This window comes from Parasteatoda tepidariorum, chromosome 10 (genome assembly GCF_982258835.1).
Source record: "Parasteatoda tepidariorum strain Cologne lab strain chromosome 10, Ptep-v5.0, whole genome shotgun sequence".
In the NCBI taxonomy this organism is placed as follows: Eukaryota; Metazoa; Arthropoda; class Arachnida; order Araneae; family Theridiidae; genus Parasteatoda; species Parasteatoda tepidariorum.
The window spans coordinates 56,898,693-56,970,781 of NC_141764.1; positions in this window are offsets into that span (position 1 = coordinate 56,898,693).

Sequence of the window (72,089 nt, forward strand, 5' to 3'; positions counted from 1 at the left end):
TTATTTCCACCGTTCTAATCGCTCAAGTTCTTCTTGCCTATCTCTTCTAAAATCCAATCAATGATATTTTTGCATCCTCTGTCTCATAATTTTTACTTCCCTGAATTATTTTCTTTATTTCAAACACATGTATTTGAGGAAGAATTGTTTCACCCAGCTCGTCGACAAGATCAATGAGATCCGATTTTTTTCTCTTGCTAAGAAAAGCAATATATCTCATAGCATTAAAACGAATGAACTATTGTGTTTCCGCATATCTTCAAATAGTTTAATAACTTTTTATATAATTTAAGAGGTTCAAATCTTCTGAAAGAGACCAATTAAACTTTTCAAAAGTAAGCAACGCTGCCACCAGTAATAATGTTATAGGGTCACAGCTAACAGTAAATACGACGTGAGTTCTAAAAATTTATTTCAAAACGTAATACACAAATACATTAATTTTTAAGTAAGAAATAAATCTGGCTGTTGTTTGCAACAATTTTAAAAAATTTCATAAACCTAACTTGATTATTTATGGAAACATGGATATTTTATAAAAAAAATGTTTTTGTCTAACATTTTCTTGCTATAACTTAAAATTATTCAATAAAATTATATAAAATTTGTTGTGAAATTTAAAAAATATTTACAAAAATATTGTTTTAAAATTTTTAAAAAAATATATTACAAACTTCTTTTGATATGAGTATTTAAAGTAGTTATTTTATATTACTCATGCATGAAATAAAAACACGAAAAAATTTGAAAAATCATCTTTTTTTATAATTTTGGAGTAAATTGTATTTGACAATAAACGAAAAAAGTCTGATTTGAATATCTTAAAAAGTTAAAGAGTTTCTAGCAATTTTCTAAGTAGTTTTTGCACTTTTTAAAAGCGGGCTAAAAATGACAAGATGTCAGTATTTTTCCTTAATCATTGGTGAACATTTACAGTTGAATAGACTTCAAATAAATGAGGGCTTTCAAATACAGCAATCTAACATTTGTAATCTAGAATCAAATTTTATTTCAAAACAATTATATCATTGAATTAATTAATAATTTTTCATCACATTTATAGTGCAGAGGCATAATAGCATATGTGAGCATACAAAAGGCTTCTAGGAGCACTTCATGAATCGATAATTATACAATCTGTTTACTTTTATCATATAGTAAAGTTATATCTAGACAATGACGTATTCTGTATACGAGCATGCAGAAAGTTTCTAAGAGGACCTGATGAATTGGTACTTATACAATCTATTGACTTTTAGCATACAGTAAAGGTGCATCTAGAAGAGGTAAGCAATACGCAAGTGAGCAACAAGAATGCTACTATGAGGATCTCAGGAATTGGTATTTATTCAATCTGTAGACTAATAGCATATGGTAAGTATTACGTATGTAGCATATAATGTAAGTATTATGTAAGCTAGCATATAAAATGCAACTATCAGGACGACATGAATTGGTGCTTATTCAACCTGTTGACTTATATCATAAAGTAAAGGTGTATCTAGATATTCCATAAAATTAAAACATTTTTCACGACATATTCAATGTAAACGAAAGATGTAAGCAAGACAAAATTTTGTTAAGCTTTTACTAATTTTTCGTAAATTCACGTATATATATATATATATATATATATATATATATATATATATATATATATATATATATATATATATATATATAAGTTAAAAAATAAAATTCTTAAATAATTAATTACATTCTATGATATTTATAAAATTTCTTTTAAAGACTTATAGTTTATTTTAAACCCGTTTTTACACTTTTTTATTTGTAATATTAATGCATGGTAATTTTGGGGATGTTTCGTTTAAAAATTAAAAAGCTCTTAAATATAGCAGTAAGATTCTTGCATATATTTTAGAAGATTTTTGTAGTTTATACTAAGAAGATAGGAATTTTAATGATAATAAGTGTCTTAATTATGTTAAGTCTTAGTTATAAAAAAGCTTTTTCGAAAGCGGAAGTAATTAATCATCGAACAACGTTATTATTTTTGGCTTACTAGTAATTAAAACTCAATAAGAAGCAAGCCAATAAGGCAAAATTAATTATCATTTTTAACATGGAATAAAGACTGTAAAGTAATTACGAAGCATCTTTGTCAATTTTTACATTCCGAAAAAGGTTATAATTAAATAAAAATGCATGGCATCTTAAGAATGTTTGAAAAAGTTCGGAAGGATAGAAAATGAGTTTATATTTGGAGTTAAGTCCTTACCATGTTATTTTCTTAATTTGGGGGTTATTTTTAGTATAGAAACAAAAAATATATATAAAACTTATTTCAAAATATAGACTGCATATTTAAATAACTGTGTATAGCGCAATAAAATATGTTGCGTATTGACGCAAATTAATTACCAAACATTTATTTCCTCAGAAGGGATACGCAATTAGAAATTTAGTTTTTAAGACATGCCTCGAAATTTATTACCGTAAATTTAAATAATTAGTGAGAAAAATAGAAAATAGATGACAATAAATTGAAATATTTTATATTTGAGGAATTCGTATTACTTTTAAAATTATTATATATTATAAAATTATATATATATATATATATAATTTTGAAATAAAGGTATAAATTATGAATATATATTTATGGTATATTTTTTACTGTTTCTCTCCCACTGAAAAAGCGGAAACTCTAATACCAATGAAAAATTTATATATCACAGTAATTAAAAGATTTTTTTATGGAGTATTGGTGTATTTCAATCATTTGAACCTCATTTCAGTATTTCTTATCTATACTAAAAGTATTAATAACAAGTTGTAACAGAATTAATTTTGCATTAATAATTGGATGTTCTTATTTTTTTTTTGAAAAAAGTAAGTAATTGTAAAAACCTAAAATTATTTGATTCCTATTTGTTTTAACTTTCTTTTGGAAAAGCTAGTGTTCCACTGAAATGCGAGCACCGAAAAATTTCTCTTAGTGTATAGGTAGTAAATTAAAGAAACCTTTTTTAAAAAATCTTTAAATTCTACATTGTACACAATTATGAGAAATCTGTTTAGCTGAGAATAAAACAAATTCTGCTAAGAGGTATGGGACACTGATAGAACTTTTTAATTACTGTTGCAAAACCATTCAGAATTGGTTTAAAATCTTAACAAATGCCGAGTTTTACAAATTATTTTACAGCAAATGTTTTAACCATAATATTATAATATTTCATGATTATAATATTCATAATATTATAATTACAATTATAATATTATATTATAATTATGGGATATCATAATTATAATTATAATACTATATTATAATTGTGCAATATTATAATATTATATTATAATATTATAATTTCAATATTATAATATTTCTAATTATAATATTTCACAGTAAATATGGTTTTTGTGGATAAAGTAACCAAAGTACCGGTATTTTGTACCGTTAATTTGTTCCGAGATATTTAATTGTGTAAATCATTTATGATCCCCAATATGCTAACTCTAGTTAGGCAAAGAAACTAATGCTCCTTAAAATAGTTGTACAAAATAAGAGAAATTACTTTGCAAATATTTCTCGTTTTTTTGAAGAAAAAAAAAACTTTTTTTAAACTTGTACATAGTATTAGTAGAAAACATATAAGCTTTTGTTTTGGTAAACAGAAGTATCTCAAATCTTTCGAGGGAGCTTTTTTTAATTGTATTTACAGCTTGAATTTAAAATAGGGCTTGTATTCATTTTTTTTTACAAATATAACATATTTAAAGAAAATTCGTTAGATCTGAATATTTTTTTTTCTTTTCTTGCCAGGCTAGCAGAAAATATCTAGATCTGCTTTTGTTTACAGAAATCAATTTTAATATATAAATTAATCTTTGATATCCCATAAATTTAATGCATCCTCAATGAATTTGAAATTGCTTTTCAGTTATCACAAATCCAGAGATATTTATATTAAATCATTTTCACATTGAATCAATGTGCCACGTAAACAGGGAATTATAGAACAAAAAATAGATAAAATAAAATCAATGGGTTAAACTGGTCAAGCAAGGATTGCTTTAACTCAACATTCTTAAAACACCTTAAAATACTGAGACAAAAGCTCTTGCTTTTTTAAGCACTGTATGAAAACGTGTTTGAAAACTGATCAAAAGTGTGTCAAAATAGCTTCGAGATGAATATTTGAAGAACTCACGTGTTTAAATACTAATATTATAATACTAAATTATTATAAATTATTAATATTATAATATAATATTAAATTATTGTTAGTATATACTCATTTATGAGCAAAATGGACAATCTCAAAAATGATTTGGCTCGAAACAGGGGAAAAAAGTGTTCGTTAGCTGCCGGCACACTGTTAAAATTTTCCTTCTAAAATTACGGTAATATAACTGGCAGCTGTCTGTCCATCCGATTAACCATAAAGTTAACGGGAAAGAAGAAATTTTTCCTTTATGGTATTATAACCATTTACAAAAATATTGTTATAAAACCATGAATACAAAACTATACTGTTTTTTAACCATTTACAACTAGAATTTTTTAAAAACGTAATAATTTTCTAACTAGACCTAGAAGCTCGGCTTTTTGTAAGTTAATAGTCATTGGAGAGTGCCGGACACTGTGAATTCCTCACGTGTTGAACGAAATGGAGAAAATATTGTAGTGTCAACACTAGGACTCGAACTCCAGTTCTGATGGTCATGAGATTGACAGATGAGCCCGCTCGGCTATGATATGCACGCAGTAGCGAAACACTAAGTAGCTTCATTAGGTGGTTCTAGTTGGTGCGGTAAAATTCTGGTTGCTTAACCGTATTAGGTGAAAGCAGTTGATAAACAGTTTTTCTTAAACTTAGCAGTTTGATTACCATTTAGTTTATGGTTATTTGACAGTATTGATTAAATATGGTAAAATAGCCATGCAATCAATTGTTATTTAACCATTTCTTCCGAGAAATTTCTAACACTGCAAGCTTTGAACCAAAGAACTCCGTATTCATAGCCGGATGCTTTAATAACCATAGTTGAATTTCCCGCTCCAGGAGGACTTAAAGTACTATATGCAATTCATTCGTGTAAGTATTTTTAAGATATAGCGAAGTGAGTAAAAATGAAATTAAAATTACCAAACTCCAGACTAAGTTATTGGAGCCATGTTTTCCAAATTAACAACCCTTTATACCATGGGAATTGGAAATTAGTATGTCATGATTCATCTTTGCGGTGACCACTAAGTAAAACTTCATAATTCTTCCAGAGCTGGAGTGTACAACTATGTAGGATAGATCAGCTTACTACGAAAACGGAGGTCCTTGGTTCGATTCCTAACATCGACACATTTCATACTCCGCAATACTTTTGAGACAATTTGTTCATATACGTAAATGAGCATATGTTGTTCTCATATTGAATGAACTCAGTTTTAAAAGCTTAATATATATGTTTCTGAACTATTTTGACAAGTTTTTGCTCAATTTTATGGAATATTATTTACGGAGAATGAGTAAGTGAACTTTAATGAATAACGCAGATATTAAGTACACAAATTTGCGAAAATATTTAAAAAAATGTGTCTCTAATTTTTCCTTTTCTACTTTTCTAACATTTTTATAAAAAAATGATGAAAAAATTTCCAAATTTGCCACGACGTACCTTATTTTTTTTCAAATGAGTTCTCAACTTTAACATCAAACGTAAAGTGCTTACCTAAACTTTAATGCCCACGTATGAAAAACTGCCATCATCTTTTACCTCAATGTTTTTTTCAATGAAATAAAAGATGTGATTTTGCCCTTTTTTTTATTTGATTTACAGGAAATTGTTTCGCCAATGTAACATTGTTAAAAGTGTTCCTTTGAACGTTAAGTAAAGTAATCCTTCTGATAGAGAATCATTTTTCTACTGCTTTCCTTTTTCGGAAAGTTTCTTGGTATTTTCATTTGAAAACCCATCGCCCTTTAGTAATATCCTTAAACATTTTTACTTCTTCCTTTTCTTCTTTTCACTTTCATTTCTTTAGGCTATGGTATGAGGAAAAAAAAGAATATAAAAGATTTTTTTTCATTTTAAATTCACTTTGAAAATATATTTAAGTTTCCAGAAAGTAATCCATATAAATGGTTATACGAAACTCGTTAAAAATATATATATTTTTACTTTTTTTGGAAGTAATTATTTATTAAATGTGAAAGATCTTATCTTTTGACAAAAAATATATGTTATAAAAATGAATAAGTCTTTAAAATTAAAATTCTATGATATAATGTAACTGTAAAATATTGATTTGTGATTTTCGAGACAGCAATGGAAAAAATATATATATTGCGAATTTTTAACTTCGGCTGTTTGTATTTAAAAGTTAATTTTTTAAATAAGCTGTTACAAGTGTATTACGAGATTTAACTACATACAAAGATTTTCAATAAAGAAGAATTCTATAACTTACAGCATTGTATCATTACGATTCGTTTTTTTAATAACTGAAGCATAATTAAAGTGTGACTTTTGGATAAGTAAGACATAACATTGATCTAGACATTAGTGTTGCTTGAATGTCCATCTCTAGCTTCAAGTTTTCCAATTTTGTTCGAAGACTCTGACACAAGACTTTTTCCGGGCCTGGGAGTGACGTGGAAATAGGTATTTCTTCAATGCACGTAGGGTGGAGTGTCAGAATTGATGAGTGACTGAGTATCATTTTCAAATAAATCACATATATATGAGCACTGGGAGAGGACATGCCAAACAAGAGTTTCAATGTTTTCAAAGTAATCTGAAGGTAGAAAGATGCCAAACAAGAGTTTGAATAATCATTTCAATTTAATCCAAAGGTGGAAAAATTTCCGTCTGTAAAACGGAATTTCAAACGCTCTTTTTCTTTGGGTCGGTTTGTCTAGCTTTAAGATCCCTCTTATAAACTCTCTGGCCAAAAGTACCTAGTCACTCGGTTGTTATGATGGTAGAAGCATAATGGTGTTGGGGTGTTTCTCATGCTTTGGCCGTTAGTTTTTGTGGTCAGAAACATGAACTCTGAGATGTAAGTGAACATTCTGGAAAATGCTGCACTCCCAACTCTAAAGAAATATTTCGGGGAAGGCAGGGTAACTGCTTCCTTCTTACATCGAGGCTTGCACAGAAGTTGTTTGACGAAATGGGTGTTCAAAAACTAGACTGGCCTTCTCAGAGCCCCGATCTAAATCTCATACAACACCTTTGGGACGAGTTAGGGCCCAGATTACGTAGACCGGTAAATCGACCATCCTCGTAGCAAGCACTCACTTCAGCTGTGATGGAACCCTGGAATTCAATTCCTATCGCCACCTATCAAAATCAGGTGGAAAGTCTTTCTGGCGCGTGAAGGCTGTCATCGATGTAAACGGGGGACCATCATCATATTAGTATGTAGCTCAGGACTCTCTAAGTCCATAATTCTGGGTGTTTAGATACTTTGGCCAGATATTGCATATAATGACTCAGTTGGAATGTGACAAAAGAACAGGATACCGATTTGTTAAGCTTTCCGGACTATGTCCCTTTTATTTACAGGTTGTAGACAGGTGTTTCAAACTTATGACGTAGGATTCGACTACAGTCTGTTGACATGAAACTAGAGATGAATATATTTCAAGAACATTACAGCTAAGATCAGTTAAAACTCATTTTTGCAACAAAAAAAGTCAGATTTTAAATGTGAAATAGATTATTTATTATCTATTTCACATTTATAATCTGAGATCTTATAAAAAAAAGAATATTCATGAGTCAAACATACAAGAAAATAACACCTATAATTGAGGCTAATTTAAAAAGAAAAGAATATATGATAGTTGACTTAATAAAACAACTTATCTATTCTAACGGCTTGAATGAATCAAGAGCAACACGCTAATATGTAGTAAAATGTAATTCAGAGTTTGTCCTCCAGAAAACAGAACTAATTCAACACAATAAAGTTTCACATCATTTCTTGATCTTACCCCGCTTTTCCCTAATTAAAAAGAATTAGAATAAAACGACTAAATACTATTACTCTAAGCAAATTATTCAAATAATCCATTTCATTTTAACTTTGTTCTCTCTGAAGTATAAATATATCTATAACTTAATTTATCGAAACCAATACTGTGATGCTATTTTTCTTATAATCTTATCATTTTAGGATCCGATGAAGCATAAAAGTGAAATATGGAAAATCATTTCTACTTTACTGAGAGTCGAAATATTTTCACCATCGAGGTATATTTATTTTGAGAGAAAAAAGATAAACATTTCATGAAATTCTCGTTCTGCTCTGATAAATTCCGTAAATGATTTCTCGCAGATTTATTTCGTGGTTTTCGGAATGAAGTTGTATAAGCTCTTTTTACGAAGCTAGGTATAAAATTTCACATATATCCTTATAAACAAATGCATTGCTTTTATAATAGATAGTTTTCTTTTAAATTTGGTCTTTTGAATGGCTTATAACATACAAATAATACAATTTAAATAAATGTTTGCACACGATATAATATACATGCTGATATATTGTATCATGCGAATACATATTTTTAATATACGAATATAATTTTACCATCGAGGCATATTTGTTTTGTAGGAAAAATGATAAACATTTCTTGAAATTCTAGTTCAGCTCTGATAAATTATGTAAATAATTTCTCGCAGATTTATTTCGTGGTTTTCGGAATGAAGTTTTCAATGCTCTTTTTACGAAACAAAGTAAGGAATTTCGGATATATCATTAGAAACAAATGCATTGATTCCATAATAGGAGGTTTCTTTTTAAGATTAGTCTTTCGAATGCCTTAGAACATACAAGCATATAATTTAAAGGGAAGATTTTACAAACGAATTATTGATTTAATGAATTATAGAAGAGCTATTTATTAAACTAGAAGGCTGCATTTTCTGATAGCCCCTCTCTCAAATTCCGTATTTATCTCTCATTTATCATTGATTTTTACTTTAAAAGACTCTATTTTCCGTAATAGCAAGAGAAATTTTATTACGAAATATAAAATTATATTTACGAATGTATATTGTTTTAATTCTTTAATCATTATTATAAGAGGAACGGAAGGATTTGAAAAGTAGTCATCTGTACGTGAAAAAAATATCGTATGGATAAAAATTGTGTTACTCAATAAGAATATATAAATCAGAAGTAATTTAACTCAGTATTGAGACTTATAACAGTTCAAATAGGAGCAGTTTTTATTTTTCTCGCAATAAATTTTCTTCTAAATTTAATATAAACGTTAAGATTTAAGTCTGATTATATCTACTTTCTCTTGTTACTCAAAGCTGTTCTTTGTTACTCAAAGCATAATAACAAGCTACTCAAGTGCATAAATTAAGCAAACTAACTTAGAAAAAAGTCATAAAAATTTATTGAATATTGCAGTAACTGCTGAGCAATTTAAAACAAAATAACGTTAAGTTGATAAATTACAATAACTCTTTCAGCATACAAAATGTCATCTCCGCAGTGGCTTTTTAGTGAGCAAAAATTTCATACGCCCAGTATTTTCTACAACCATTTAAACAGTGAATGTAATAATTATTGAAATAATTATTGAATGTTTTTTTATTTCATTACGTCGTTCTTTTTATTTTTCTGAACCACATAGTAATTGCAAGTTTTTAAGTCTTTCAGTATTCGTCCAGGTAAATAAAATGCAACGAAAAAAAAAGTGAGGAAATTTTGCAAATAAGCACACTGTTAAAATTTTCGGAAAATAATTTTGACTCGAAAATACGTTTTCGAAAATCTCAGAGAACTTCATCTAATATCGTGTTTCTGATCAATTTAGAAACATTTCTTTTGTTTTCAAAAATAGGACTCAATCGCCTTAATACCGATTCAGTTTCAGAGTGCAGCGTAGATACCACCACAACTATTATATTTCATTTAACTAGTATGTTAACTCTTTCTATCAGGAGGTACCTTTTGATAGATGACGGTTGACATTGTCTGTAGACTAGCTCCACATATGTGACTCATGGACGTGTTCTGATGGCGTCTATTTCGACTGAAACGCCCACTTCAAAGTAAATCCGCCTAATCGATGAATAGTTCACTGTACACAGTTGACTTGCTTATTTGTGGCTACAGCATTGACCTTCTCAAGCTGTTGCTACTCAGTCTCGATTACACGTAGTGGCTTGTACAGACTCGACTGCTAATTGCAATACGCCCAAGGCCATGATCATAATACACCTCTCAATGCCAGCACTCAAGGCCGGGTGATCTTAATACAACTCTCTCGACCACTCGCAAAACAGCAATGAATCAACTAGTAGTATCAATTCATTGCATTCTATAAGAGAAAATTCTGTCGGAAGATTAATATAGCGCAACTACCACTACAATTATTCAATTCTAATTCACTAATTTATATAAGACATGATAACTCTATTCGACCTTCTTAACCTTTTGGTAGATGACTTTTGGCATTGTTGGAAGCCTAGCTCCACAAGTGGTTGATGAAATATTAAGAAACGGTTTTGTAAACTGCATGCACCATAGCTGTCTGATATATTCAGAACCTTTTCCGATTTTTTTTTACAGTGCACCGTTTCATCTAGCCAAGTTTAAACACAGTAGTTGCATTTTTGCAGACTATTGTAGCGGCTAGCATATTATTTTTGCTACAAGTTTAACAACTAAAAATGCTTGAACTAATTGTGTTGAATAATAGATTTTTTAAAATATTTTTTCGTACTCTTAGTAAAATTTTCTACACCCTTTCGTAATTTTAATTTAAATCTAATAGTCCTTGCGCAGTAAAATAAAACAACGTACGTTGTAGCAATTAATATTTTAATTAGAACAAGATTACTACGGATTACTAATTACTACAAGAAAATTAAAAGAAAAACTAAAAAGTTAGTAAAAATATTTTTATTCAGAAACATATCCGAAAGTAAACTTAATCAGAGTAGAGCTTTTGATTCCCTGCATTTTGAAAGCAAACTTTTAGTTTTCTATCTCTGAGAATAATATTTCTGATCTTAAATTTCATTTTTATCAAGCCATAAAAAATACGTTGGCAAAGTCAGGAAGGGCATTTCTCAGTTGTGACATTTCATACACTGTTTGTTCATGCTTTATTCAAATGTTTAATATTTCTAGAAAATAATTTAACTTGTCTTAGAATTTAAATTTTCGTTTTGTCTGACGACGAGTCCTATGTAACTCTGGAGATGTCCAACAATTCATCTGCTCGATTTGTTGTCGTATAACTAGATAATGTAATTTAAATTTCACAGTAACAAATAAACAAGTAGAAATATTCATACTCCTACATATATTATCCCCAAAACAGAGATTTATCTTAATAACTTATTGTCCACTAAAATCATAAGAAATTGGGTGTCGATACTAATTTAAAACCACGTATTTGAACTTACACAGAATTCGAAGGTAAAGTTTTGAAAAATTGGTACGATCAACCAAATTCTCTATTAAAATTCCATACTCGTTGCCAATATTGATAGTCTGGCAAAACATTTGAGGTATAATAAATGCTGATCCTGATGAAATCATATCAAGGATTAAATACGTACAAAAATGCCAACTTAAAACAATTAACATTTAACAAAATTTATTATTTAACAAAAATTTAAACATGTAAGGTTACTGTGAAAATTTATGAAAAACACAAAAATCTCTCACGTAAATCTCTCACACAAAAATACCTGCTGAGAAGTCAGAAAAGTTCCTCAGTTTGGAGGCAAATTGGCTGCTGCTTCCTATCCATTCCACGTATCGTTCCATTTTAAACACTACATAAGTGACTTGTAAAATCTAAGCACTCTATTTCAAATATTCCGTTTACCTAAGCAAATGACAGTTCGAGTGTAAAAAAAGAATTGCGCATGAAGTTACTTTTTCAAGGAAAAATCTTTCAATCTGCATCCCATTTAATTTACAATACCATTAAAATTCAAAGTTACTTTCAGTAATGAAGTACCAGTGGGAACTAAACTTTTCTAATTTGAACTTGTTGATGGTAAATGATTGTATCATTTTTTGAACTTCTTTTATTCTCTCTCACTTTCTTACTCTTATTCAGCTTTATTTTAATTCAAAGTGGAAACAATTCAATTATAACGTATTGATATAATTATAAAATGCTTGTATTTTAATGTTATAACATTATTAGTCAAATTTTTTTTTCTTATCCATTAATAACTTTAATGTATTGTTTCGAATTTGTATATAATATATATATATATATATATATATATATCTATATATATATATATATATATATATATATATATATATATATATATATATATATATATATACTAGCTGTACCCTGCGTGCGTTGCAAGGCTTTCAATTTGAATTTGAATTTTGTATTTAAGTGTGTAAATGACATTTGCGATTATGATTTGAAATGCAAATTTTATTTAATGGTGAAAAAAACCAGTGATAGTCTCAGCAGTTAATTCTCTAGGATATCATTAGTGCATTTTCAAACAGACATGTATGGTGATGCACACGGAGCATGAAACATATTTTGGACAATGATCTGAAATAAGACTGGATATATGGTGACATCAAGAATTTCTGCTGATATCTGATCAGTTTGGCAAGTTGGTTTTTTTTTCAATAAGCCAAATTAGAATGTGTGCCTGAGGCAATCCTCGTTTTTGCCATTCAATAGAGTACACCCTACACCGTGTCTCTCTAAAAACATGACGCTTCACAATGAAATCAAGTAAAGATTATCATTTTTGTTTGAACACACGTGCTGTAATATCATGACGATCCGATGATGATTGTCCTGGTAACAAAATATCTCTAATTTCAACCCAAGCAGAATTGCACGTAAATGTAATAAATAAATCTAGGAGCCCATATGCGAGAACACATGTCATTGCATCCTGTGAGTATTCATACATGTACCTTGGAGTCCAAGGCACATGTATGAATACTCAGACATGTATGAATACTACATTTGCAGGGAGTCCAAGTTTTTCTCCCTGCAAATGTAGTCGGCAATATAATCATTTTCCCCACATCATTAGGATTAACGTTACCATCATTAATTATTGCATCCCGTAAATGAATGCATTCTTCTGAACGTAATTTGGTTTGATTTAATTTAATATACAGTAGGCGTTCAGTTTCAATTTTCGCATACATATCGATAATGTATTAATGAACTAATTGTCGACATTTTAAAGTATGATTATCAGCGTTTTGGCAATCATTAATCTATATGCATAAAAACTTATTGCACTTGCTTTCTTATTGGTTTTCTCGCCTGTTTGCGGACTTCTTAATTTTATGTTAAAATAATATCCCTCCTCTCCTCACCAAAATAAAATAGGATATTGCAATGCATCATATGATCGATAAGTTTCTGAGAACTCTTTGAACGTCACGATTTCTGCGATGAAGAACTGTATCGCGGGAGGTAAATTCTTCGCCAACTATAACAATAGCCACTTCATCCAATGTTGGCGCATTGTATTTTTCTTTGTGGTGGCCTACAGGTGTTTTTTCAGCTCTAATAACAACTTTGTAAATATCGGATGACAGTTAGTCAAGGGCAATTGTGAACAGTCTAATTAACTGATTATGTTGATCGAAAAATTTTTGTTATACGGTAACAATTTTTCGTTTAGTGCCATTGTTTACCTGACAACGTTGATTGACTTGATCATTTGTGTTATCCATGAAATAAATTTGTAGAAATTTATGATCTGCGTTAGGCATTGAAAGAAGTGATCCTGCACGATGATAAATTTGGCCTTGCACTTTGAATGTTGGGATGTAATTCTCGTTCACGATACGTGTAGCACCGAATAAAGTAATTTAGAAACACGAATTGTACCGGCGTATATGCGCCAAAAAATGTTTCGATTGGTTTGTTTGACCTGATACGAAGGTTGATAATGTCTCGGCAGGCGACGTAAAATCTTGTAGTTTCAGTATGCCTCTAGAACAGCAAATTTCAGCTGTTTCATTTTTAAATTTGAGAGCATTACAAAACATACATAATTGATATATTTCTCCGATGATGACACTTGGGGGAAGACTATAGTTTGTTGTCGGATCATAGTGAAATGCACTGAAATTCAAATCAGAGTATTGGCAGCGTCTGAATAGCGAAATGCGTTCTCGGTCGGTTTTCATTCCTGCTTCCCGTTGCTCTGATGTTTCCGACGAGCGGGCTTGTGTAGTTCGTAGTTGATTTGTTGACAGTCTTCTTTCCTGTTGCTCAGACGTTTCTTAGGAACGGGCAAAAGCATTCTGTTCTCGATTAGTTTCAAGTCTTTTTCCCGTTGCTCCGATGTTTCTGAAACACGGGTAGTTCTCTTTTTGCGCGCTTGAGATGTCGACCGACTAAGAGCGATTTGCTTGATGAAATATGAAAATTATAAGATTTAAAACAAAAATCAATTTTATAAATGAAAGAAATAAAATGGATGAATTCGAAAACTTTGCATAAATAAACAAAGAAACTAATAGTTTTCAAATGACAACTGTCACAGCACTGAAATCTTCGAAAACTATATTTAATTGTGCTAACCTAAAATTACGTACTAAATATAAATATTTCTGAAAACGTGCAATTTGAATGACATTTGCTTTTGTCTTTATATTTATTAAACAGTTTTCACAGTACTGAATCCGTGATACGACCAACAATTAAGAAATCTATTCTCGTTGATTTTACTTGCTTGTGCTCACCTGACATAAAGAAACGCGCGAATTAAAAATTAAATTATATGCAATTTACTTTAATTTACTTTTCTAAATGAATAGAGTTATAAGATAGAAAATATCACTGTTGTTATCTTCAAGATATTTGAAAACTGAATCGTTTATAGCAAAATTTAAAACAATGGCTAACTTTTAACCAATCAGAAAATTCCATTTCGACTTTCACTGATATCGCTGGAACGGTTTATCGCAGAATGTTCTAATGTCGACAGAAACCTTCCTCGTGCTTTGAACTATCTGTATGCCAAGTTTCATAGCCTTCTGTCGGATGGTTTAGGAGTCTATAGAGGACAGACAGACACACATTCACTTTTATATATATATATATATATATATATATATATATATATATATATATATATATATATATATATATATATATATATATATATATATATATATATATACTAGTAACAATATGAAATTACTTAAAAATGATTTAAAATATAATGTAAAAATAAAATAAAATTGTGTGTTTACATTATTGCAATTTTATTTTATTTTTACTTTATATTTTAAATCATTTTTAAGTAATTTCATATTGTTACTAGTCTATATAATTTGTATTTGGTTTTAGCTGCCTTGTGCGCTGTTCCAATTTGAATTAGTGTAGTAATGGTTATTTATTTTTCCTACCTCCTGCTTAAAAATTTTGACTGAAGAATTTGAATTTATCTTTGGATATGTATATATATACACACACACACACATATATATATATATATATATATATATATTGCTATAAGATAAGGCTAAATATCACAGACGGACTCCAAATTATTAGAAAATGTGCAAGAAAGTCTAATATTTTTTACGCAATGCATTTCTTATTTTGTTGACTTGGCTGTCCTTTTGGCAACAAAATTATAATTTTGGAAAGTTCTAGTTTCAAAGCGTTAAGGCTAATGTTTACGGAATTATAAGAGAATTATCTAGAATCATACCGAAGGTGTCGTCGCCAAGCCTATATATATAGGAGTGTTTCACGCAGAGTAGAGTCTGTCTAGTATTTGTATTAGTCGATTTGTGACTGCAATAGTGTCTTTAGACAGTGAATAGTGATTCTTTAGAGAGTGCATTGAACCGTCTGAGGTTTAAAGCCAGAGGTTTGTTGTGTACTAGACTGTTATTTGAGCTGTAGTTGAGTGGCGGGAATAACTGTAATTTCTGGAAGATTCTGCTAATAAAGTTTTGGAGTCTTAAGAATTGCTTTATTCATCTCCAACCAAAACGAATCCCCGTGCTAGGTTTAATATTTAATTTACTTCCAATATATTTCAACAGTATAAGAAAAATCCAATTTATTCGATAAATGTAACAAATTGATAATTGGAAAATCTTGATTGGGTTGCTCTGCACCTTCAAAATTGGAAGCATAAAACAATGCTTTTTGGGGGTCACTTCTTTTCCTCGTATTTCATCAAATTGCTTTGGCGAATATTAGATTTTAAATTTTAAGGGAAACAATTATTCAAATATAGAAGTATATATACATCTATGAATTGTAGGTATATATAATTCAAGATAAGTATATATATCTTGAATTACATTTTTACGGTAACCGAAAGGCAACCAAACCAGAGAAAACTGCTTAGTTTCGGTAAATTTTGTCTATCATAACTTATTATCAATATTATACGGCATTATGCAAAAATAAATAATACCCTACCAAATGATATTGAATTTAGTTAACTTCTATTTTCGGGAAGTGAACTTCTAAAAAGTATTTCACTGAATCTAATAACGCAAAGACACCGAGAATAATATATAAAATTTTGATTCTTTTTCGCTTCATTAATTAATTTAGCATTAAAATTGATTTCGCAGTCTTGATTGTTACTGATTCATCAATTTTTACTTTTTTTTACTCCCTAAGAAGCATAGGTATTCAGCTAGTAGTAAAGCATGTATACTTAATAAAGTGGTACTAATAAGTATTACGAAGTAATTCACAAAAGGAAAGGCATATTCTAAAGCAATTAATAAAGTTAAATAGATTCGATTTTATTTACTTCTTATTATCAATTCTTATATTAAGTAACCTAAAACTATTGGTTACATATTTCCTCCAAATATCTTTTCCTCATCAAATTAAAGTCTAACTATATTAAAAATCAATTGGCTCCAAAACTTTGCCATTGATCTAACGCAACTTAGGCTAGTCAAAATTTGCCATAATCAAGAAATTTTCTCCTTGACTTTAAATTAATTAAATTACAATAACTTTTCTAAAGCATACTTGAAATAATGCTTGATTTCATATAGTTTTAGAAATACCCTCTGTTGTATTAGTACAGGAGATCTCACATACCTCCTGCATTGATCCTTCAATCAATTTACTAATTCTAATCAATCTAATAACATTAGAGATTAATTTCCTGTAGTATTTAAGGCATTAGGAGGAAATAAATACAGTAAAATGACTAGGATATCATTGATCAGCACTCGGTTAATTTACATATTTCTTTGAAATATTCTCATTTCAGTTTCAGGTGAGAATTTTAAAAGTATAAATTTCAGAAGAAAAAGCATTTTTTTTCTCTTTGGCCTAAAATATTCTGTGGGTTTTAACTAATTTAACTACATTAAGATTTTATATGTTCAACTCAATTTTAAAGCAGAATGTTGGGACAGTTGTTTAAAATTTTGTACTGTTGTTTAAAATTAAACAATCTGAAATCCATTTTTCATGGCTTTTCAAAATTATTTCTACAACAGTCTTAAACAGAAGTCTTAAGCTTATAAAAGCAGCAATTTAACAAAAAAAAGATAAATAAATTAATGCCATTTTATGTAGTTAAAAAATTGTATTTTAATCGTTAGAAACCTGCATTTCAGACTACTTAAAATAAATTGCAGTTTTCAGAATAATAATCTCGTATTTGATAGACTACTCTAAATAAACTAGAAAAAAAACACAACCTCTAATTATTTAAATTAGAATGTGTAAGGAGAGTTTAAAACCGTTAATTAAATGTTCAGTATTCAGAAGTTGTAAATAGATTTTTCTTTAGGATTCTGCTTGGAATATTTTGCATAAACAAAGAAGGGAAATTAAAGTGCGGAATCTTGACAGGTATTTTTTTACGTATCTAATTGTAATTTCTAACGCCAATTTAGTTTTGTTGAGTGTTAGTTTCTGTTTTCATTTATATCCTTAAAACTTTTTTTAAGCCTTTTATTTAAAAAAAAAATTAAGGTAAATATTTATGTCTCTAAATATTTTACGACTTCTGTTTATAGCTTAAATATTTAATTAAAACAAGAATTTAAGTACTGAGTAAAATTGTTTTTCCCTTGTTAAGTTGAGTTGAGTTTAGTTTAATTAATAAATATTCATGATTTCATTACATGAATTGTACTAAGAAAGTAAATCTAGCTGGCTATTGTTTATATTTATGTATGTGTTAATGTTTGTAATTCAAATTACATTTTCTTGGATTCCTTTCACTAAAACAAAGTAACACATCTAACTGGATATGTTCAGTCAGGCGATTAAGTCTTGCAAAGTTATTTTTTTTTATTTGAGAGAACATTCATTGTCGCCCAAATAAAACAATTACTGATTTTTAAAGTTGCTTTAAGCATGACACTGCTTAAAATATCCATTTTTAAACTTTATTATATTTATAGAAATGACTAGCTTCTTTAAGACCAGGACCATTTTTCTTCCTTTTTGGTAGCTTGGCGACAAGATTTAGCAGAGTGTGAAACTTTCATTTCAAACAAAGTTTGCCAAGTTCGAAGTTCCAACACAAATCGTGCATCGATTTATCGATGGACTCCTGTTTTTCATGCGTTTCCTAGCATTTATTCCCAAGAGAGCTAACTGAAAAAAAAATCAATCCATTTAATAAAATAATAATTAAAGCGAAGCCAACAAGATATAATTAAATTACTAAATAAGTAAAAAAAAATATGAATTTGCATTTAGTCTAAATTTATTCGAACAAATTTTTGATGAAATTTATTGTAACAAAATATATGCGAAAAGTTCGATAAATTTCCATCGATAATGAATAAACCACTCTCTCTGAAGAATGCTATGAGTTGACATTTTCATAAATTGGTAAATTACTATTTTTACTCTTTTAAGATATAAATAAGTTTCATAACGCAAATCAATTGGTACAAATGGTAACCAATGGTACTCGTACAATTGGTTACGAATTGCTACATACAATGAAAAGAATGCTAAATAATAGTTTTTTTTCATCACCAGGAATAATTAATATTATTTGGAAGTAAATATAGGAAAAGTGCTTAATCAAGTGAAAGAAATAACATCCGTATCATTCTGTCACACAGTATAACTGGTTTCATAATTTAAATTATTTTTTTTGAAAACTCCCAGAATTCCCTGTGAAGACCTGGAGAGAAATCAGTATTATTAAACATTTAAGAAGATTTGTTTTGTTATAAGCGAGTTATATTGCTTTAATATGGTTGCCAAAAAATGAAATAGCGGTCTCTGAGATGGAAGTCAAGCATCTTGTACAGTGATTCAGAAAAAAAAAACCTTAATTACTCTGAATATATTTCGATCTAATGACCGGATTTTCAAGTTTTAGGGCTATATATATATATATATATATATATATATATATATATATATATACATGTGGGGACGGCATGAGTGGTCGTCTAAAATAAAAGACACGTTCTTAAACAAAAAACATATATAAAGATTAAATTTACATAAGGACGGACGATTAACAATTAACTATTAAATAACAAAAAAATAATGAATGACTTAAGAGTTCGTCTTTGCAATCATAACTCCTCTTTGGAGTCCATCTCATCACGTCTTTTTTGGTTCATTCTCCAACCCGCTCTCCCTCCGGGAAATCCCCACTGCTTCCTCGTCGTGCACAGGGATCAGCTTACGGCTTACATTGACTGGCGGGACTTCTAGCTTATGGATCTGAGAACTGATATCAGGTTACAGCACAGGAACTGGCACCATAGAGAACTGAGATCGGCTTTGCGTACAGGAGCTGGCACCACATACATATATATATATATATATACACATGCGAATTAATTATTGAAGACTACAGAAGATACTAAATAAGGCACAAAAACGTACTTTCTCAGATTAAGCCTTCTGTTATTGTTAATTTTACTTTTTACATATTTCACCATATCTCGAGAATACCATTTCCTTAGACGGATTCGAATTTCTGACCTCCATAATAAGGGTGTTGCGGCAATCTGGAAAATATGGTGCCCATAGTTCGGTCAGGGGAGTGATCCAAAGTTTGGACACTTTAACTTTAATGTTACTTTTTATGTATTTCACTATATCTCGTGAACTTTTGAAGCGAATTGAAAATTTATAATTTTAAATATACGACTTCTATAAAATTCGATTTCTCAGGAGCTATTCATTCGATTTCACTCAAGTTTCGTATTTCTCCATGTAAAATTACATACTTTAAAGTGACGTAAAGACTTGCATAGTCTTTACCTTCACCTAACTCACCTACCTTAAAGTTCAAAATTGTTCCGACTATAATTTGATAAAATAGTAAAAAATAATAAATATTTACTAAAATGTATTTTTCTGCTAGGAACTATCTTTAGATAAATGAATTTCTCAAATTAAAATGTATAAAATTAAAACGTATGTCCTAGTTTTTATTCGTTTTAAGAATCGTTGTTTCGCAATTGTTTGATTTACAAACAAATTTCATTTTTAGAATTGGTGTATACATACATTTTCTAAATTGATGATTCTTATATTTTATATTGTACTGTCAAAATATATTTATGGACTTTTATGTGTACCTTATCTTACTGTAATTATGAATTTTGGTGTTACTCAATCACAAACATTGTGGCAGCTACTTTACAAGTAGTGTAAAAGAACATTGGTGTAGTGAAACATTAAATCCCTACATACGGCGTTTCACTGAACCTTTTCAACATTTGCCAGCATTTTTAGCTGTTAAATACACGAATTTTTTTTACAGTGTACAAAGTACGAAATGTGAATAATTATAATTTAAAAATCTAATATATAGTGCGAAAAATTAACTGGTATGTTTTTATTTATTAATGTAATAAGTTTGAAAAAAAGTATTATTTTTAATTCAGTTTCCAGCTTTGATGCTGGACAATTCTTCAATTTAAGAAACTTTCTAAATCAGTTAGAAAATTATTTACTCTTTCTAATTTAGTGTTGAAACTATTTCAAAGAAAAAAACAATGACACATCTAAAGAAAGTTAAAGGGTTATTTTCGTGCGATACTTAGAAAATATAAAACTAACTAAGAGAATGAAATTAATCCGTACCATATTTTTGTTAAATTATCTTAAATCCATAAATTGAATGTTTTCCTTACGGTGCATTTTTCAACAGTTAAAGAACCAATTATAATTCTGAGCGAATGCTCGTTGTTGTTCATAATGAAATGAGTTCTTACGTTTTAATTGTTCAACAGCGTCTGTTGCTTCAAACAAAGTTATTTGAATAAAGCTTATAAGCGAAATTTTAACCTTATTAATTTTTTATAACAAGATCGGAAAGTATATAAACTGTGTATAAATATTATTGAAAAATAAAAAACTAATAACGTTTGCTTTTATGTCTCCAGAAAGTGTTTTTCTCCTAAAGAATTAATAAGTTATGCCACGTACTTTAGAAAATCAATTTATCATGTATCTGTATTGTACCAAAATTTATGCAACGATCAATTTTTATGTTTGATACGCATAATGTTAAAAGTTTGATCATTTATCAAATTTAATTACTTCACGGGCTTCAGTACTTGGTTTTCTGTTGTTAATCAATGATATTTGAATAATAATAGTTTGCGTAAGATTATTAAACAATGTCTCATGAATATTCAATCAGTAACTTTCTTCTTTATCTAAATGAACGTTGACTGAAAATTCCGTGAAATAAAAATGGAAATCTTTCTTAAAAAAATAGAAATATTTCATGTCTCAGAATAATTTCTTAAGGAATTTATCCCCTCATAACTATAAAACTATCATATAAGTAATTTTAGTACAAAAAGATAAAAATATTGTTGAATATTTGAAGTTTAAATTAGGTGTTTATAAATGTTATTAAAGGATTGAAAATATGAACGAAAATTCTTTAATATGCATAACTCTTAAGAAATCCATTTAATATTCATATTTATCTATTCTGATTTTATTTCAAATAGAGTTAGGCAATTCGAGTCATCAAAGAATCAGTTGATAAAAATGATACATCAGATTAAAATATTTAAAAACAAATTTACTTTTATATATTAAAGTATTTTTTATATTAAAATGTATATTAAAATATTTTTTGCAGTATATAAACCATATTTCAAAAAAATTAAGTTTCTGAAAATAATTCTTTTTTGGTGTTCATGCAATTGGAGACAATAGTTGTTGGTATATTAAGTTTGCCATGAAAATATTTATCCAGAAACATTTAATTAAAATATTTCTTAAATAAAAAACCTCATTTGACGTTCGTGTATCTATAATATTAAACATTTTCTTCATTATTGCAAGACATTTATACTGTACTATTATTTCAATTTAATTAAATTAAACCTTTTCTCAAATAATATTATAACTATTATGAAGAGTTCAGAGTAAATGAGTAAATTTTTTTCAAAGTATTAAGACATATAAAATAAAATCTAGTGTAAAAAGAAGAGGAAATTATAAATGATTTTTTTATTGCTTTAATTATTTTTATGAATATAAATATTTAAAATAATAAATATAAGTATTATATATGAATATAAATATTTAAAATTATAAATAAATTTTTTATGTGAATCTTAATATTTTCAGAAATTTTTTTTTTAAATGTTAATATGTTATCAAGTCTAAAAAGAAATTCAAGAGAGTAAGGTGCAGAGGAAAAATTTAGTTATCGCAAAAGCATTTTTAGAAAAACTGTTGATTTTATTGAATTGAATAATTAATCTAATCACATAAGGCGATAATTTTTATATCAAATATTTCAAAATTTATTTTGAATGCATTTTAAAAAGTGCGTTCACTCTGGTAGGTTAGAAGCACTACATTATTTTTTCCGTTTCGCTCTTTTAATCCGTCATTCATTTTCTTTGATATATCATTTCTGCAATCACATTTATATGAAAATGTTCTAAAAAATATGTCAGTTTGAAATTTTGTACACTAGAAGCTTTTCTATAAGTCATAAAATTTAAAATAATTGAAAGATTGCCACAAAAAAATTTTCAAAAATTTATATTTTAAAATATCATAGTGTTATTTATGTATAGCAACATTACTTCCAGCTGCTTTTATACATTTTTAAAAATATTACGTTCCCTAAATTTAAATTGTTTCTTTTTGTTTATATTGTTCTTTTTCATGATAGAAAACTAATCACAAGAACTGCTTAACATTTCTGACAGCGAAGAACATTTTTGAATAAAAACCAGTTTTTCAAGGAAACTTTCCGTGAATGATAATAAAACTAATATTTTATAAAAATGTAGCATGTTATCTTCAGAATAGCTGTTTTTACTTTCTTCAAATAATGATAATCGCGAATTTAGAAGATAAAACTACGCTTTTTTAGTTGCCGTAAAATGATTAATCGTTGTCCTTTTTTCTTCTTTCTAAAAATAAACTACTCTTTTCGAGCTGTATAATCGAAAATGTTAAGTTTTATACTCTAAACCAGGTTTATTGGAAATGCTTTTTAAACAAGTAAAAACAAAATATGTGCAGTTTATTTTAAAGGAATATGATTAAGAATAAAAGCATTGATCTTCATAAAGTTGTGTATGCTTATGTTTTTTATACAATGAAACTTATTTGGTTTAATATTTCTAGTTAATTAAAACTTGAAAATTTATTTGCTTATTCCAATTGAAAAATTGGTATTCTAATTAAAGTGATTTAGGAACATGTATCAGCTTAAGTAGTTAAAAAAATATTTTTAATTACTGGACAATACAATCAGCTAATCAACTATAAGGCATAAAATTGTCACTTACTCTTAGAGTTCAATCTTGAAATATGAGTAATGATAGAGATTAAATTCATTTTGGAACGTTTCACTATGTGAACCAAGTTTACATTTAAATACATTTAAATACATTTAAATTAAACGAGTTAAACAATTTATTTTTAATGAATAAAAGTGAAAGTAACCATCGTTGTTATTTACCAAAGTGAAAGTATTTTTTTAAATGCCGTCGTCGTCAGCCATTAAGGCAGAGGGAGTGCTCTTGTTTTCTAGTGGTGCCATCTATAATCAAAAATTCGACTTCTGCTACAGCCATATGTCACACCCGTTTACAGGGCGGACCAATTCATACATTTATTCATTCATCCACATATCGTAATTTTGACCTGAACCAGAGTACGAGATCAATTTCCAATTCAGTACCCCCAGAGGAATTGATTTGTTATGGGGACATTGAGGACTTTGTGACCCGACACATTTACTAGGCGAGGTGTCTTCGGTCTACTGGATTCGAACTCCCGTTCTCATAAACGTGAGTCCAGCTCCCTGACAGCCAGGCTCACCCGGGCATTTTTTTAAATAAAATTATTTAGTATAGCAAATATATTTAAATGAAACTTCAAATGCAATTTTTTGAAATTTGGCCTTTGGAATCTGAAAATAAATACTCCGCCTACGATTATAATGAATTTATAGTAGTCACAGAAACTGAAAAAATTAATTCAGATAATTAAACATCTCAATCAACCATTTTCATGGTTAATCACAAGGAAGTGATTAAAATTGACAATCGCATATTGAGTATAAATTTGAAAGGAAAATAAATTGTGATATCGAGAACCATTATTTGATATTTGAATAATAATTAAAAATCTTCCAATTTGTTTCTGTAAAAAAAATCATTTTATGAAATACAAACTTTTTAAAAGCGGTTGAAAACAATCACCAGGTTTTTTACAAATAAACAAAAAAATTTCTGATACGTAAAAGACGTTTTCGGCAGAAATTATTTTATAACAATAGTTTTTAAGCTACCCGAAGTTCAGGAGATTTTTTAAACAAGTGTATTTTTAATATATCGGTAATTTTTAACTTCATGTTATTTTAAAACTAATTTTAAATAAACGCAAGTCGTTTCGAATAATCTTTTGAATCATAGTCAAATTGTAATTAAAATTGTAATTTCATTTGCGAATGAAAATTTAGAAATAATTATAGATAGTTTCAAAGTGTGTATGAGCTAAATATATGCAAATCAGGCTTTTTTATTCTAATAATATAATTAAGTTTACTTAAATACAAAAAATAATGTAAGACCATTTAATTATAATTTATTATAAAATGCTATTTTTTTTTTCATTAGCCTCATTCAAATGTTTTTAAAATACAACTTTAAAACAATTGCTTTAACTATTACTAGATGTATATACGTACCGAGTTTGTTAACTTAGAACATAAACAATCTTTCCACTTTAGTAAAATGGAGCAGGTGCTGAAATTCACATAGAAAATATCTCATGTTAAAAGGCAATATATAGTTTAAGCAAGTATTTTCCATAGTAAACTTTAAACAGCTACACACTTTTCTATGTGCTTTGCTTTATGAATCATGTTCTTATATTTGCATATAACCTTATATTGCAATTAATGCCATAGTGCTAAGAAAATTTAATGTGATGTATTAGTTAGTTAATTATTTGAAAAAGCTCGTTTATGCGCTGATTATTTTGGATAATTTGAATGCAGAAATATTGTAAGAAGAAATATATACAGATTGAACGGATGGTTTAAAACGAACGGATGGTGTAAGAGAAATTAATAACTTTCCTTAAATGAATTTTTAATTTCTTTGAGCAATTTAAGATCAGTAAGAATTTAATTTAAACTATTCCAAAATCTCGATTTGAAATATTCTGATTTATTTAGCATTCCCAAAATTATAACTGATGCGATAATGTTATTTATTACAAGTTCATACTCTCCTTAATTTTTTTTGCATTTCAATATGTTTTACTTTTGCCTTTTAACTCTAATTTCTTGCATTTGGGTTTCTGCCTCAATTTCATTACCTTTCAATTTTTGAAACTGAAACTTGTTCTTAATTTGTGTAATATACTATGTATATGTTCAACTACTGCATATTTCTTTATTAATTATTAACATTCACAGATTATTACTATGTTTAAATTGTAAGCTTGATAATATATATTTTTAATGTGCCATATGAATTTAGCTCATAATTGCTTATTACCAGTATTTTTATGTTGCCCTTCCTTTTTAGTCTAGCCGTGCCTTATTTATCAAAATGTCTTTCGCCAATTTTTTCTAATTATTTTCTGCGAACCGAAACCATCTTCAGGAATCATCTCCCTAATGAGTTATCCTGTTCTGCTTCTTTGGCTATTTTTTGTAACACCTGCATCCGCTCCGGTCAGTTTGGTTTGTGTTTGAGTTGGTGTTTAATATGTTTATCCTAGTTTTTATTATTTAAGCTTGTTGCTTTTTTGTTTCACTTCTGAATTTTTTTATTTTGTTTTATGACTCAATGGACGGGTATGACCCAATGTATTGGGTTATTCGGTTTTATTATCAATGCTTTTGCTACCAATATTCGGCCAATTTAAATGTAACTTAAGAATTATTATGCAACTTTGTTAAGATTATTTGATAGTTAATTTTTTTTCCATACATAATACATTCTTGTGGGTTTATCTTGCCACATACTCAATCTGTCTCTGTTATTTTTTTAAAATTTCACGTGTTTAAAAAGCTCAATTGTCTCACTACATTATTGAGTATTAATTATTCAATATTTCTAAATCACACACATGATAAATTTAACCTTTATTTATCTAATCATACCCTCCAACTTATGAGGATTTTGAAAATAATTTTTTCTAGTGGTAGCGAACAAAAGTAGAAGTTTTTAAAGCAAATGGATCTCTCATAAAACTTTTATCAGAACTTAAGAATCTAGCCTTATGGCCTGCTCTTTTGTAAGTAATGGTGAACAAGTTACGCTAAAATTAATTTTTTTTAAATATTAAGACATTAATTTTGCTACCGTCTGAAAAGAAGATTTCTGAAACTACGGAAATTCCGTAGCAGTTGGAGGGTATGTCTAATTATCAGTACGTATTAAAAAAAATCAAAACTTAAAGAATTGATTAACATTTTCTATTAAAAAAATTATTAAGCAAAAAATAATGTTAATAAATCAATGTTTTATAAATTGCTTTAAAAGTTATTTTGTAAATTGGATGATAATGCTTGCTCAGTAAATTTTGATAGTAAACTCTAAATTTATGTTACGAAAGATTATTTGACTTATAAGAAATAATAATTGAGCACTTAAATCTAATAATTTTTATCACGTTTTTTTATTTATTTTTACTAACATATTTCTTTCAAGTAAAATTTTTAAGCAATTAATTTGTTCATCATCAGCTTCTACTTAATTAGCATCAGCTTAGTTCAAATACAAAACTTACATAAATGCAAATGCTCTAATAACTATTATATACGTGAATAAACTAATAAATTTCTTTATTAACTTCCAAAGTATTTTAGTAGAAAAAATAAGTATAAAATGTAACAAATCAAAGTAAATTTTTTGAAAAGAAAATAAATTTTGATTTAAAATTACAACAAAATTACTATTTTTTTGAATTTTACACTTTATAAAAAGCCACATTTATTAACTGTCTTTAATCTTAAAATGTTAAATTTTCTTTCGTTTGGAAAAACTTATAAAATAACAGAACTTGAGCATAGAAAATATTCAAATAAAATTCAAATATTCATGAAAAATTTTTAAGGCGTAAAAATGTTTACATATTTTAATTAGATGTAAGCCTTAGTTTTTTTGTTACAGTTAAAATCTTGAACTCGATAGTTATTTATTTTCAGTTTCTAAGAGTATTATTAGTTTATTAGTATTTAGTTTCAGTTTTGAAAAAGTCAAAGAATAATTAGAGTTTAAAAAAAATAATAATTCGATTTGATTAACTTTATTTCGAAATCCTTTGTTTTATGACTTTATGGAATGTTTAATTAACGTTACACCAAGTAATATAAGATTTTCCTAACTAAAATTTTAGTATTTTCATTCTTCAATTTTCAGAAGTAGCAATCCAAATTTACGGAAATCTCGAAAATGATTGTTATGCTAAAAGTTTCGCAACACTGAAACTATTATTATGATTCCTTATTTCTCTAAAACTCTTAAACTTTCTAAGCAAACAGAAAAGAAATATAAGTCTTTCACTTTCTAAACATCTAACCAGATTCACTCTTATAAGATACAATTCAAGAGATATCAAAAGAATTCAAGAACGAGTTAGAGTAGAAACGACGTTATGTTAAAGGAGATTTAATTCTCTTTCGAATTTATGTTGAAACTCATTTATATGCGACAAATTATCTCGGTACACGCTTCAATAGACTAAGAGGTTAAAAGGGTTTACTTTACAATATGGTGCAATTAAATTCAAGAGTCAAATCTTGTTGTATTTCCATTGTTTTCGTAGAAGAGCAACGAAGTGGGGAAATATTTCTCAAAGTGGAGAATAAATATTAGATTTGATGTCATGCGACAGTGTATTTCCTTACAAACATCAAATTTAAGGCATTTGACTAGTGCAAAAACTTGATTTTGGACAAAATTTTTGAAATTGAATTTATTATAAATTCAGAATTCTTGTATTCTTACCTTTCTGAAAATGCTTTAGTTTTGTCTCTAATTTATTTATTTACAAAGTTAAAGCAGTTTTTGTGTAATGTGATAACGTTAACTATACTTGTAATTTTAAAGTCTTTAAAAGCGTTCAGCTCAAAATCAGAATTTTTTCAAATTTTGAACCACCTTAAACATTATATCTTGTGTTGTTTTTAAAATAATTGCTTGTAATTTTTAATGCCTGTTTCTGATTATGGCATACAAATTTTGAGATACAAACTAAGAGAAAAAAGTAGAATTTCATTTTGTATGCATGTTTTTTTCTGCAAAGACAAATTCAAAAATTTAAAACAATTTTATTTTAAATGCATTGATCCCTAATTCAGAAGTATATACACTTGCTTTTTAAGATAATAGCTCAAAACACAGTTGATACCTATCTAAATAAAATCTTCGCTTTATTGGCACTGCAGCTGAGGGTAGCTTTATTGGCACTGCAGCTCCATGCAGCTCAATCCCTGATCTTGATCTTTCAGGGGCAGATTTTTAAAGTTTTTAAATCATTCAAGACATCATCCATCCATCTTTACTTTGGACAGCCTCTTGGCCAATTGCACCTGGGCTTCCAATACACGATCTTTGCCACTCAATTGTCGAAGTAAAATCCTTAAAGGATTTCTTGTTTTGGGTGATAGAAATTTTGCGTATTGCAGTGTTTAGCGTATATGCGTACAGTGTTTAGCGTATATGCAAAAGGGCCTTATGTTTTACCTAAAAATAGCCATTTATAAAACAAAATTAAAATAATTATATTTTTCTGCTAGTTTTATAAATTATTACACATTATAAACAAATAAACTAGTCCTTTAAAATTTTATATTAGTCTTTAAAACAAATGTGGTCAAAACTAGTCCGATTGCTTAAATAATTAAATATGTATTAATTTCCCAACGTTGCATTTTATAAATTTTAAATGCTACTACGCAGGAAAATTACATTTCTTGCATATTATAGAGATCCATTTGCTAATATTTTGCCCAATCTTTTAAACTTAAATGTCTTTCATTCCAAACAAAGGCATTTCTTAACATCTCATGTCCTTGGCAGCTCTATAAACCTTTACTTTGTTTTAGCAGTTTAGCTTTCTTTTTCTTTTCAATTAGCTTTGCAATCTCTGCTTATACTGTAAAAAAATTCAGATCAAATTACGGTAAAATTTACCGGCACTCTTTATCGCAAAACCCATTTTTACCAGAACATGTTTCGGAACAAAATATCTGATGTACCGTAGTTTGTTCAGTAGTAATTATAGTAAAATCAATTAATCACTCAAATTAAATTACTATAATTGTAAAAAATTATGGTGTATTATATTTACGACAAAAATGGATTTAAAGACATTAAAAATTATGCACGCAAAGTGCCAGTACTTTATACTGGTGTTCGATCAGGAATTTTTTAAAGAGTGTGTGAACTTTTTATACTTTTTTTTAAACTATACTTTATTTTGAGTATATCAATAAGGCTCTTCTCTTCACTGTTAACCTTTAAACTCCAAAACTGATTTTGCAGTTATTTTTAGATCTCTCTGAGGTAATCACTAGCTAAGCTCGCTTGTTTCTCATTTCCTACGAACATTGGGGCAAATTACTATTAAAATATTCTCTTTCAAGAAAGAATATTGGTTGTTTAAGAGAAATTAAAGTTATTTAAAAGAAAGTATTAAAATGTATGTAGAAGCAGGGAAGAGATAGTAACTTTGCAATTTTATATGTTTTCGCACTAGATTTGCCATCATTGCTAATATTCTGGACTATACTATAAACAATTCAGGATCAAATAACGGTACAAAGTACCAGCACTCAGGGTGCCTGTACGTTTTCCGGTAGAATCCATTTTTGCCAGAACATGTTAAGGAACAAAAGTTTGATATATTGTACTTTTAACAGTGATAATTACCGTTAAATTTCAAAATTACTCTAAATCGATAAATATTACAGTAAAAACTAAGGGTATATTATTTTACGGTAAAAAATAGAATTTAAATTGGATTTTACGGATGATGCACCCAAAGTACTGGTATTTTATACAGCAATTTGATTCAGAATTTTGTACAGTGCATACGCCGTGCTAACAAGCGTGTTAAATCGTTTAATCAACTTTCGTAACAGCTTGAATTTGATTCATGTGTCCGTCTAAAATATTTTATATATATGTATCTAAGCCTAAAATATATTTTAACAAAATTAGCATGCTTTTAAAAAAATTTGTCCATGTGCATAAAAAACCTGTGTATAAATCTACTTCATGATTTCTTTTTCGACATGGAATATCTATAACTGAACAAATACAAAATTTAAAAATAATTCCCACCTAACTTAACTAAACATACGATAAACTTTTCTAAACATGAAATATTCTTTGCTAGATAATTATTAATATATATTAGTCAATATGCTTTAATCGAAATTATATATCACGCAATTGTTTCTTCACTGTAGTTTTGTTTCCCCAAACAAAATTAACCTCAAGGAATAAGAGAAACGGAAAATTCAAATTTTAACTTATCATCTGACAATTATTTTTTTAAATATATTATTTGTTAAAATATCTCCAAATTATCATTTTACCCGAAATATCTTTGAGAAAAATAAATCAAATTTTTATTTCAAAATAATGTAAATTTTCTGCTGGATTATAAAGTAAAAGAAACAACTGCCATAAATTGAATAAATGCTCCTTAAAATATATTTAATATTAATTTTTCTACCCTTTCTCGAGCTTTTCTTCTACTTTTGCATCAGCCTCAGGGTTCTTTGAATTAAATAAAAATCCTTTTCAACTGAACGAAATTGGTAAGAAACAATCCAATTTTATTTGAAAGAAAATGATTCTGGAACAGCGAAAGTTAATTGGTAGTTTTCAAAAAAAGTAATTGTTTTATTGATGATTTCAATTACTTCTGAGGATATCGAAGAACAATTCTTTTCTCTTTAATGGTTAAAACTTGTTGTCGCTTAATGATGGAAACTTGTTCTCTAAAAGGAAATTTTATACTGTGACTTGAAATAGTTGCAGAGATTTCCAAAGTAGGTATTTAATTCTGATATGTTTAAAAAATAATGTATTATAATTGAATTATGATTTAAGTATTTAATATTCAGTTTTGTAAATATTTAAGTTTCAAAAGTTTAATTTGATTGATTAATAATCTTTGAGGGGATATGCCATCAAAGACATTTATATATGTATCTGCGTCTTTGGGTGTCATTTATATATAAGTTGTTTCTTCTACCTTCATTGTGAGTGAGGAATAAAAAAAACAGTTTTATCTATTTTTCATTTCCAAATTACTTTAATAAATTGCGTTTTATAACCACTGAAGGTTAAAATTGTAGAATTTTTATTAAATTAAAGAAACCCAAAATATAGCGTGCTTGATTACAAATTTTAAAGACCAGAAGACTAATGTCAGAAGACTTTAAGTTCTAAGAATGTCAAACTTGTGAATGCATAGATTTTATTAATTAATCTATACGTCTTCTCTGTACCATCTTTAGAAGCAATGAATTCATACAAAATTTTCGCAATTATTTTTTAATTTCACATCACCCTACACCCTAAAGTACTTTACTTTTTAAATTGCTGAATATTGAGATTGCTGGATTTATTTAATATTTAGAAACATAGAACGTATATTAATTGATATTTAAATGCTGGTAGATATATTAAGCTAATGAAATTTTTTCTGCGAATTATACATTTAGTAAAATTTGCAAAATTTGTAGATTTGCTTTGAAAATGTAAATGGATTTACAGAAATCTTATCAGAGCGAAAAAAATATAAGCATAAAAATAAATGGAATTTATTATACATTATTTATTTATTACATTTATTTTACTTTATTTATTATGTAAATTGTATTATTTATTATATTGTTTATAAACAGGAGTTTAATGATACCACATACTAGGTAACCAAATGATTAAATTAGTATCACCTAGCTTTAAGCTGTAGTTTAAAAAGTCAAAGCCAAAGATACAAAATTTTTAAAAAGTAAAAATCTTTATTTGCGTATATTTTCTTTAAAATATAAATTACCACTTTATGTATCCTCAAGTTCTATGTTTCCCCTTAAATGTTCGTAATTATCTTCTAAAAAAATTTTTTTTCGTAAAGCAGATAATGAAAGAAAAAGGTTATTAGTTCATTTAATAAAGTTTTCACTATCTAATTACAAGCTCAAGCTTAATTCATTATCAGCAAACTAACTAGAATATTTTTTTTTCTTTTTGAATGGAGTTCTTATCAGTTCACCGATTTTCAGCATCACTGGAAGTAAATTAAGAGATAAAGCTAAAAATACTATCAATTTCTATGCCATTCCAAATCGTAAAAACACAAAACATTTGTGTTGCGGTTAGGGAATAAAAATGTTGAGCTTGCTGTACATGCATTGTTACACTCACACAACTGTCTTTTAATTAAAATAGAGACATTTATTTAAACTTCGTTTGAATGTTACAGTATCAATCACTTGAATATTAAGTAAACATCTGTATTACATCAAATTAAATATCAAATATTGCGCGGAAGAATATTTGAAAGTATTCGAAGCAAATTATATATGCGTATCAGTTATTACATATGCTGATCTGTAAACTAAAAAATGGTTGCATCAATATGTGTATGTTTAATGTAATAGAACTGCATTTGCATTAGCTTTGATCTTAACATAACTAATCCGCATTAGTTTTTAGTATGCTTATATGATTTTTTATTTAAAATTAGGCAGAGGTAAAGTAGAATTATTCGTCCCGTCTGTATTACATCAAATTAAATATCAAAAATTGCTCGGAAGAATATTTGAAAGTATTCGAAGCAAATTATATATGCGGATCAGTTATTATATATGCGATTATATATGCGGATCTGTAAACTAAAAAGTGGTTGCATCAATATGGGTATGTTTAATGCAATAGAACTGTATTTGCATTAGCTTTAATCTTAACGTAACTAATCCACATTAGTTTTTAGTATGCTTACATGATTTTTTATTTAAAATTAGGCAGTGGTAAAGTAGAATTATTCGTCCCGTCTGTATTACATCAAATTAAATATCAAAAATTGCTCGGAAGAATATTTGAAAGTATTCGAAGCAAATTATATATGCGGATCAGTTATTATATATGCGATTATATATGCGGATCTGTAAACTAAAAAGTGGTTGCATCAATATGGGTATGTTTAATGTAATAGAACTGTATTTGCATTAGCTTTAATCTTAACATAACTAATCCACATTAGTTTTTAGTATGCTTACATGATTTTTTATTTAAAATTAGGCAGTGGTAAATTAGAATTATTCGTCCTGCCTGCTAATGAAATGGTAAAAATATAGTTCGGATACAGCTTTTTTATTTACCTGGATCTTCCACTAAGTTTTTTAATTAATAATGCTGAGGTAATTTAATTTTCATTTAATATAATTTGTTTCCTCTTTCGGTGGCTTTACGTTATTGAAGAAAACAAAATTCGATTTGTATAGTTCATCCAATTAAAATAAAGATAAAAAGTACCTAGCATAATTTGGAGTGATGGTCTTGCTAGCGATCGACTCATGATAGTCAAAATTTGCCACTATCAGTAATTTTTTTCTGTATATAATATTTCGAGAAGACAGAAAACACTTATTTCCAAACCATCGATATTAAAATTGCTTAGTATTGAATCAGTTTTGATAATCACGAAATATATCAGTATAATAGTTTATATCTAGATTAGTATATTTAGTGCTTATTGCATAAATTTTCATCGTTTAAATTTTAAGCGAAATACATTTGTCAGTGGCAGCCAACTGAAATCTTATGAGAACTTGATAAGAATTTATAAGCATGACATTTCTCTAACTGACCCTTACTTACTTTTACTAACCTTTACTGTTAAGAAATTTAAAAATAGTGGTAGGAAAAAGTTCTTTTAATTCTAATTCATGAAAATATTATCTTTACAACCATTGGGGAAAAAAAACATTTGCTGAAACTGTGGAAATCCCGTTGTGGAATTCCTATCAAAACTGCCCCAATTATCATATTACCAGTAGTATATACTATAATCATCAATAGAACATTATAACTAAGAGGCATCTGGGATAGGTAATTTCCAAAGGTTTTTCTAAACGAATTTTCCATTAACTTTTTTTCATTAATTTTTCTTTTTAATACATAAGTTATTATTTTTATTTCAATTAATACATATTAACGATATATATTAATTTATAAATATTTTTTTCTGTTCTATTTCCATTCATTTTAAATAATTATTTTTCTAGAAACACGTCTTAGAGGAATTAATATAAATAAAATAAAAAAGCGCATGGCTATCAGACAACTTTAAAGGTGTAAATTTGGTAACGTTGACCACGTGTGCTGCAACGTAATGTTCGTTGAATTTATCTGACACAGCGGTTATAAGACAATTAAATATTTCAACCATGCACAATAAACTCTTTTTTGATCAAATAGAGTTATAGGCTAGAAATTATCACTGTTGTTATTTTTGAAATATTTGAAAAAATTTAGTCACTTATTGCAAAATTTAAATAAATTAACTAAAGCTGTATACTCTCTCAAAAAGAACGAGTGAAAATAACTCAACTTGAGTGCTATTTAACTCTTTCATCTAGAAAAAACCGGCCTTCTCATCTTGAGTTAAAATCACTCAAGTGATAGAGTTATATGGAAATAGCTCAATTTGAGTGAAAAAAATTTCCCTCAAACATGAGTTATTTTCACTCGAGTTTGAGTGACTTTCAGTATTACCTGAGTGGATCGTTTTCACTCAAACTTTAGTGATTTTGACTCGTATTTGAGCGATTTTCAGTAAATTGCAGTCAACATTTTTATTGTTAATATACAAAATGTTTGTTAGTGGTGCCATCTATCGTAAGCGATGGAAAATACTATAGTTTTTGTTTAAAAAAATTCCTTTTGAATGAAAGCCTCATATAGGAATTTTCCTTTTATCTTAAAATTTTGTTGAACTTGAATATCGAATTAGATAGTATCGTACTTTTGAAAGTTTTCGCTGTGAGCATCGACTCTGTGTAACCTGAGGATTCGAACTCGCTTCCCGTCTGTCGTGAGATTGACCGATTAACCCTCTCGGCTACAGTCCTGTGTCAAGACGGCTACAAAGAACTAATTAATTTCATAAGCTGGGTCTCGTTGGCGAGGATAAAGGTTTCATTTGTTAAATCAAATAAGGTGAAAACACAGTTAAAAAAATTTTTTCAGAGTTGACAGTTTGAATAGCAGCATTTTATGGTTATCCAATTGTTTTGATTGTATACGGTGAAACAACAATTAAATGCATTATTACTTACGAGTTTTTTTTTATGAAACACTCCTTATCACTGAAGATTTGAGTTTTTTTTCTTTCCCTTAAGTTTCGTCATTTTTCTTTTAAGTTTAATTTTTACTAAACGAATTTTTAAAGTAAGCAGTTTTATAAATATTATGCTCATTTAGGTTCAATTGAAAATACTATGAGTTATTTTTTTTCGAACAAATTTATTCGTTTAATTTATAAAGCTTTATTTTCAAGCAATAAAAAAGGTATAATTAGTGCCCCCCCCCCAAGTACTTGGGCGCATTCATCCCCCCCAAATTTTTTTTTGCTAACTTCCCTCTTCCATGTTAACTTGTTCGAAATAGTGCTATGTTGCTTCTTTTATTTATGTACTTAAAAAAAATTCTCTCGTCTAATTCCCCTCCCCAAACTATTCGTTTTATTTAGTGTAAAAATCCCCCCCCCAAGCTTTAAGTGGGCGCATCGTGCTCCCACCTTCCCCCCTGATGGGGGCCCCTGGGAATATTATTTTAAATTGCCTAAATTTCTTTAAGACAAATTTCTGAAACTAAGTGAAATTAATTAATTTTTGAGGAAGACGTTTGAAGCTAAAAAATCTGGATTACACATCCTTTTTCAAACTTAATTTTGCAAACTCTTTTGATATAAATTTGTTTAATATCCAAACTATATATTTGCTTCGATTAGAAAAAAATAAGTATAGTTTTTGTTCTGCAATAATCCTAGCTTAGTATGAATTCGAATAAAAGAAATAACTAATTAACATTAACTACTTGACTTTACTTTAATATTGTTTTTACCATAAACTTTGCTCAAACATAGTTTTCCTAAGTCAAAAAGAAATAAATAATAAAAATTTGCAAAAAGGACATTTTTAATAACATTACTAAAATACAGAAATATTTAAATACCTAATTTTAGGTATATTTTAAACTAATTAAATTGTATTGCTTCTGATTTATAAATAATTACATCAAATAAATCAAGCATGTATTTTATGAATTTTAACTATTGTGAATATAGATAGTGTACGTTATTTCCGTTATCAATATATATGTTTAGAATTTTTACCTAATTGTAAGAAATTAATATATAATCCAAAAGAAAAAACTTTATAAAAATTTTATATACCAGCCAGGAAAACAAGATTGAAGACATCAAACTCTTTCAATTTTACAACAATGCCAAGTAACTGCAGTTTTTCTGCAGATTCATCAGAAAGTATACTTCTGAAACAATGACTGCATAATTATTTCAAATTTACTGCAGAATGACCACGGATTTAAAGTTTCAGTATTTTTTAAATTTATGATTTTAAAGTGACCTCACTTAAACTACAGTAATTTTGTAGACAATAGCTAAAAGTTTTTTCGAAATAAATTACTGAGAAATTACTTCTCATTAGCTGCAAAATAGCTGCAGTGTTTTTACAGTTAAGATTGCACTACAGAAAATTTGCAGTTAACTCTAGAAAAACTACGAAATTACTTCAGTTCTGTAGAAAAACTACAGTTTATTTTCATCTGGGATGTAGGTATATAAATTCAAATTGAACTATATTTCATAATAAATATTATTTCTAATTCTGCTCCTATTTTTTACTATTAATCTTTAACTATTGAAAAATTTTAATTTATTTGCATTTTCAAATACTTTAATTAGCATTGTACTTTTAATTAAATATTAATTCTGCATTTTCAATTTTGCCTCGAAAATTGAACTTGAAGAAAAGGGGTAAGAACTTTTATGCTAGCAACAAATGAAAAATAGTTTGTATAATGTGATAAATACTTTATGAAATACGAAGATAGTATTAATTCTGAATTCCAATTAAATAAACGCTAAAAGCAGGATAAAAGCAGAAAAATTCAAAATACTGCATTATTTTTTTAAATATAATATTTTACACTTTTTCTTTGAATGATATATTTATAATAAAATGCATTGAACATCAGAAGATTCTGTTTTGAATGAATGGATATTGGAAAGGTGAACTTTCATAAATTAAAGACAGTCAACTTTATTAATAGAAAGCAATTTAAATAACAGCAATTATAGACGGTATTAACAATAATTTCGTAAATATCTTTTGTAAAAGAAGTATGGAATGATATGAAATTAATTATCCAGAAATGTTTTGTACCAAAATTATACATCAAAAAACTAAAACAGGGATATAAATTTATTATATTAAAATAAAATGTTAAAACTTTAATATGAAATCTGAAAAAATTCTAAAACTCTTATCAGATATAATATATTCCCACATGCTTTGACAAAGATTCTAGCATGGAATCAGATTTTTTTAATATTCCATAATCATCCACAATTAACTCTTTCAATTTTGATAAATTTTTTTGACAAATAATTTAAATGAATAATATTTTATTGAGAAATGCTGAAAAACAGCTAATTTAAATGGAATGTGTATATAACACATTCGAAATAAAATTATTTTCAAAATAAAAGCAACAAGGTATATCTACTTACTAAAAAGTAAAACAGCGTCTTCTTCAGAAATACGGTTGTGAACTAAAATTGTTTTAATTCTTCTTAATTCAAAATATTAAATGACATATTCTCCAGAAAAAAAAATTATACGTAAAATAAAAACGAAGGCATAATCTATTTAGATCACAGAACATAAAAATTTTATTAGATTTATTATCGTTTGCTTTTTGAAATAAAACAATAGAAATTCCAGCTTATAGCTCGCACACAATTGAATAATGAATAAATCACTCAAGTTTGATCTAAAAGCACTCAAATATAGCTTAATAAATACCACTCAAGTTTGAGTAAACGCAAAGCAAGAATTTCGCTCAAATAAGAATGTATTTCACTCAAGTTGAGTTAAAAAAATTTAACTCTTTTTTGAGTAGGGGAAATAACTCTTTCATTTTAAGAGAGTACCAATGTAAAAATTCCATTTCGTTTTTCACTCATCCCACTCTAGCTGTTCGTCGTAGAATGTTAATGGTGACCTTCCTCATGCTTGTAACCATCTGTTTGCCTAATTTCATCACTTTCGGTCAGATGGTTCTTTTCAGAAATTACTGACAACCCGTTGCAGATTTCGTACTATAACTGCACAAATTACCATTTTAGCAGCAGTACATATTACCAAATTTTTTTAAGCCTCATCTGCCTATAGTGGTTTCTTACAACTCATTTAAGTAAAATTACCATTAAGCTGTTCTCTATTAACTTAGCTTTTTAACACGAAGCTTATTTTTTTTTTAAAATTTCAATTAAAAATATTACCAATGTTAATTAGTAATATAGTAAATAATAATACACTCAAAACGAATAAATATCCTTATTCTATAAAATTTTGCTTTTTTTGCAGATAGTTTTTTTTTAATTTCTATAAATATGCTTTAACAACATTAATTAAACATCATTATTGTTAATAGCAGTATGGTGACTTTTTTACGCTTCGTCTCCGCGAATCAGTACCACTTTTCAAAAATTTTGCCTTGGCATACATAATTCATGTTTTTTCATTGCGAATTTCGTTGATTTTAAATTAATTTTTTTATGGAAGCATATTTTAATCGCATTATTATAAGCAAACTAAACAAGTGATAACAGACAACTTTAAAAATATTAATTTGGTTACGTAGTCCATGAATGATACCGCGTTAATATTACTCATTGAAAGTATCTGACTTTTCTCAAAGTTTTTTTCCTTTTTAAATGTAATACGAAACAATAAAGTTTACGACGATTGTATTGTGGTGCTAGCAGTCATTCGTCTGAAATAACAACGCCCTCTATCGGTCGTTGCGTTCGCGAATTGCTAATTGAATCTATCTGACATAGCGCATAAAATAATTAAATATTAAAGTATATGCAATTAACTTTTCTGAACAAATTAGCTAGGAAATATCACTGATGTTATATTCAAAATCTTTGAAAACTGAATCGCTTATAGTAAAGCAAAGGCCAAGTTTACCCAATCTGAAAACTCCATTAATATATATATATATATATATATATATATATATATATATATATATATATATATATATATATATATATATATATATATATATATATATATATATATATATATATATATATATATATATATATATATATAATTCAGAAATTCAAGAAAAAATTTTTTTTTGTCGTCTTCACTATGTTAAGGTCCAAAGCTAAATAGGGATGGGATACGTATGTTGCATATTTATGACTCATTCAAACAATTTTTGTAATATAAAATCTATTTATAATCAAGCTAAAAAAGTTTTAGTACACGACAAGTTTAGTTGAATTGATCTCGAGAGAGGTGTAAATAATGAATGTGTAAATTGTCTCAGCCACGACTTACAAATTCTGTCATATGAAATGATATTCCTTTCTAAGAAATACCATCATGAAAAATTCGAGTAAATTTCACTTTCTTCGTAAGTATCTCACTTGCTGTTTTTTGTGGATCAGAATAGTATCTGAAAGATCCAAGAATCGCAGAAAAGGTATCATTAGGAGCTTGTTGAGTTCAGTTCAGTTTCTCTAAATATTTCAATAAGTACCATGTGAAGAACAATGGTCGCATGCAATAGTAACTGAAAATAGCCCATTCAAATTAAAAACACCCAATAAATGTTTGTGTAAAAAATTATGCATATATATATATATATATATATATATATATATATATATATATATATATATATATATATATATATAATAAATAAATAAATACAAGAAAACACTAAGAAAGTTAAGAAAAACAATAAGTTTCATTTATTGCGCTTAAGCTGCAAGTAAACAGCACTCATTAGATAAGTTCAAAATGAAGAATAAAAACAAAGAAAAATTATAGACATATGAAAAAAAGGGGGTGGGAAATAATAAGTAAAAAAATAAACAAAATTTTATTAAAAAAAAAAAAATGAAATGTTAATTAAAGAACCGGAAAAAAAAAGATATAATCTTTTCTTCAGCCCACACGATTATATCCGCAAAACAGAGTGCTTGCATTGTTTTTATTCTTCGTTTTGAACTTATATATATATATATATATATATATATATATATATATATATAATAATAATTTTTTATAATGCTACTTGCTAAAATGTTACAACTAAACATACCATCTAAAGCTGAGTGGATCCAGCTTTTCCTCATTCATTTCAATATTGTTTTGGTTGTCATCAGCATAAAATTAACTAAAGCTATTGTTTTCCTTTAAGGGGTCACAGTACCTTTGCAAATTTTTTTAAAATAAAGGTATAAACATTCATTTTGAGGATGCTTTACATGCTCATTTAAGTTCTAATCAATAATTTATCTTCAAAAAATTATTAAACTGCTTAATTTTTTTTAAATTTTAAAAAAAGTTGAAAAAAATTCTAAATTTTTAAATCCCTAAGGCTTTTTTATTTTAACATATTTTCAAAAAAAGTTTTTTTCATAGTGCTTGCAATATTTATCTTAACAATTTTGTGCATTCATTTGTTGACATATCAATAAGAATATTTTTTACCGATTATTTTGTAAAAAAGTAGAAAAAAAGGGTAAAAATTCCTGTTAGGTATATATAACATGCCGTAAAAGTTGTAATAGTGTATTATAAGTATAGTGTATAAGTGTAGTGTATAAGTATAGTGTATAATAGTGTATAGTGTATAAGTGTATTATACTCAAGATAAAAAAGTTTACTTCAAAGCTTTATTTTAAATAGAAAAAATTCCTTAGGGATTTAATTAAGATTAAGACACAAAACTATCATCTATGCGAAAAAGCACTTTAAAGTCAGACTGCTGAGCAAGTTTCTGTATTAGAACAATTTAAAATCACTCATAACTTTTTTAAAAATGTAGATAGAGAGATGAATTTTTTTCTGTACATTTGAAATAGTTTGAAGTTTTATTATAAGCAATAAAAAAATTTTTGGTATTTTTGTCATTTTTTGGGTACTGTGACCCCTTAAAATATTTTTGTATTTCTAATTTAAAGTTATTTTCCAGTACTGCTATTATTAGTGAAAATATTAAACTATGGTCTTGAACTCATCAAATTTGTCTGAACAAAATATTGTTATAAGAATATTGTTGTTGATGTAGTTCATTTACGTCGCACTAGAGCTTCACAATGGGCTATTGGCGACGGTCTGGGAAACATCCCTGAGGATGATCCGAAGACATGCAATCACAATTTTGATCCTCTGCAGAGGGGATTTCTTATAAGAATATAAAACCATAAGAATATAATAAGAATACGTTATAAGAATATAAATGCTATTTTAAAAGAATCATTACTTCGAAAAATCACTTCTGTTCACCAAGAGATCTAATTGTTTATAATACTAATAGACAGTAATATTTGGACGTGGGAAGCAGAGGCACAAGCGTAAGTAAACAGAATTCATTTTAGTATATATATGCTAAGTGAATAATTTTAACTTTCGCAGAAAAACTGTTTTCTGCCAAGAGAAGACAATTATTGCGAAGCAATCATCTGGGTTGGTGAGCGGTGGCGAACACGAGGCTTGTGGGGGCGGAGTTATCGACCATGCCAACCTTCTTCTATCAAAAGGTACCTCGTGATTGAATCAAGTTAGCATGTCTTATATACCAGTGAATTGATGTTTAATTTTCGTAGTGGTAGTTACGCCCCAGGCGCACTCTGCCTTAAATTTTGCTCGGTTTCACCAAGCAGACTTTCCCGTGTGGCAAGTGGCATTAGAAACAACAACATAAATGGTCCATAAAGGAAAATTTATTAGGTTAGTATGTAGTTTAGTTATAATAAATATAGTATATAGTTTCGTTATGGTACATATTAGTTGTTAAGGTACAGCTATGTAATTAATGTAACAACAATTTATCCCGTTTGATTAATTTTTAATCTCACTAGCCCTAAAAATTTTCTAATTAAGTATTTAAGTAAAGAAGAGAAGTAACATTCATTAAATATTAAATTTTTTGTCAATTGTTTTTAAGAATTCAGAACTAAAAAATGATTAATGTTGCTTAAATACTTGCTAATAATTAGATGACAAAATTTCTTTCAGCTCTTCCTCTAACTAAATTTTTTCCATTTGTTCGAGTGATAATCTACTTGCATAATTAATTCCGTTTGCGAATCTTATATTAAACAGTTACACTTATCTTCTATTCCCCGAAGGCATTTTGTATAAAAAATATAATTAGGTCTTGTTATTGTATAAATGTTTATTATATTAAAAAAGTAGTCTTAAGAATAAAAATTATAATGAGATAAAATTATTATGACAAGAAAAAATATTATATTTGCTTTCATAAAAAGATGAGTTTTATTTATGTTTTGCATTAAGAGACGAAACTTTTTTGAGAACATTGACACATATTTAAAGAAATTATCTATATTTTTTATATGTAGGTATTAAGAAAGTTTTGTTTGTTTTCACAATGAATAATATAAACAGAAGTAACTGTTCGATCAATAATTATATGCTTTCGGTATTGGTCTCAATTTTCTGACCAAACAGCAAAAATATGGGTTTAATAAAAGGGAAGGATGTCCTCGGAAGCATTCTCATTGGAAAGAAAAAATTATTATTTGAGCAGTGTACAAATATGTCGATATCTGCTAATGAAGTCAGACGAGTCCAAAGTCTAGCCTTGATACCTGAAAGGATATAGTACTTTGGTCAACAAAGTGGGATTCCATCATTGTATTTTCTAAAATAAAGGATTATGCAAGTCGTAAACCACATTATAAGGATAACACAGAAAGCATTTATCAAAAAAAAATATGTGTAAACTGACAGGGCTCTAGTAAGTTAATAACATACGATTGGAATTAGTCAAATTGGAGGGATTCTCGAATGGAGAGGAATTTTTTTCTTTCCGTTCAAATCTTTTAATTCAAAACTAAACTGTTTTGTAACAATTCCAACCTAGCAAGGTTTTAAAATAGTGAAATAATAATTTAACAATGCATTTTAGTTCGTTTTTTCATTGGGTAACAAGCATAAGAGTTGTATTGTGGTTGAGTTGGGTTTTGTCAAGAACCAAGAGACTTGTCTCAGAAGACTTGGAATTCAATAGCATTGATTCTGCATGTCCAAGTCAATAACACGAAGGGACATGACGGTTAACTCATGGTTTGCGGAGTTTTCGCTTTGCAGCTTTCGGGAAATATTTTTTTTTTCTCATATCGACCTACATGAGTACTAACTGATTTAAATTATACGGTGCTCCTTCACACTTTTAAATTATACGGCCATTCACATGCAAGTTGAATTTTACAGCAATTTACATCTCATATCGGTAGACTAATATCTGCTAGGACGAACATTGTGTCACTTTTCACTGTCTTCTCTATTATTCATTGGCTACTCAGAAGCCTAGAATTAAGTTAAATTGAAAACCTTTGGATATTATTTATGAGAAAGATGCATTTGCCTGTCACAGAACATCAGCAAATGTTACTGAATTCGAAACAGCTCTAGCCAATTTTTGGCAAATGATTTATGTGGAGCGCTTCGGTAAAATATTTGAGTATATGGCTAAGAACGTGGCAATCATAATAAAAATTGGATTAGGACTATTTTGCTATTAACATGATGTTTTTAACGTTCTTATTCGAGTCTATTTCTAACTGTAATTCTAAATGCTTAGGTTACGTCAATGCGGTGAACAGCAAAGTATGCTGGCAATGTTGCAGCCATGTGATCGGAACAATTTTAAAGTATTAATGAGCTTAAGCAACAAGATTATTAAAAAACATAGTTATATTACATTCATCAAACATTTATAAGTTCAAATGTTGATAAAAAATAAAAATTCAAAATTTTTGCTGAACATTACTTTTGTGGCCAATTTTTTAAGCGAAATGTAATAAGCATTTCAATGTTATAAAAAACATCTAAAAATGTGTGTTATTTTACACGTTGAAAAGAAAGATCATTAAAATACGAACGTGTCACATAAATTGTTTTTTTTCTGAAATTGAGATTGGCTGAAAATTGGTTATTATAGGTTATTACTGTTTAGAAAAAGAACTTAAAATTCTTTAGAGTTCTTACTCAAATCAGGGGCTTTGATTATAGTTTATATTGCACACAATTAATAATGCTTAAGAAACTGATAAGGTAATTTGAATGATATTTGAGTCTCACGTTGTTTTTATTATTTTTTTATATGGATCGATACTCTTCAAAAGTAAAATACTCAGACGTGTAAGACAGTTCATATTTAGAAACTTATCAAAATTAACTATATTCCCGTACAAAGTAATTATTTTTAAATTTTTCAAAATATTTTTCCTAGAACATTATAATTCTAGTTTATAGTGAAGTAAGGAGTGCTTATGCTAGTAGTAAAATAGATAAAATATACACCTTCTAATTCAATTCTAAGTAACACATTTTCAAAAATTATTGTATGCTGATAAGAAATATTTAAAAAAAAAAAAAAAAAAAAAAAAAAAAAAACATGATAGAATTAAAACAAGTATCGTTTTTTTGTAAATTTTCGTAAAACTTGTTTGTACGTAAATGAGAACCATACATAGTGTTAAATATTGTAAAAGATTTATTTAAAGTGAAAAATTCTTTACATAATTCTAACGTTTTAACACTGACCTTATTTTCAAGAAAACAACACGTTTAATCATTCAATAATTGTCTGTTTAAATTAACATAGTATTAAAGAGCTCGAAACATGTAAAAAAATTTCTGATTAAATTAATATTAAAAATTGATGTTTTTTAAACCTAATGAAGCTATTTCCTTATCCCATTTCCGTTACTTTTATAAGAAAAATAATACACATATTTAGTGTTCATTTGTCGTTTTTCAACATAACGAGAATTTTTTTTTTCTTTCTCTTGCTATTGAAATCTTCACTCTCGTTTTCTCAAACTTTCTAGGAAATTGCCTCTTCCTTACTTTTGATCTTTTCAATTTGGCAGAATAAAATACCAACTCCTCAACTTTTCTTAGAATTGAAAAGAAATTTTATTGTCATTAAAACAATTCTAAAAATAAATTTATAAAAGGTTAGTAATGTAATCCTTTGAGACAAGGGCATTGGTTAGTTTTTCTTTTTATTAAATGTTAAACTTTGCCCTTATTTTCTATTTTATAATAATAGTTATTTTAGATTTTAACGTTATTTCTGGAAAAAGAAAATTTTTTTTTGAGTAACCATATCTCGAATGTTTTTCTACGTTTTCGAAAATAGAGTAGGAGTTTTGAGAAAAGATCTTTGAAATAAACATCATATTAAACTATGTTGATAATTTTAATGTGATTTCTGCTGCAATTTTTTTCCAAAATTCACAAGCAAGTAACTTCTGGTAGTATTTTTAGGGAAATCTATGCTAAGAAACTACTTAATTTTATAGAATAATAGCACATGCCTTTTATTTCCATTTTTTACAATGTTTTTTATTAATTTTGCTTTTGTTTCATTATTTTATTTTAATTTGCTTTCAATGTGTCTATTAGAGTGTTACGTTAATGGAAATGATTATGAGAAAAATATTATTTCCATTTGTTTGAAGATTGATAATTTCTTAAAAAAAATAATTTTAACTCTAGGAATATAAACCATCAATTTTTTATTGACGTACTTGGTCAACTATGCATGAAACTAAAATCAATAAGCTCTTAAAGTTTGAACAGAAAATATGAGGAAAATAATTCTAGGTAAATGAGTTTAATTACGGTTTTTATACAAGGATTTTATCGAGTCAACAGTTTAAAAGTGATTATAGGACACAAATTGTTTAAACGACCGAACTCAAACCCAGGAAAGAAAATAACATTACAGAAACTAGAGGAATTACAGTTCCAAAACTACACACTAGAGGACCATTGCGTCTGAGTGATCACAAGGGTGAAAAATCACTGAGACGTCGTTAACCAACATCATGCTGTAGTGCTGAAGAAGGAGAACAATACCATAATAAAATTACTTAAAGGCATATTAAGCGAAACTGTTTTAAATAATATTTCCAAATAATGATAATTTTTAACAAGCAGCTTTTAATTTGCATAACCTATCAAAATGGTTCCTAAAAAAGATATTCTTAATAAAAGTCATTTTAAAATCAGGACACGGAATGGTCAAAATACGTTCAATACACGAAGAAAAAAATATCTATGATAACCTTACCGTGCTGTATAAAAGATGTCATTTCTGGAATTAATAATAATAATTCTAGTCCATTATTCCTTAATCTATTTATTTGGTAATTTATCCCTTTCATATGGTTTCAAGAATTCTGGTTTTTAAAATTATAGCTCTTATCGCAGCACACTTTGTAAGAAAATGCGAAACGAAAAAGTAAATTTTACCTAGTTAATAGTTTTTTTAGGCCATGCTCTGAGGTATCATGGTAAAATTACCAAAATTTCACCACGTTTACGAATTTAATTACAGATTATAAAGCTCAGTTTTCCCAAAGAGTCACGATAAATTTTAACGTAGTTGGATAATTTTTACCTTACTATAATTTTTCAGTGTATTTACTCACAAAAATGATACAGTTTAACTTGATTGTATTAATATTTCTTGAAATAACATCGTAGTTTCTATAAAAATATTTTCCCCTTTGAAATATAAAAATGAAATGTGTTAAAATTGTTTGCTATGTTATCACTATGCAGGGTAAAATGTATACCTAAGATACATTAAAGTAAATATTTGAACTTAAAAGAATAACTGCAGATGAAAATTAAGTGTCTTAAAACATTAAAACAACAAATCTTAATACGTCATTGAAAAAAAATAAAAAGAAGTTGAAAGGATTTTAGTAACATTGATTACTAGTAAGAAAAATAGAATTTCGTTGTTTTCCATTAATTATTGAGATTTTTTCATGATTCAATCATATTTTAAGAAACATTCTAAATCTAGAAATCGTAAATGAACAAGCGATAACATTTTGCTGCAAAACCAGTAAAACATATTTAGCGTATAATTTGGTAGGATTAACATTTAATCCTATTTTCGCCTTTAAAGATTAGAACTGGTGGAACAACACTCCTTTCTTTCTTTTTTTATAAAAAAAGAGGATGTAAGGATTAACTCTTTCTTTGGAAGAATTAAGAGCTACAAAAAGTGAAAGTGTAAAAACTTTTAATTAGAAGAGGCTCACAACATCAGGTTATTAGTTTTGAAAGCAAGGAAAAATTGTTTTACGTAAGCTCTGAATCGTAAAAAGATAGTAAACATAATAAAAACAGGAATAAAAGTTTTAATTCTTTGCGTAATAGATAATCTATTACAAGAAGTAACGAGAAATAACTTATATCTATTGAAAATAAATATTTGTACACATACAGAAAATAAGGAAGTGGATCCAATATACTCGCAGAAAAATAGTTTAAGCGACAAACATGGTAATAATGTACTAGTATATGTTACCATAATATGGCAAATATTTACTGCTATTTTCATATGATTTTAAATTGAACTATAGTAGGGGAGAGTGGGGTCAATTGTAACATTTTTTAATTAACTATTTTTAACTAACAAAAAATCCAATATATTATTAGTATTATTTGACAGACGAGTAAAGTAGACTATCCTCTACTATAAAAAAAATAAATACCTGATTTTAAATATTATTAAATTAGTTATTAACAATTTTTGACAATCGTGCAGTTGTTACAATTGTCCCCACTAACGGGGTCAATTGTAACAGTTCATAAATTCAACTAAAACATAGTTAATTATTAATATTATCATAGTTGTGATATATTTTTTTATTGATCAAAATAGTAGTGATATTTTAGGAGTAAAAATAATAATGAGCAGAAACCTAAAGGGTTAAACTTTTAACTTTAAGGGGTTAAAAATTTTAATTTATGCTGTGAAAGGTGACAAATAAAATAATGCACATGCAACATAATATAAATGATATAGGAAACTATTGGTGGTTCTTAAAGAGTTAAGTAATGGTTTGTAAACATAAGATTATTTATTTTCAGCTGTTACAATCGTCCCTTTACTTATTGTTACAATTGTCCCCAAGACGCCATTTCAGCTTCATTTGTTAAAAACAATGCTAGTTAATTAGCAAAACTAATCTTTTTTTTTTATTGAAATGTTAATTAAAGTGTCCACTTACATATTCGGTTACTAATTTTTATTTGTTTAAACAAAATTACTTTGTTACAATATAATATTCTAATACCAAAAAAAGTACTTGCGTGGCGTGAAAATATCTTTTGTGATGTAACTCTTTCAAAAGTACAAAAAAATGGTTGCCATCAGGGGTGTACATGTAGATTTATTAAATACACCTTGTGCGCCACCTAGGAACCAATTCTAGAATCCGACACTCGAAAGTTTTGCTTTGTTACAATTAGGACTGGGCGATATTAGAAATTATATATCGTGATATATCGTCAGTTTTGCATCGCGATATAGCGATGTATCGCGATATAGTATTTTTGAATTTCATTTACTTTAAGGCACAGAAAGTCAGATTTCTATCAAGACTTCATACGCATATTGATTTAAATCAATTTATAAATTTGAAAATATATATGTTTTGCTAAAGAAAGATACCCATGCAGCAGAGATAAGTATTAATTACGTGAAAATAACGTTATAATGCCACAAGGTTAAAAGCAAAAAAACGTTTCCACCGAACGTTTTATTTACGTTTCAAGTGGTAGTCTCGAATCCGTTAAATAAACGTTAAAATTTGGGTTATTTTTAACGCAAAATTGACGCTTTTTTGCCTCTAGTTTGACTATGGTGAATTTTGATACCAATCTTTGACGTTAATTTAACGAAGTTTGTTTCTTTTTTATCGTATTTTTTACGCTAATTTAACTAAGTTTTTAACGTGAATTTTCAGTTTTATAAGATCCGTCTTTTTCACCATGAATATTTACGTGTTTTTAACGCTTATTTTTATTAAAATAACGCACATTTAACGTTATTTTAACCAAAATACAAACGGATTTAATCCGTACAATTTACGTATTATTATCAATATTTTTAACCCTTATTTTGAGTTAGGTGAATTAATAAACTTTTCGCGTAAATTTAACTAAATTAATTTCAATTTTAACGTAATTTTAATTTTTTTTAACTAAGAAGGGAAGAAACCATTCCGTATTTTAATGTTTACGCTGCACTAAAAAATATAGCATTTAAACTTTTAATTCTTATCAAACTAAAACTAAAAAACAAAACAAACTAAAACTAAAGTCAGGGCTTTTACTGATGGATCTTCTGACTCCACCTTCACCAACGGAGGTGCGGGAGTGGTACTGCTCCTTCCTGATGATCAAAGACGAGAATTCGCAACTGGTGCTGGAAAAATCGCATCTAATTTTACAGCAGAATTGATAGCCATTTCTACGGCTATCGAAAAGTACATCAATCTTGAACCTTCGGAGCAGCTTAGTGGTATCACCATCTTCAGCGACTGCAGGTCTGCCTTACAGGCCCTCAGCAAAGGTACCTCAAGCCTTGTCCTGAATATCATAGAACAACTTGGACAACTTCAGCGCCTCCGGAAAAATTGCTTCTTGCAGTGGATTCCCGCCCATGTGAACCTAGAGTTTAATGAAATAGCTGATTCCTTGGCTAAAAATGCCAGAGATCTAAATCAAAACTCAATCCCAACCACGTTGGCAGATGCAAATGCTTATGCAAAGTCAAGACTATTCACCCCTTTAAAAATCAAAGCCCACGATCAAATAACTAATCTTGACATCGATAGGAAGACAGCCACTACTCTCATCAGACTAAGAACAAAACATCATAAAAACATGAAAATTTCTACAGATAAGACTAGAAAATATCAAAACTGTGGCAACTGTCTTAATGTGGAACTGACACCATATCATGTTTTTAACTGCCCTGCAGTCGCTGCAGGCCTTCACCTCTTAAACTACCCCACAGAAGAGGATTTGTATTCTTTTAATGCCATAGAAATAACAAAAACTATTCAAGCACACCATGAAATATGATTCTATAGAGGATACGACACCAACCAACCAACCAACTAAAACTAAAATAACGCAAAACAGCCGATATTAATGCTTTTTTTTAAGAATCCTAGAAAAAGCTTTTTGTTTCTAATCTCATACTTTTTGTAAATTTTTACAATTCAAATTATAACTCAACGAATAAGGAATGCAAATCTTACTACCTCTTCACAGCAACATACTAGTTTATTTACGAAGTTTCATGTCTCTCAGGAATTTTTAAAATTTTTCATGCCTAAAAGTTTGTAATATAAAGAATTGGTAGGAGAAAAAATTACTCAATACTTACATGATTTTCCAAACCCCTATGGAAAAAATATTTTTTTTTTAGTTCAAATTAATAATTAAGAAGTCTACTGCTCTCCTTAAATCCATGTTTCCAAATTGCTTGCTTGAAATTATCTACTCTTCTGGAATGCTTTTGGGTTCATTATTTTTTTTTTTTTTTTTTAGTTTTTAGCTTGAAAAATTTAACTAAAATTTGCTTTAACACACACATGAAGTAAAAAAATATATATATTAACCAAATTTACCATTTGATTTGTTTACTTACAAAAATTAAAATTTTTCTAAGTCGTATGTTCGTAAAAATTACAATTTTTAATCCAGATGAGCAGTTAACTTAATAATTTTAAATACAGAAAAAAACATTAAATCAAATAAGATTTATTAAGTTTTATTTATTTTACAACTATCATACAATATACAGATTTACAATTATAACATATCGCCACAGATCTGAAATATATCTATTCATAACTTCTTCCACCCTGCTGTTAGTATCACCTCTTCACTGCAATGTACCTGGAAAACAAATAACTATTTCAGCATATGAAAAAAAAATATGCCGGACAATAATATTAAAATGTTTCAACCAACAGTAGATTTCTAAAACGAAGCAATACTGACTAGATAAAATACAGAGTTAAATAAAATGTAAAAAAAAAAAAAATATTAAAACTGTTTATTATTTTCATGGAATTTCTACTAAATATATATCGATTGAGTACATCCAAATATTTAGATATAAGAAAATCTATTTTACAAATTTTACTCACATATTACACGACAAAATTACATACATATACAGCACAAATCTGAATTAGAATAGTATTTAACAATTTTTTTTATTTTTTATCCTAGCTAAATCTTACATTGAAGCCAACAGCAAGTTATAAACAAAACAAAAAATTATTTTTTGTGTGGCTCGGAGGAGAACTCCTCCAGGCTTTTAGTCTGGTGTTGTTGGCTGCTATGGTAACAAGTAAGGGCACATTTCTAATGGGGGAACAATGGAGAAATAAAGGTGTCAATTGGTTTACCCCCGCTGATCTAAAATCAAGACAAAACTATTCACAAAACACCCCTATTTGAAATGACTTTTTCTCATAACCACAGTACTTGCCACGACTTTCTGTTTATTTACTTATCATCAGAATTTTATTTTCCTCTCTCATTTTTTTCTTGCTCCTTAGCTGCAATTTTCATTCCTCTTCAGAATATTTTGCAAGAACTTTGTAGTTCAGAAACACAATTCCATTAGTTTCAGTTACGTAATTTTTAATTTCTCATTTATTAAAACAGTAAAAATACTATGCCTTTTAACACAAACAGTATCTTTAATATACAAAAGGAGTAATTTTAACAAATTCAGTAATTTATTAAACTATATATTATTTAGTTCAAGTGAAGAATTACATTTTACAATTGCCTCTGTTAAAGCTTTTTTAAACAAAAAATGGTTAATTTAAAAGTTCTTTAATTTCTGGAAAATCACTGCTAAAACTTAACACTTTACTCCAAAATACATTAGAAAGCTGTTTGGAGATTTAGAAATTCATTTCGACAACGGAATTCTTAGTAATGGTGGGGCATTAGCTTCCAGGGTGGGAAAAATAGGTTCTGTGTTCCTTGACCCTAGTGTGTTACTATCAGGTTGCTTGGGGGCAGTAAATACCTTATTTGTTTAAACCACTTTAAAAGGACAGGATAAAAAAATTAAAAAAAAAAATTTACACACAAAACACAGTTTTTGGAGAAATATTTTAATAAATATTTCTTCGAAAAATGTGATAAAATGAAAGGAACACAATGGTGTTAGTTAATTGTAGCAACATGACAGAATGTTTGGAGTAATGCAGTATAGCAATTTTGGACTATAGAAACAATTCGGAGGAACAGCTTTAAACTTAAAATTGTTTAACAAAATAATAATTTTATTCTTGGAACTAATTAGAAATTATCGTTCTTAAAGCTGCATATATATATATGAGCAAAACAAAATTACCAACTTTCCACACCCTTGCAAAAAAATTTAATTAAAAATTTTTTTGAACAAGTATAGAGCAGATATATCAAAAAAAGTTTTAACTTATTTAAAGATGTGAAAACAAATATATATTTTTTTGTCAAACTGTAATTCATATAGTTTGTAGTAGTGATAATTTCCATTGCATGAACTACTTAACTTACGAGATATATAAGTTTTCTGCAATATTAGACATTTAACATAAATTTTACTTAATAGTTTTTGTTAAAATAAAAAGTTTGAACATAAGTATGCTAAATGTAAACAGTAAAATGCAAGAAATTATAATAAATTAATGAAGACTAGTCAGGCTAACTCTTTTAGAAAAAAGTAAGCATTTTTTGCAACCTTGATATACACAATGAATCGTGTTTTAAAACATTTTAATCATTAATACTTTAACACCAAATAATAAACACAAAAACATTCACTTGGTAAAAATAAGATATTTAGATAAAAGATGTTTTCAAACAGTATGAAATCAAAAATTTTTTCATTTAATGTAAGCATTATAATATAGTGCAGAAGTTATTGAGAAAAAAAACTTTATAAAAATAAAAGTGATTATTAATATTTTTTTATTGTGATGATTATTTACAAAATGCGAAGAAGAAAATAAAGTGTGTGTTTTCCCATCAACAAAATATGAGAATATCACCCATAATGTGATACTATGATACTTTATAAAAATAAAGTATCATAGACAGATATGTCATATAAATAGAAAATATCATAGGTATAGTCAAAGATATAAAATCATTGATTAAAGTTAACAATATTGAAAGTTCAATTTCTCATATGCGGAATTGTAGAAAACTGCAGAAGTACACAAATAAATAAATAAATATAAACATATATACAATTGGCTTTTTTAAAAATTGAAACAAGGATAATTTGAAATCTTGTGGCAGAATGTTTTTGAGCTATCTGCGACTAAACTCTCCAGCACTAATATCTAATTGCAAAATACATTTAATACAAACAAACACACATGTTGCTAATTTAAAATGGCAAATACTCTGTGTTAACAAAAAAAAAAATAATACTGATTTTCTTAATTTAGCATGAAATATTTCTTTTTAATATTATGGGTGATATTCTCATATTTTGTTGGTGGGAAAACACACACTTTATTTGCTTCTTCACATTTTGCAAATAATCATAACAATAAAAAAATATTGAATATCATGAAATCCATAGTAGTAATTGCCCCCCCCCCCCAAAAAAAAAAAAATATATGATGTAATTATGTAAATTGGACTGCTCAAAAGCGTGTTACACTTTGAAATTAGGTTGTAATAAATAATATCGTATAAAAAATATTAGATTTAAAAACTAAGGAGAAATCAACATCTATAACTTCCAAAAATTAGATAGAATTTCAAAAAAATAAATAGATAGCCTTAAAAAAATAGATACTCAAATGCACGATTCGAGTTTTCCATATTGTTTAAATATATCAAGATGGTTAAGAACCAAATGAAAATCAGTATCAATAACTGCCGAAAATATCATCGAAACGTTACGTCGATTTATGATATCAGTGAAAATTGAGTGTGCCAAAAACTGATTATCAAAATGCATGATTCAAATATTGCATGTTCAAATATTTCTGTAAAAAAAAAATGTAATATTTTCTTCTTTTCAAGAGAAAAATCCATAGCTGCAAACCTCTAGTTATAAAAATGCTGATGATAGACAAGAAAAATGCAGAAGGTTCGCAACTGCATACTAATTACTAATAAATTTATTTTTAAAAAAATACTCCCCTTTTTTTTAAAACAAGAAAAGGTAAAAAAAAATTTTAAAAATTTTGACCAGCTACTTGAAGGTACTATATTCATTTATTAATTCTTGATTAAAGGGAAATATATAAAATTTTAAGACACATTAAAATTAGTTTAATTACACTATAATAGTATGCACTATATATAAACTCAATGGAAATTATGGAGAAAGAATTACATCAAAAAAAATTTTTTTTGCAAAGATCCTTTAGTAGCACCTTTTGCTTTAACTAAAAATTCTTTCAAAACAATGTATTTCTTCTTTAGACTTAATTATTAAAAGTTTTTCGAGCAGACTGCTCATCAGACATTGATGAGCAGAATTGAGTCCTAGTTTTTTTTACCACAGAAAACAACCTTTCGCATTCAGCATTGCTGTGGGGTATAGTCAATACAGTCTGACTTAAACAAAATACTAGCTATCGGGCGACCGGGTAAAATGCAGAAGATCTTATCTTCTGAGCGTAAAAGCAGAAAAAAATAGCTAAAATAAGTAAATATGCGGATAGCTTCTGCAAAATGCAGAAGGGTTGGCAGCTATGAAAATCTCTATGCAAGAACTATGTAAAATTCTGCAACAATGTCGCCGTGCCGTTGCGATTCTGCCACGGAGATTTGAAATACTAAGCAATTTGTATAAATCTTAATTCCCCGAGAATTTCCAATTGATGTTGTTAATTCCTTTTATAATTCATTTGAATGTTTGGTTTGAGTAGCCTCAGCCTTTAAATGATTCATCATGTATGATCGCTGAAGAATTCATAAAAGCAAAATAGAAGTTTCAGAATTTGTTTAAACTTATCAAAGACTATGAATAAAAAGACTAATTTAATGCAGATAAAGCACATATTTTTTAAGTGCCAGCGAAATAAAACATTGGAAGTGGAGGTGGAGGTAAAAACAGTAACAGTTTACCATTCTACTTGACACTAACGGTGAATCTTACACCAGAAACTTTTATTATAAATATAGTGCAAATGCTGATGATTGTGCATCAAATCATTAGGATTCTACAGTACATGTAAAATATATTTACAATATATGATAATTCATTTTAAGAGACAAGTTTTTGAGTACTTTTATTTGTTGTTATTGAAGCATGGGCAGCCTATGTAAACAATTTTTAATTACTATTTTTAATATCAGTAAAAGTTATTTGAAATAATTTTTAACAGTTGATTTGTTCATGTTTATAATTTCAAGAAGTTTTTTTTACCCATTTTTAAGTACAAGAAAAAAGGAAACAATTCAAATACAGTTATTTCTTTAGACATACTTAATTCAGGAACCTTCAAATGAGACTTGATGGAGCTTCATACTCAAAGCCAGATCCTTTCCAAAGACCTTCCTCAGAAGTACATCAATAGATTATGAAAAAGAAAATTCATTCAGTTAATATGTTTAAAAACATAGAAATTATTCAAACATATTTTGTTTTGTTTATACGGGCATATTTATTATTCAGAACTAGCGAGGTAAGGAGTAATGGTTTGGCAGAATGTTAGCTAAAAAAATGGTGAAATGCAGAATATATTTCTATAGCAATATTTTTTTTAAAAAAAAATTCATTAATAAATATTTTTTACGAATAAATAAGCTTATTTATAATTGGAAATTACTCCATGCTTATCTATATTAGTGGAATGGGCTAAAGGGAATACAAAAAATTAAACAAGAAATACTTATAAAAAAACTAAAGTTATAAAGTAAAATAGAAAGAAAAAAAAATATCATAATTGTTACAACAAAGCTTCTATGCTAAGAATAATATTTTCTGCAAAGCAGTATCCATAAAGCAACATTAACTAAAACAGTGTTTTCATTACAGAAAAAAATTGGGTGAGAATTTCTCACCCTTTCTCAAAAACTGGGTGAGATTTCAAAAAGTTAGGTGAGATTTCTAAAAATGAAAAAAACACGAATAAACTTGGAAAAGAAATATTTCATTTTTAACATCTTCTAATTTTTAAAGCATTGAATATTCTTGCTGCATTATCACATGGAAAATGTTCTATATCTACTTTTTCATCAGCTATTCTCATTAGGTTGCTCAAATGCTTATCAGTCAATCTGTTAGTATATTTTGTCTTAATTCGGTTTTGGATGCAACAGATGCTGAACTATTCGGAACCACTAAGCAAATTTGTAGCATTGTGCACACACTTTCCTATCCTCTTCACCTGCCAGCATAGGCTTTTCAATTATTTCTGCTATAGAATAGCGAAGTTATTTTCATGTTCTTACTTCTTGCTAGTATTTGATCCGTATCCATTGAATATCCGTACTTGTTTTGTTTTGACCGTTCCTACCGACATTTGTTTCCTTTTCATTTGTGCGTTATGGATTAGAAAATGTTGCCTTAACAAGGTATTTGTCCATCTTACATTCAAGCTCAAAAAATTTAAACGTCTTACATGAACAAACCTTACCTACGGTTAACATGTGGTTGAAGAGAAATGTGTTCTGAAAGGGTTTCGGAGGTGGGGGGCATTGTGTTCTGCTGTTCGCATTGGTTCTGAACAATACTGGTAAATAGGAAAGCTTGATAACAATGACCGATGTTGAAAATAAGGAAAGATCAAGGGGTTAAGGATTGAGAAACGTATTTCATTTAAAATAGTGGAAGACGAAATTTTTTCCAAAATTCGCGAGATTCGCTCATTTTGAAATTCATTAATAGAGTGCGAGAACTTCTCGCGTTAATCATTTTTTAATGCGAGAAAAGAAAAAAATATGCGAGATTCTCGCGTTCTCGCTTTGTAGTGAAAACACTGTAAAATATAATCTATTAGAAATATGTTATTAAAATGCTGTGTTACTAACAAAAACAAAAGATTATATACAAATGTAAAACAGAAAAATCTATTTTAATTCTCAAAATAAAATTTTAAAGCTTTACATCTCAGCTTTCCAATTATCATATTTTCCAGATAAGAATAAAGTCATTAGAAACTTTCTTAATTACTGTGTCATACACTTAATAAAAACAAAGTTTTTAAGAAATGTAAAAAGCTAAATAAAAACCAAGACAAAAATTGTTTAAAAGAAAAATCTAGCAATAAAAATTTCAATTGAACTTTTTCACCTACAAGGGGTCTGTCTACGTTTTTCTGAGAGGTACCTATTTTGTGAAAATTTAGATATAATTTGTGAAAAATTAAAAACTATATTAAAAAATCAACACAAAAATATGGATTTATCGTTTCTTAAGGAATACGAAAATAAAATTATAAGAAAAAGTATTTTGTGAAACTGTTTTTCCTAAAGTTGATTTTGTGAAGGTACCGCTAAACGGTAGTAAATTCGGCCTAGACAGACCCCTGCCTAGGCATGTTTTTAGAATACAGTAACTATAAAAGAATTAAAAAAGTTTTAAACAGCAATGTAAATTTAAATAAAAGCTTGAATAAGAATAATTCTAAAGATAATTTAATATTGAAAATTAGTGCAATTATTTTCCTTATCGTGTTAGCTGATAAATTTCAAAAACTGTTTCAAAAATAAGAAGAAAAATTTCCAGTAAATGTTCAACTGGGTGATTTTTTATTATTTTTTTTTAAAGATATCATGTTGAAAAATAAATAGTCAAAAGACTATTTTGTCCATGTGAGATTTTCTCTTGCAATAGCTTGTTAAGACGATACTTCCACGACATTTTGGCTGAAGAACCATCTGCTATACTCTTGTAAAATTTATACCAATCAAGCGTGTTTAACCCTCGGTTCTTTAAAAAGGTAAAGTTAAAAGAAACTGCCATGAATCACAACTGCTACTACTCAACTGTTTTAAAAATGCAACAACTAATAGTTTTTATACTTTATAAGACAATAGTAGGTAAGTAGATAAGACAGCTCAAATTAATAACAATATGACAGGACTGTTTCACACATAAAACTTGTCTCGTCTTATTTGCTAATAAAAATACCATCTCGTACTGAGTAGGCAAAACAGAAATAAAAATGCCCGTATCATGATCTGCCGGTGAATAATCACTATATCTTCTAAGCAACTTCCATGCAGCAACCAGGAGGAACTAAAAAAAATTAACGGACGGAGATCAACTTGAAGAGTATAACTCGTAGCTACATTTTGCACACCTTTACATATTCTTTTAAAAAGTTAGCAGTTGGCATAACTGCTCACAATACAGAAGTAACCCTAATAGGGGATTAAAAGTTTAATGAGTATTTCTATGTTGTTACCTATGGCTAAATATTCATAAACTTCCAGCGATCCACGAAAAATTAAATATCTCAGAATGGGAATAACTCAAAGAATATAAGTTGTAGCAACCCTCAGGAAAACTTCTACTACATACTTCTTTTTAAATTTTTGCAAAGTACAAAATCTTATTTTTTTTTTTTTTTTTTTTTTTTGCTTCAACATTTTTAGTTGGCACAAACTAGTTCAAATAGGGAAACATCCCCTTTTATTTGATTCATTAAATCAGGGGATAAATGAACAACGGCAGAATAATCGGCACGTGTTGGCAACTTCTGGTATCGGAGAAACTGAAAGAAAGAAAAAAAATCACAGAAAGGGACCAACTCGAAAGATATAACTTGTAACCATCTGGCAAACATTTATGTTTTTTTTGTTTTTTTTTTAAACTTCAAGTTTATATCTATTTGGTAGCTTGGCTATAGTAGTTTGTGCGACAGATTAAGATACGGAAATATCCCCTAAAATTAGTGAAACTGAAAAATTTACATTATAAATCTAGCTAAAATTCTTTTCTACTCTGGAAAATTTGTTTATCATCACCTGTGGCAGAATAATCAACAAGTCTTGGTAACTTCCAGTGGCTATCATCACACTGAAAACAAAACATGGGTAGAAACTAAGGGTATATCTTGTAGCCACTACCCCCTGGCAAACCTCTACATGTTTTCTTTTTTAAATGTATGCAAGTTTGAAATCCACAATAGTAGGTACAGTACAACAAATCACAGATGGAAAATATCCCCTCTACTCATATTTTTGTGTGTGAAGTCAACCATGATTAATAACATTTAAGTATTATCTTCAGAATAATGCTTATAATTGTTACTTTTTGTTAATTGTTATTTATTACAGCAACAAAATTTGCCAGGTGAATAAAATAATGCAGCATTAATTTAATAATTTTGATAATTAAAGCTTTAAAACGGAAATTTTCTTTACAAAAGATCGCAACTAGTTTAACTTATTTCAGATTAATATTCCTTCATTAAGCTTAGGTGCCATCAGAATACTTTTAAAATATTCATGATTTTATTAAAAATATCTCAACTGCATAACAATCGTATATAAGGGTCTGTATTTCATCTCTTTACATTTTATGCTCAGTAAATGAGAATCAACAAATTCTCTTGCTTTTTTCCAAAATCGTTACGTTTTGTCATAGTTTGTTAAACTTCGCAAATGATAGGCTTAGAATATTTGTGTTTATTTCAAGCAGAATTAACTACAATAATTTACTTTCTTTGATAGTGAAGCATTATAATGAATTAACATTCTAAATAGTAAAAATTAAAGTAAGGAATAAAAGAACTTACCATTGAATTCGGCGTATGTAAATACACTATAGAATAGCTATATCACGCGTGCAACAAATGTAAATAAGCGTTGTCTAGTGTAGGGGTAGCAGTCCTTGTGTAGAAATTGTGCCCACGGAAAAGGAGTGAAAAGTTGAAACTCAGTATCATTTAATGCATTTGTAAAACAAAAACTCAAATAACTGGAAGCAATGTGGAACATTACTTTTGAATCTATATTGTGAATCAATTTATTTCTCGTCTATTTTTGTTTTTTCTTCTTATTTTTCTTATTATTATTCTAATTAAACCTGGAATAAAATGCTACATTGTAGAATAACTTTAATATAATATTTTTAATAAAGTTAAATAAAACTGTCGAGCATTTTTAAAAAATTATTACTATTTTACATTTTTAAAAAAGTATTACTATTTGTTATGTAGTGTTATTATCATTTCAGAGATATAATAGTATTTTATTTTAACTAGTATAATATTATTTGAATAGCTTGTACATAAAAAACCCCAATTTTAATGCTTTTTATAATTTTTATGAATTCATAAAAATTGCTGTTTTATGCTCTGGAAATGTAAAATTTTTATAACAATAATTTATTATAAAAGAAAAACATGGATAAATATTATAAATTAAGATAACTGCTCCGAAAGACATACAAGATTATTTAAAATACGTGATTATTCATTTTAAAACTTTACACTTTTTTGCTTCCTCTAACCAGTAACTTCATTTCCAATCGAAGATTTGATAGTTAGAGGATCGTACTATAGTAATTTAACTAAATGAGACATTAACTATGTTATATTTTAAAACTGTAAAACTAACAATGTACATTGATTTTTTTGTGCATCAGATAGGCTGATCAATGAACCATAAATTGTAGGATTTCTATTTCATCTGAAATGAGAGTAAGAAAGATATTGTAGAATACATTCTACGTTAGGTCTTCCATCAAATCAGAAAGATTTAATCTAACTACATCCACCAATATAAAAGTTTTATCGAATAACATAATATGGGATCAACATGTACATTTATTTATCTCTGGTTAATTTTAATTATTATATCGTGATTACACGTTATTTCTCAAATTTCGTGCTTATTTTTTGTTTTTCTCGCCTGCGTGGGTAAAGATTTTACATACATTAATTGGCATGCATAAATGCATGGTCTCATGATTTAGGTATCATTTTTAGTTGTTGGTGATGACCGTGTTAAAAATAATAGTTTGAAAAAATTCCTAAAATATTTATTACATAAAAAAATACACATTTAAATAAAAAGCACATTTTAAATCACGATTTCAATTGAAAAAAAGAAAAAAAAGAGGTAATATAATGGATTTGAAAACTTTATTATAACAAAAAGGGTAAAAAAGGGCGTCGAGTTGTTAACATTCCCCGTGGATCAAGTTATTTTCATATAATATATTAAAAATTTTATATTTAATTTTAGCTGGAAGGATCCATTTTCGTTGAACGTTCCGTTTCCCCTCTTCAGTGTTTTAGATATAAAAAAAAGGAAATTTTTATGAATCTGTTTTTTCGCTTGCTGATATTTGCCTTCCTTTTAAAAGCAATGTATGTATATATTTAAAAGATTTTGTTGAAATTGTATTCCCAGATAACACAGTGTAAACAGATAATTTGTCAACGAACTAATGAAGGTAGGAGTTTTAGTTGCGTCGCTCTAGAGCTGTACATTAGGCTTATCATCCATTTAGACTTAAATCTGAAGGGGTAGGAAATTTTCTCCAGATCCCTGTACATTTGGCACAGCAATGCGACCGACCACAGGCCTCTCGATTCCACAGATTTTAATAGCACATATATCGCATGTACTCGGTGGTGTCGAGAATCGAGCACCGCCCCCGTCAAGGACTAGAATGGCCCTTAAAACCCCTATTAAGTCGGAACTAAGTTTAAACGAAAAAATCTTGGTCAAAGAACATAGAAAAAAATTGTCGCACTAATGTCAAAATGTAAAAAGACAAATATTTAAATCCTTTTCTTTTTTTTCTTTTTTTTAAAGGTGGGTTTTTTTTTTAGGGTCTATGTATTAGCATTGCAAAATTTAGGTCTCAACTAAAATTTTTGAGGAACTTTCTCTTTCCCTAACTTAAATTTTTTTCTTTTTTCTTTATAGGATCTAAATAATTAAAAAACAATTTATTTAACTGCATTAACTATTTAAAACCCTCCAAGCATTGTGTCCATAGGTAAATTCCCTGTTATGTAACATTATTGCCCGATATGGAAAAAAAAACAACAAAAAAAAACAGGCTATTCAATGCAAACTAAAACTGACAGTTAGGAAAAAGAAACCGAACTAACGCTCAAACTATTTTTAAAAGTACTTTAATTTCACACACACAAAAACTCACTCATAAATAATATTCTGCGAAGAAATAAAGAATTATCATTACTTGCTCCGATAAAAAAAAAATTTTTCTGACATTACAACAAAACTTACAATTATTATTTATATTTTATGCTATTTTATATTATTTTTTATATTTTATAAATTTATATTATTTTTTACTATATATGATTTTCATAAATAATTTACTCATTGCAATTGAGATTTTATATTTAAATAATTTCTAGATTATAAAATTCAAGATTCAAAGCAAAATTCAATAAATTTGTAAAAATGTTGTTGTGTTGTAAAACGTTTTTTAATAACAACAAATATTTTAAAACTTCCTACACTAAATTTTATTACGAAAACTAATTATGAGAATTCCTTTTTATCTGTCTTTTGATACGTATGCTTTTTTTCTCTTTCAGTAATGAATATATATACTACTTTAAAGAAACAAGATTGATACATTTTTTAGGCGATACAAAAAAACATTAAATCATTATTTTAAAATAAAGTAAATGCTTCTTTCATTGCAATAAGAACATGGAATTTAAAAGTAGATAAATTTCTTCGTAATTTATTATAATTATTTTTTAAAAACTCATATGGAGAGCGATAATTTCAATATAAAAAAAAGAGAATTAATTTTTACATAATTAAAAAAACATATAGTCTTTTAATTTATGATCTTTGAATAAAAAAATTGCAAGATCCGGAACTCAACATTCCACCGAAGTTCCGAATAGGACCGAACCTACAACAACGTACCTTTGAGGCAACGCTCTAACCACTACACCACGACTCATGTACCTGACAAAGAAGATTTAAATTTAAATCATGTCTTTTTACGTTATTATGTTCGTTACATGACAAGTTGTAACAAATTTTTACTTTATTCAGTATTTTGGAAATTCTTTAATTTCATCTTAGTTTAGTTTCATAAGAATTAAAACTCATAGTTTCCTTGTCAGTTATTGACAATGAGCAGACTCAATATTATCAACAAACAAATATTTATCTCCAGTTTAAATAAACAAAAATAATTATAAGTATTTAAAAATAGAATACAAATTGTAATAAAAATCTACACTGTTCAGTTTATTCAAATTTAAGAGAGACGTAAAATAATATCCTTCTTGGGCACTCACATTCTTTTTTAGAAACATTTTTACCATTGAATTTACGTTTATAATCCCAAAAAATTAACGTAAACATAACTATGCAACAAAGCGTAACTTTTTCGTTAATAAAACGTTTTTAAAAATCGGTAAAAAAATGGGTAAAATGTACACGTTAATATAACGTATTTTTAGTACTCATTTTTAACGAAATATTTAAAGGGAAAATTGATAGCGTTAAAATACCGTCATTTTAACGCATACGTTTTAACGAATGAAGAAATGGTGAAAATCATCACGTGAAATTGACGTAATTTTAACGTTAAGTCCAAAACCTTATACCGAACGAACGTATTTTTAACGTTTATTTGCCCCTTCATGCTGCATGGGATATTAAATAAATTGACTAAGATGTACAAATCTTACTTAAAATATTTATTGAAAAAATGTGTGTAGATACAGAATGAAATATTTGCACTTCTTTATCGTTTATAAGGTATAAGCAGTCTTAATTTAAGTTAACCCCTAAAATACCCTTAATGAAAAAAAATATTGTTATTAAACAAAAGCTGATTTTAAAATTTCAAAATATATTTTAATTAAAATAAAAGTTAGATTGACTAAAAGCCGAAGTTTAAAATTAAAAATGTTCGAATTTTAAACTAAAAAGTAAACATAAGAATTGTAATAATTTCTTGAAATTTTCGTTCTCTGAAAGATTTCTCAGTTTAAAAATAAAAAGGGAATTTTATAAAGATATCTAGCTGAAATTATTGAAAGAAAATTTAAAAAATTTAAAAAAAAAGTTTGTTAAGAAATTCATTATACACTTAAAACAAAGTGTTAAAAATATTTTTTTTTTTTAAAAAAAAGAAACTTTTTTTAACAAATCAATATTTGCTTGTACTATTATGCGTAAATAATTACAGAATTATTAAGTTCGATCGTAATGTTCAAATTCTTAATGAAGAAGTAAACACAAGTTTTGTTATATTTTCTAAAAATGATCACGCAAATAACAAAAGATTTCTTAGTTTAAAAATAAAAAAATAAATAAAAGTGAAATTTATCAATATATTTACCTAACAGCATAGGAACAAAATTTAAAAAATAAGTTCGTTAAAAAATTATTTTTAATGCTTAAAACAAAGAGCTAAATAAATTTTAGAAAAAAAATGCTTCTTAAACACTATTTTTATTATTATTTCATATAAATAATTAAATTAAATTAAATAATGAACGAACGAAAAACAAAGTAAGGCAAAGTTTCTTAATTAAATTCTTAAAAATAAAAACAAAAGAATTGCGATATTCGGTAATATATTTAGCTAATTAACTAATAATATAAAACGAAAATTAAAAAAAAATAATGATTTTACTCTCTAATAAAACGAAGTAGTAATTGATAAAAAAAAAAAAAAGAAATAAATAAAATTCGCAAACTTTTCAAATTCTTTTGAACAAATAAAGTTTATTGACTTATGTCCAAAAAATAAGTTTTGTTTTAACTTTATTTCTAAAAATAAAAACAACTCAAGATTTATAAATTTAAAATCAGTAATAGAAGCCCATTAAATTATTAGAAGTTTTATCCGAAAGGTTTTTAATAAATTAAAAGAAAGTAAAAAAATAACCTAAAAAATTTATTTACTTTGTAATTTAATTCCTTATGGGTGCCTTAAATTAGATTTCCGATAATTTTCACATTTAAAAATATAAAAAAGTTTTGTCAGAAAATAAATAAAAAACTTACCTAATTAATGAAGAAACTTTTCTTTATAAATTCTTTTCAATAATAGATTGCGTTCAGAACAAGGTTACGACGGCGATCACGAAGTTAATCCCATTGAAAATAATCTACAAGAAACGATTTCAAATCGCGAAGGTGCGAAAACGAACATGTGATATAACGATATAAGGTCTCAAAAGTGGTTCTGATTCTACCGCTCATCAGTCAAGGCCGTCTCAACATAACGAAACAATATCGTCTTCCACAGCGCGAGTTGGCATCGGAACGTAAGAGAAAGTCCTTGCGTGTATCGCTATATCGTTATATCGTCTTCTTCACTCGACGGCTTAAATCAAATTTCTGATGCATCGCTTGGAATGAAAGTTGCTGTATCGGTTTGCCGATATAGGCGTTAAATCGATATGTCGCGATATATCGATTTATAGCCCAGTCCTAGTTACAATCGTACCCTGTTACAATTGACCCCTCTCTCCCCTACTGTTCAAGCTGAACCATCGTTTTGTTTAATAAAGTTTTATTTAGAAATACTGTCTGTGGTATTGTCGTTGTTTCGAATTCCGGATGGTACAATTGCACTATAAATAGTTCTGGACAAAATTACTGTGTAAAATATTTGCACTTCCATAATTATATGGTAATTACCACTGTAAGAATTAAGGTTCATTGGACTTTTTGTTCTATAATATGCTCCGTTAAAAATGGAAAATATTACTAGAACTATAAGTGCTGGTACTCTTTACTGTTATTTGATTTGGATTTTTTTATAGCGTATTAATATCAAATGCCAGTCATTATATCTCTAGTTCAACCAACTCTCTAATATGTCTCTACTTGTGTAGAATATAATTCAGGCCACTAGTCTAAATGCAAAACAGTCATATCCCAACCAGTAGTAAAAAATAAAAGAAAGTAAAAAAAAGATGCAAGATAGTCAACTGTATTTAAACGAAGAAGATGTAAATGAAGGCAATCGAGCCATGCCAGAAGTTTGAAAGTTGCAACTGAAGCCACACAAGGTGAGTCAGGAACAAATTGTGTTTTAGAGAAGATTATATTCCTATGATATTTCCCCCGAATTGGCGCAAAGTCCCTTCATAGAAGAAACACTTGTAAATCTTACCAATTTCTAATTTAGCTGACTGGAGTCCTAAGTTTCCAGGCAGTATTTGGGGAATCTAGCATCCGTTCTTGGAAAGGTAGGCAGCCCCTTCATTACCCACAATGCCACAGTGGGAGGTAAGCCACTGAAAGGTCACTTTATTATGGACATTCTCGAGCACAGTCCTACACCTCAGAATGGTCCTTTTATTTCAGGAAAGAGCTCGTACTGCAGAAATAGAGTCAGAAAATACAACTGCTCTTTCAAAAGATTCTCATCAACTAAAAAGTAGTTCAATTATAACACAAATAAACTGTAATTCTGCATCAAAATGAATCGTGAAACGGAACTGTTCACAAAAGAAGCATAATTTTAAGGAACTTTGTAAAAACTGTTGCAGATTCAGCGTTACCCAGAGTTCACCACGAGGAAGCTTGCTACGTTACACTTCACTTCCAACATGCTTATAGATATAACTATGCCATATCATCCCGATGAAACCAAAGATTTGTAGGAAATCCAGAAATGCGATAAGAGTCTTTAAAAATGCCATATATATATATATATATAAATATATATATATATATATATATATATATATATATATATATATATATATATATATATACTTTACTTAAATGTTAAAAAATATGGTAAATGCTTACTGTGTTTTTTTTAAAATTTATAAAGTAAAATATCAAGCAAATATGTAGGAAAAGTCCGAGAAGCTAAAACAATTTATTAACAAACTTTATAAACATATTATTAACAGCAAAATATAATACTTTAGGACAAATTTATAATTTCTTTGTTAATACTTATTTTTTAAATGTATTGAAATTTCGTTTAAGAGTTAAACTAAACATTAAAAAAACACTAAACTAATGACAGAATCAAAGCAATTAATAAACTTAAGCACTGATTTTTACCACTATGCCAGGAATCGCTTAATATAGTTTAAATTACTGGCTAAAAATATTACATTGGCCAAAATTGGAGGCAGTCAATCAACATAGGTAACGCCAATGGTCAAACAACCAAAATAAACAATTCACGCACAGTTATTAATTTCATATTCCGTGTGTAGCTAACTAACTGGAGGCTTAATGGTGCTATAAATATAAATTCTTCTATCAATAAAAAGCTTTGCGTGATTAGGTTCATTTTTCATTCGTAAAATAACAAATTTAGTTTGTTTAGTTTACAGTGTTATGAATAAGCATTGATTTTAGCAAAAACTATTATCTTTTTAAAGTTCAACTATACTGATTGTTTATTTTTAATGTTCAAATTTTTGTTGTTGTTGTTAAATCTGCACTTTTAATAAAACAAAAATTCATCGTCGGCAGTTTATTGATTCCTTAATGGTACTTTCAATATTTATGCCCAATAAATTTCTTTATTGGCATAACCATTATTTAAGTATTCATAAGAAATGTAACAGATTGAAAATCAATATCTATCACCGTTAATATAAAATATAATAATAGCGTTAGTAAATAATTTATTGAATGATGAATTCAATTTTGTTTTTCATTGAGAGTTATCTTATCGTCTTTTAAGGCATTTATAACCTAAATATTTTAAAATTTCTTTCGATATATTCTTCCACATTCAAAACAAATCGTCCAAATTATTGGTCTATTAAAAGTTTTTTCAAACACTTATACCTTATACTTATAGAAAACCGATATATTCGGAAATAGTTTTTATAGTTTTGAAAGTAATTTACTTTTTGGTTTACCAAATAACACTTATAATAGTTTCAATTGTAAAAACTACTTATTTTTTTAAAACAGCAAAAGAAAGCTCAATAAATACTGCTTTCACATAATTTCAGTAATAATCTAAGTTCTACATATGAAGTACTTGGAAACTTCTTTGTAAATTTTATTAACTTTTTGAAAAAGTAACAAATTTGTGAACACAAGCGACAAATATCGATGATATAGGAAAGATAAAACTGTATTTTCTGAAAATACAGAAACTATGAAGGAAAACACTCCATGCGAAAAAAAGGTATTCTTATATCGATGAAAGTTTGACATATCAAAGTTTTGCTAGAATCATCACCAATAAAATTGTTACAGCAATTTCGTATTTTGATATAAAAGGGATGAAGTTTGTTTTCCCTTGGGTAGCTTAAATATCAAAATCTTATTGCAATAAAAACAAAAGAGCTTTATGTTTCGATATTAAAGATGAAGTCTTTACATCGATTGTTAAATTATATTGCAATGAATGTTTTTTTACTGGTTTATATTTAAGAAGCAATTTTAGCTTTTGAGTCAATAAGTGGATTGATATTGTTTTTACACTTAATTCTTTCGAATTAATAGTTTTATCATAAAGGTTTTGCTTACATTGTTACATTTTATAAGTAATTGAAAAAAGTTGTTAATTCCACCATTTTCAGCAAACAGATTTATGAAATTTTCTGTTATTATACTCACTTTTCTTAAATCTTTGAAAACCGTCTATTAATAACGCATTTTTTTCATCAAAGCAATGCATTTTTATTGTCTTGAAAATAGTTTTACTTGGTTCGAAATATTATGCAAATCAGTTAAATTTTGTATACTGGGATATAGTTACCGAATGAAAATATGTGTAAACATAGACACGTAAGCAATCAAAAATAAAACCCATAAAAACTTTTCAACAAAGTCAATTGTTGAACAAAATATGTGTTTAAATCTGTGATAAAATATTCAATAACCCAAATTTAAATAAGCTGTAAACAGAGTAAATGTCTCTAAAATGGCTGAAATATTTCTGATAATTCCAAAAATTTTTTTCTCAACATCTCGTTGTGATTCAGGGAGGTCATAGTGGTGAGAGCTCAACATCTTTGAGACAAAAGGGCCAGAATTACGCAACAGCCACTCTCTTTTTTTCACAAACTAGCTGGTACCAGCTGAACTAAAATTGGATGATTTTCAAACCACCACTGGTAATCAATTTCTAGGCTCCAGATAATAACAACTCAGAGTTTTAACTATGTTGCCATGTAACTTCAAAAACGTGCAATTTGAAAATACTTGTGATGAATTGCAAAATTGTAGACACTCTAAGCCCGCTATTATATCAAGCAATAGGATTAGAAAGTTGCTAGTGTCTTAATGGCCTTTAAGAAAAATATTTGAGTGGAGTAAAGTAAGTTTTTTATTTTATTTTATCACTGACGCTGAAGGAGATCGAGTCAGATTTTACGACTATTAAGGTTCAACTCCGTAACTTTGTAATTTTGAGCCCATTCCGGACCATAAAGGAACTCCCGAATCAAGCAGCAGAACAAATTAGCCTTGGCCGAAGACTTTTTGATGCATTTTACCAAGAATTTTCATTACATGGAGAAAAAAAAAAACTACGAAGATTAGCCCGATGGCAAGGCGATTTTTATCCATGATCCCTCTACCACTGACGATATTTTATGTAGACTTTCTGATCAGTGAGAGTGCGAGAAGAATTTGTATCAACTAGCTACGTTGGGATTTGAACTTGGATCACCACACTGAAAGGCGAATGCTCTATCACCTGATACACAATCACTCAAAATAAGAGTTAAGCGTTTTTCTATCAATCTTTAAGACCCATTAAAAATTAATAATAGGATTTTTATGTATTTAAAAAAATTAAACGATATTTTGAGAAGAAAGAAAGTTAAGAAAAAAATTAAGAAAAATACAGAATGTTATTTGACTAAAATATTTTGTTTCTGGAAAAGTTCTGTCTCTTTAAAATTCGTAGTCAATCTTGCAAAGTAATTGAATGTAAGAAATAAAATTTATTAACATCAAGTACGTTTTTTCCCTCTTTCCTTCTCTTATTATTGATCATAAATATTTTAATTCACCATCATCCAATGGAACAAATTAAAAATGTTTTTACAAAAATTAATAAATGATTTTAAAAACGAAATTTCTAATACAGCTTATTGTTAGTCTCTTTTAAGCATGTTAAGACTTATTTTATTCTTTCAGTTCCTTTTCATAGCAATAAAAGCATTAAAAATTTTCAGATTATTATTAAGTTTTAATTTTTATAATTAATAATCTTTTAATTACTTTCAAACAATTTTGATTTAGTTTAACTTGTATCTCAATTAAATCCAAATTGTTTTAAATTTATTTATCGATTATATTTTCTTTTATTTCGTGAGAAATATATGGCAAAAACAGAATAAAAGAGGGAAATACCACTTATAGTTTTTTTTTAGTTTAAATCGATCAAAACCTGCCAGAAAAATATTGTTTGCTGAAAATAAAGTAACATGACCTCATTTGAAACTTTGAAAAGTAACTTACAGGAATATCTTTCATACGTCGTATTTTTATTTAGAAATATTATCAGAAATTTCAAAACATATTTAATTTTAGCTCACATTGTTTTCATTTCAGTTGAATGCTTGATTTCATAAATGATTTTCTTTAATCTTTTTTATCAAATTTAAATTTTTTTCAATAGTTATCCAAATGGGCATTTGCATTTTTTGCAGGGAAATGTTTAATGTAGTCTCTATTGTAACTATACTAAATTGTCTAGCCATTCCTATTAAAATTTAATATGTAAGCTAAATTCTTTTAAAAAATACATCTGCGCTTTGAAAAAGTTGAGTAATATGTTTCACTTACATATTTTGATTTTTATGTAACTTTAATTAGCTAGTGTGTTTCAATTTAATAAATTAATGCTGTCTACACTATTTTTTTAAATTTTTTTTACAACCGTCGTTGAAGAGCCAACCCAATTTTTGGGTTTACGACTACTAATGTTTAACTCCGTAGCCTTGTAATTTTGAACCCAATTCAGAAGACAAGGGAACTCTTGGATCAAGTAGTGGGAGAAATTTGCCTTCGTGGAGGCAAATTTGATGGAACTATCCCGCATTTGCTTTGCATGGAGAGGAAAACCCTGAGAATCTCCCACGTTTAGCCTGACGGCAAGGGGATTCTACCACTGAGGATATTTCACGTCAGCACTGTGGTCGGTGCAAGCCGGATGGGGAATACATATCGACCAGTCATCACCAGGATCGAACCCCGGTTCACCTCATTGAAAGGCGAAAGGGTATAGATACCCTGAGCCATCGCGGCTCCTACAATATTATTTAAAGCATTTTCTTTTTAAATTTAATGCTTATTTTGTTTTCAGAGAAAGAGTTTGTCTTAAAACTTCATTAGGTATGAATCAAAGCGCATATTTTTACGAAAGCAATCATTTTAATTTGGGAATGTTTCAAAATTCTCAAATATCAACTTATTAAATTGATTACCGAATGGAATATACTTATAAAAATTTTAGACATATTTCGTACTTATATATCCGCGCCCATATCTTTCAAAGTTATGTCATTTAAATAAATTTCAACGTAAGCTTTAAGGATGCTCTAGTACAATGGCATCTAATTTTTTGGAAATAG